The sequence below is a fragment of the Haliotis rufescens genome, unplaced genomic scaffold (genome assembly GCF_023055435.1).
Source record: "Haliotis rufescens isolate VD_foot unplaced genomic scaffold, xgHalRufe1.0.p SCAF_12, whole genome shotgun sequence".
Lineage (NCBI taxonomy): Eukaryota > Metazoa > Mollusca > Gastropoda > Lepetellida > Haliotidae > Haliotis > Haliotis rufescens.
This window is the reverse complement of record NW_025963802.1, coordinates 27,909,292-27,964,730: the sequence shown is the minus strand read 5'-3', so window position 1 is coordinate 27,964,730 and position 55,439 is coordinate 27,909,292. Positions and strand designations below refer to the sequence as shown.

The 55,439-nt window shown below is 40.0% G+C and overlaps 3 protein-coding genes across 3 annotated transcripts; 1 reads left to right on the top strand and 2 right to left on the bottom strand.

Annotated features, from left to right (window-relative positions):
• Window positions 1-6,522: 6,522 nt before the first annotated feature.
• Window positions 6,523-23,684, bottom strand: LOC124116503. Its single transcript, XM_046477854.2, has 4 exons — window positions 23,526-23,684; window positions 13,367-13,470; window positions 7,747-7,951; window positions 6,523-6,750 (listed from the first exon to the last, which is right to left on the bottom strand). The coding sequence occupies exons 1-4, from the start codon at window positions 23,578-23,580 to the stop codon at window positions 6,746-6,748; spliced, it is 369 nt and encodes a 122-aa protein (XP_046333810.1). The 5' UTR covers window positions 23,581-23,684; the 3' UTR covers window positions 6,523-6,745.
• Window positions 23,685-26,500: 2,816 nt separating this feature from the next.
• On the bottom strand, window positions 26,501-30,662 carry LOC124116260 (ATP synthase subunit e, mitochondrial-like). The gene is made up of 4 exons (XM_046477523.2): window positions 30,512-30,662; window positions 29,391-29,445; window positions 26,972-27,073; window positions 26,501-26,661 (listed from the first exon to the last, which is right to left on the bottom strand). The coding sequence occupies exons 1-4, from the start codon at window positions 30,632-30,634 to the stop codon at window positions 26,615-26,617; spliced, it is 327 nt and encodes a 108-aa protein (XP_046333479.1). The 5' UTR covers window positions 30,635-30,662; the 3' UTR covers window positions 26,501-26,614.
• Window positions 30,663-32,314: 1,652 nt separating this feature from the next.
• LOC124116251 (glycerol-3-phosphate acyltransferase 3-like) lies at window positions 32,315-52,407 on the top strand. Its single transcript, XM_046477511.2, has 14 exons — window positions 32,315-32,485; window positions 39,099-39,204; window positions 39,608-39,753; window positions 40,229-40,329; window positions 40,543-40,608; window positions 41,496-41,570; window positions 42,555-42,644; window positions 43,386-43,476; window positions 44,970-45,085; window positions 45,195-45,250; window positions 45,817-45,902; window positions 46,805-46,933; window positions 47,253-47,332; window positions 48,531-52,407. The coding sequence occupies exons 1-14, from the start codon at window positions 32,339-32,341 to the stop codon at window positions 48,616-48,618; spliced, it is 1,377 nt and encodes a 458-aa protein (XP_046333467.1). The 5' UTR covers window positions 32,315-32,338; the 3' UTR covers window positions 48,619-52,407.
• The last annotated feature ends 3,032 nt before the right edge of the window (window positions 52,408-55,439 follow it).

Genomic DNA, 55,439 nt, shown 5'->3' with positions numbered 1-55,439 from the left:
AACTGGAAAAATGTTGACACCTCCGAAATGAGGGCTTTCATTTCTATCTTGTTAGTGATGGGCCTGTCAAAAAAGCCATCTTATGAATCCTACTGGTCAAGTGACCCACTAATTGAATGTAAAGGGTTCAAAGCCATCATGTCCAGGGATAGGTTTATACAGATCATGATGTTTTTTCATTTAAATGACAATGCCAAAGACTTCCCCAAAGAGGATCCAAGGCATGACAAATTATTCAAAATAAGACCTCTAATGACAATTCTTGTTTCAGGATGGCAGAGGCACTTTCAACCAGACAGGGAGGTATCTGTTGATGAAAGTATGATAGCATACAAGGGTCGAACAGGTTTGCTGCAATATATGCCAAATAAACCACATAAGTGGGGGATCAAGTCATGGGGTCTGGCAGACAGCAGGACCGGGTACATGTGGAACTGGCAGGTTTATACAGGGAGACAGGAGGGAGGGAGACCGCATGGTTTGACGTATGAGGTTGTTACATCATTGTGTCAACCACTGTATGGTAAGGGTCACCATGTGTACATGGACAATTTTTTCACTTCTCCCACTCTTTTCCAGGAATTATCTGACAACCAGACAGGTGCTTGTGGAACACTGAGGGCCTACCGACTGGATGTACCGCAGCCTGTCAAGGATGCCCGACCCAAGGCTGGTGATGATCCGCATTTATTTCGTGATAATGAATTCCTGTATATCACATGGACAGATAAAAGAAAAGTAAACCTTTTGACCAGTGTTCACAATGGTTCTTGTTTTTTGAAAAGAGTAAGATCAAGGTCTGCACCAAACAACTTCAGGGAGGTAAGAAAACCAAAAGCAGTTCAGTTATACAGTCAGCACATGGGAGGCGTGGACCTGGCAGACAAGCAACTGCAGTATTACATGGTGCTCCACAGGTGTTGTAAGCGGTGGAAAAAGGTATTTTTGTACCTCATGGAACTCTCTTTCAACAATGCACTTGTCATCTACAAAGCTGCACACCCAGGTAAGAGGGTCAATTCTGAGAAATTTAGATTGGTTATTGCAACCAAGTTCCTGGAGGGATACGAGCGACTTGGAAGTGGAAGACCTGGGCGTCCTGCAGCCAACCTGGAGCGTCCTGCCAGACTTACAGCTCGCCATTTCCCAGGTAAGACACAGGAAAAGACCCCAAAAGGTAAGATGTCGTGCAACGATTGTGTAGTATGCTCAAACAGATCTGCAAGAAGGCATCAGACCGTTTTCATTTGCAAGAGCTGCAATGTTTACATGTGTCCCGTTCCATGTTTTGAAAGGTACCATTCATTGGTAAATTATAAAATAACGTGCTACCCAGGTCTCCATGATTAAAAGATTGCACTTATGTTTGTCCTGTTAATCATGTTCATATTACTCTTTACTGTTATGGTTGTTGACGATTATTTTGTTTGCAAAAAAAACAAAAAACAAAACAAATTGTGCCTATGAAATGTATATATATTTGTTGAAAATCGTTGTTATTTATTTATTTATGGATATTGTTTCATGAAAACATTAATTGATGATGTAAAATATGGTACATACTTGTTCTAATGCTCCCAAAACTAGCATCACTGTCAAGACACCTGCGTATGCTATGAAAGTAGCCCAACTAAATACATTATTATCATTATTATTATTATTTATAGACCACCTTCGTATAGCTGAAATATTGATGAGTGCTTTGTTAAACACCAAACAAAAAATACATAATTTTTAATTGCTAAGAACTCAGGAAAACACAGAAGGCAGGATGTTTTCCCATGTACTTTCCTCCAACAGAACAGAATATGCAACCAGGGAGGTATTACAATTTATGGTGCAATTTTATTTATAAATGTTGTCTGAAATTGTTCTTAATTCAGTCATAGTATTATAAGAGCAACAACACTCATAAAACACACTAAAATATCCCTTATATAATGTGGAACTGAAACTGAAATATATTTAATGAGTATTTTATTAACATATGATCATGCAGATGCGAATATCTTATCACATTCAGGAAAGCATGAATGTTATTTTGAAATATTGTTTTTGTTACGCCCATTTTCGCGCACCTGCTGAGGAGGGTGGTCATTGCCGATCGACGAAATCTGTAAACTTATTGCGTTTGACACAATGATCATGGTAACAATATCACCAGCATACCTCACAGTTACATGAATCATATCTATATTCAACTTAAAATAAAAGGCTGATTATTAAACCACCAAAACTTCAAATGAAAGATACTGAGAAACTTGCCTGCTTCACGTTGACATCTACTACCGTTTCCGGGTCACGGGAGCATACAAGGTCAAATGGGTATTGCTATTATGTGAATTATATGGTCAAAGTCACTTGTTATTTCTTATGAGTGGCTATTACTAAGCCTATGTAGTGGTATGTGTTTATTCTGGCTGTGACAGACGAAATGTGTAAACATTTAATGTTATTTTATCTCAACAAAGGATATCAGCAGACTACCCCTGTCTGTGACATCACATCCGGTAACCTTTGCACTTCTGCTGTCAGATTTCGTGATTTCTATTTTCGTGTCACTCTCGTCAAATTAAACTAAACATTACAAATGAAACACTCGTCGATTGAGAAGATCATCAACTTTCCCTAAGGTGTACATATGAAGGCAATGTATACTTTGTTGTTATAAAAATAGCAATATTTTATGATGAGGTCGGACGAATCGCGCCATGTTTGATTTTCGTTCGTCTGCTTGCAATTACGACAGGGGATTTGTGTTTTAATATCGAAAATAATCAACCCAAACATTTGAAATTAGGGTTGGTGAATATTTATGAGTCAGTTATTGTATCCTCCAGATTTTATAACATGACACGTTGTAAAAAGCCTAATATTTACTTTTTAGCAATTGACTTGATGACCTCGAAAATTACGTTTTTATTTTGTCTACCCTTTGCGTAATATATTTACTGAAATGGTTTATAATTTACCACCGTGCTGTTGTTTCGCGATAAAAAAAAATCTAATTTCACCTCAGTTAAATTTAAGATATAGGAGATATGATTACTGGAATCAGTTTGCACAGATTCAACGATTTAAATACATTCCTAATATGTAACACATTCAACATTCAATCACGTAATTAAGATAAGTTCAAGAAAATTTACAAATTTTGTGTTCGCTTTGGTCTTAACCTTGGTATGATCGAAAACATCAGGATATTTTTATATAGTAATGTGTATTTTTCTATCAGGAATAAATGTGCGAAATATTTCTTTAGTTGGCCCATGTTTAATGAAGCACTGATCGTTTGAAATCACCCACCCTCTTAACAGTGCCATATGCTAAAATTAATCCAGCAGGCAGGGCTAAGAAGTGTGAAAACAATTCAGCAGGCTAAAGGTTAATATGCCGCCATGACAGCAGGCGATTTTTGAATACGTTTTCTGCCTACTTAGAAAAACAGTACATTTGAACTGGTTATTTTGAAAATAAGCTTCTTATTAGAATTGTTTTCATGGCCCCTAACTTCCAAATTTCTTCCTCAAGCTCCAGACACCCGACTAACGTGCATGTGACGTCACTAGAGAGATCGTACGTGTATAGAACCACGGAGGTTAGCGTGCAGGGGACGACGTGGCATTGTCTGCACACATTTTCCGCTGCACGTCAGGTGCATCACGTGTTACTAAATAATGGAGGACTATAATACGCACACCCAATATACAACACGTGTGATTAAACGGACAGAGGAAATGGTGAGCAAGACATTGTCGTTCAGATTGTCAAACAGTAATGTGAGAGTGAGTCAATCGGTGAGCAACCCGTCTATGATCACAATGTGTGGCCTGGTTAATTTGCATCATCGTAGGCCGTACCGCATCACTTGCATGGCTCGGACTGTCTACTAGAAGTCACATTGTTAACGTAGCATTCACACCAAATAGATTGTTTCAACTATTGCCCGGGAGGCTCATTTTAATTTTAAGGGTAACAAAATATATAATTGTTGAATTGTGGATCGTACGAGTGTTGTATGGCTGTCACTGTGGGCGTCATTCCAGGAAGTTGCAGCAGCAGCTGTGTCACGAGTATAGGTCTCTCTCACTCCAACGACATTTTGCGAGATTTTCTTTATTTTTGGAGCATATGTACTTTTCATTGCGTAATTTGCACCGTTGCTAATTGTCGGAACAGCTTACTCTTAATACTGGTGCAAACCTCCATGTGAAAGGACGTCATCGTCAAACATAAAACATAACGAACTACTAGAAGACCCGTGTAGCATGACACTTGCGTGCAATATGTTTGACTGATACTTGATCTTTGACCTTTCTGGTTATAGTTTTGATTAATCCACTCACTCATTCATTGAAAAGTTGGTTTACAAACGTACTAATCAAGAATGCATACTTTATTAGGTAGATTTAGTCATTAAAACAAATTTGCATACATGATGTACTCGCATTGATACACGAATCTACATCAGATACGGGGGCACGGGTGGCCCAGTCGTCTAAGGCGCCGCGATTCGGTGTGCAGAGTTGCGTTCCTTGGGCATGCCAGATACCTATGATTTTGGGTTCGAATCCCGGTTCCCCCGATTATGTTTCTAGGTTTGTCAGCACCATACCCGTGCTCGTGGGTTTTACCGAAGTGGTAAACGTCCGAGACCTGCATCACTTCGGGCCTTCCTCCCACATTAAGCTGACACGTCGTGATATAACTGGAATAATGTTAAAAGCGGCGTTTAACCCAACTCACTCACTCACTCACTCACTACATCAGATACATACGTGTTTCATATTTAAAAAAATTCTTTGTTTGTTGTGTAAACCCGCACTCAGCAATATTCCAGATATATTACGGAGGTCCGAAAATAATCGAGTCTGGATCAATCCAGTGATGGACATCATGAGCATCGATCCACAATTGAGATACGATGACATGCATCAACCCATGCAGCGACCGTTAGTCGCCTCTTACAACAAGCATAGTCGCCTTTTACGGCAAACAACGGTTGCTGAAGATCTATTCTACCCCGGATGTTCACGTGTCCATATAAAATGTAATGTACATGTAGATTTAAATACAGTTTCACTTAGACTCGCATGTTGTCTTACTGGAATTTGCTGAACAACGAGAATCAATCAGCCCTTTGAAAATCAATGTGTACAAATCACTTTGTTTGTTTGATGTTTAACGCCGCAATCAGCAATATTCCAGCTATATGACGGCGGTCTGTAAATAATCGAGTCTGGGCCACACAATTAAGTGATCATGAGCATCCATCTACGCATTTGGGATACCATCACATGCATTAACTAAGTGAGGGAGTCTGACCACCCGATCCCATTACTTTTGCGGCAAGCATGGGTTGCTGAAGACCTATTCTACCCAGGATGTTCTCGGGTGTACAAATCAATACTGACCTACAATACTGTGTGTATTTGTATGTAGAGCAGATGCGAGGGAAGTTAATTATGAAAGGTCTCAGATAGTAAAACAAACTGTCTCTGTATAGCGCTCCTTTTCCCCTTTGAAAATCCGAATAGTTTTAAACGTAAAGCAATTTGAAGAAACTGATGAGAATGTAATATCAACTGAATCATACATGGTCTATCCAGTCAGGTCTGTGACGTCTGACCTAACCAACTCATCGTTAAATCTTATATCTTGATATCCGTGAAGATCCGGGGTAGAATAGGTCTTCAGCAACCCATGCTTGCCGTAAAAGGCGACTATGGTTGTCGTAAAAGGCGACTAACGGGATCGGGTGGTCAGGCTCGCTGACTTGGTTGATGCATGCCATCGTATCTGGACTGATGCTCATGACATCAACCACTGGTTTTACAGACCGCCGTCATATAGCTGGAATATTGCTAAGTGCGGCGTAAAACAACAAACAAACAAACATCTTGCATGACTAGGCTGACATGTGCTCGTCAAACGTGGCCGGTGTCACAGGGTGAACAGAGGAGCATTTGGAAGTCACTTGCCCAAGTAGCACCACGTATTGCATGTGTTTCTGTATGGCGCAGGACCAACTCCTCAGATGGTGCAAGTCTATTGTTCACCTAAACCAACACGGGGTCATGTGGAACAAGTCAAAATAGGGAATCCATAAGGCCTTCCATAAGGCCTTTTGAAAGCTTTACTTGGGCCTTAAATGTTGTAACCTTGATCAAACAAATGTTGAGTCAGAGTCGTATGACCCTCTTTCAAATGTTGGTAGAAAGAGCATGCTCGATTGTACATCAAAGTTGTGAAAGGTAGACACCAAAGTCTGGAGCTGCTGGAACATTGCTCGACATCCTTCTTCTCATACAGCCTTGTAAAGAGATATCTCTACTTCTTGTCGAAATGTCGTACCCCAATATCTCACGTAGATGCTATCAATGAGGAAGTCCAGCATTACACACATTGTATTCTCAGTAAACTTCAGATGACATTTGCAATAACATAAAATAACGTATGCAGATGATGCGTAAACGAAAACCACACCGCGTGCATCGTAAGAGGTGTAATGAAAAATAAGGCAGTATGTCTTGTTTATATATTCCATGTTACAATGCATTCACAAAGTTTTATAGCGGAATAGAAGAGCAATACAAAGTGCAGGTTACAGAGATAGTTCTCGGACTGACTCCAGTGGAGGAGCCGGGACTGGTTCTGCCGCTCCGCACCGCATGGGAGTGGTGGCACCCTGCAGCATCTGGTTCCTACTCCACAACAGCAGATGTAGTTGGACAACAGGTCATTGTTAACCTGCATCGAGAAATTGAGTGATTGATATTTTTGTAAAAATGACTTATGTTTTTACAAAAAAAATAGTATGCCTCAATGCTAATGTAAGTTATTCGTGCATATTGCTTCTCTCTCAAGTGTCCATGAGTGTTCAGGCAATGGAACACGGTCTTCACGTGGATGCGGCTTCTGTAACAGACTCAACTTGGTTGGTTTACTAGACCACAAGTTTTGATAGTTAAAAATCTTTCTCACTTGACATTCAGTTGGACAGTTCTGTATTTCACAAGCCTAAATGAAAAAGCCAATTATTAGCAATAACTATACGTAAATGTGTTTTAAAGGCCTTCGAGTTATGATGTTTGGTCGGGAGTGATTTCATTTAGCATTAAAACGGCCAACGATTTTCCAGATTTCTTGGCTATAATGAACCCGATGTAAAACCTTAGCCAGTGGTGCTGGTTGCTGAGGTGACAAGAGAATTGTAGGCGCCCGTAGAGTTAGTTTCATCTAAGCTCACTCTCCTGAGTAAACAACAAGACATTAACCTATTTCCTAAGTGTTTCTCTTTGCTTGTAAGCAGCAGAATATCTGCACTTGTATACAGCAGAAGTAATTCAAAGTTAACATATCGTTTTGAGTTTCAACGAATTCAGTAAATTAGTTTTGGTGTCACTAGATTGTCTACACCAGCCTCATTTGTTTCCAGGCCCCCGTCGCATGGCCGGAGAGTTGCCGGTGCAGCAGTGGGCAACGGACAAGCACGTTCTTCTTATGCAAATTGTGTGAGTGGCGGGTTCTACCGGTAGGGCAGGACATTATTACCTGTTGCCTTCAGTGATATTCAGTGATCCATTCATATACTTTTCATTTCTGTTTTTCCCTTTATGCTCAATGGAATCTGTTTCTGCAGATATTCGAGACTGATTATTCTCGGGCGTTGACATTTTGAATTTACAAAAGCGTGTAGCAACATATGACACACATATATGTAAGCACAATGGATATATTTCTTACCTGTTATAACGAGATTGACCATTTTCACCATCAGCGGATGGGTGTTGACGACACACGTGTATGTGCCTTGGTCTGACTGCCTAACCCAACGTATACGGAGATCCCATAGCCAGGGCTGAGATTGCTGAATACTGAGGCGCGTGTCTTTAACGAGGACTTTACTGTCGAACGTCAACCACGTGGATGACGGGTCCTTCCACACCACCTGAAGCATTGAACAGTTCATTTAGATAACGTGGACAGATAAAGTTTACTGTTCTATCGAAGTGTTACGTGTAAATGAAGTGAGTGAATGCATGTTTAACACCACAATCAATGTTCCAGGTATATCACGGTAGTAAATACTCGCCCCTAGTAGTCGATGGTAGAAACTGCACGCTAGTAGTCGATGGTAGAAACACGTCGATAGTAGTTGATGGTAGAAACAACACGCTAGTAGTCGATGGTAGTGACAGCACGCTAGTAGTCGATGGTAGAAACACCTCGATAGTAGTCGATGGTAGAAACAGCACGTTAGTAGTCGATGGAAGAAAAAACTCCCTAGTAGTCGATGGTAGTAACAGCACGTTAGTAGTCGATGGTAGAAACACCTCGATAGTAGTCGATGGTAGTAACAGCACGCTAGTAGTCGATGGTAGAAACAGCACGTTAGTAGTCAATGGTAGTAACAGCACGTTAGTAGTCGATGGTAGAAACACCTCGATTGTAGTCGATGGTAGAAACAGCACGTTAGTAGTCGATGGTAGAAACACGTCGATAGTAGTTGATGGTAGAAACAACACGCTAGTAGTCGATGGTAGTGACAGCACGCTAGTAGTCGATTGTGGAAACACCTCGATAGTAGTCGATGGTAGAAACAGCACGTTAGTAGTTGATGGTAGTAACAGCACGTTAGTAGTCGATGGTAGAAACACCTCGATTGTAGTCGATGGTAGAAACAGCACGTTAGTAGTCGATGGTAGTAACAGCACGTTAGTAGTCGATGGTAGAAACACCTCGATTGTAGTCGATGGTAGAAACAGCACGTTAGTAGTCGATGGTAGAAACACCTCGATAGTAGTAGATGGTAGTAACAGCACGCTAGTAGTCGATGGTAGAAACTGCACGCTAGTAGTCGATGGTAGTAAGAGCACACTAGTAGTCGATGGTGGAAACAGCACGCTTGTAGTCAATGGTAGAAAGACCTCGATAGTAGTCGATGGTAGAAACACCTCGATAGTAGTCAATGGTAGTAACAGCACAATAGTAGTCGATGGTGGAAACACCTCGATAGTAGTCAATGGTAGTAACAGCACGTTAGTAGTCGATGGTAGAAAGAGCTCCCTAGTAGTCGATGGTAGTAACAGCACGTTAGTAGTCGATGGTAGAAACATCACGTTAGTAGTCGATGGTAGTAACAGCACGTTAGTAGTCGATGGTAGAAACACCTCGATAGTAGTCGATGGTAGTAGCAGCACGCTAGTAGTCGATGGTAGAAACAGCACGTTAGTAGTCGATGGTAGTAACAGCACGTTAGTAGTCGATGGTAGAAACACCTCGATTGTAGTCGATGGTAGAAACAGCACGTTAGTAGTCGATGGTAGAAACACCTCGATAGTAGTCGATGGTAGTAACAGCACACTAGTAGTCAATGGTGGAAACACCTCGATAGTAGTCGATGGTAGTAACAGCACACTAGTAGTCGATGGTGGAAACAGCACGCTTGTAGTCGATGGTAGAAACAGCATGCTTGTAGTCGATAGTAGAAACTGCACGCTAGTAGTCGATGGTAGAAACACCTCAATAGTAGTCGATGGTAGAAACACCACGCTTGTAGTCGATGGTAGAAACAGGACGTTAGAAGTCGATGGTAGAAACACCTCGATAGTAGTCGATGGTAGTAACAGCACGTTGGTAGTCGATGGTAGAACACTTCAATAAAAGTCGATGGTACAAACATCATGCTAGTAGTCGATGGTAGAAACACCTCGATAGTAGTCGATGGTAGAAACAGCACGTTAGAAGTCGATGGTAGTAACACCACGATATAAGTCGATGGTAGAAGCACCTCGATAGTAGTCGATGGTAGAAACACCACGCTACCAGTCGATGGTAGAAACATCTCGATAGTAGTCGATGGTAGTAACAGCACGTTGGTAGTCGATGGTAGAAGCACTTCGATAGTAGTCGATGGTAGTAACAGCATACTAGTAGTCGATGGTGGAAACAGCAGGCTTGTAGTCAATGGTAGAAGCACCTCGATAGTAGTCGATGGTAGAAACACCTCGATATTAGTCGATGGTAGTAGCAGCACGCTAGTAGTCGATGGTAGAAACAGCACGTTAGTAGTCGATGGTAGTAACAGCACGTTAGTAGTCGATGGTAGAAACACATCGATTGTAGTCGATGGTAGAAACAGCACGTTAGTAGTCGATGGTAGAAACACCTCGATAGTAGTAGATGGTAGTAACAGCACGCTAGTAGTCGATGGTAGAAAGAGCACGTTAGTAGTCGATGGTAGTAACAGCACACTAGTAGTCAATGGTGGAAACACCATGCTAGTAGTCGATGGTAGTAACAGCACACTAGTAGTCGATGGTGGAAACAGCACGCTTGTAGTCGATGGTAGAAACAGCATGCTTGTAGTCGATAGTAGAAACTGCAAGCTAATAGTCGATGGTAGAAACACCTCAATAGTAGTCGATGGTAGAAACACCACGCTTGTAGTCGATGGTAGAAACAGGACGTTAGAAGTCGATGGTAGAAACACCTCGATAGTAGTCGATGGTAGTAACAGCACGTTGGTAGTCGATGGTAGAACACTTCAATAAAAGTCGATGGTACAAACATCATGCTAGTAGTCGATGGTAGAAACACCTCGATAGTAGTCGATGGTAGAAACAGCACGTTAGAAGTCGATGGTAGTAACACCACGATATAAGTCGATGGTAGAAGCACCTCGATAGTAGTCGATGGTAGAAACACCACGCTACCAGTCGATGGTAGAAACATCTCGATAGTAGTCGATGGTAGTAACAGCACGTTGGTAGTCGATGGTAGAAGCACTTCGATAGTAGTCGATGGTAGTAACAGCATACTAGTAGTCGATGGTGGAAACAGCAGGCTTGTAGTCGATTGTAGAAAGACCTCGTTAGTAGTCGATGGTAGAAACACCTCGATGGTAGTCGATGGTAGTAACAGCACACTAGTAGGCGATGGTGGAAACAGCACGCTTGTAGTCAATGGTAGAAGCACCTCGATAGTAGTCGATGGTAGAAACAGGACGGTATTAGTCGATGGTAGAAGCACTTCGATAGAAGTCGATGGTAGTAACAGCATACTAGTAGTCGATGGTGGAAACAGCAGGCTTGTAGTCGATGGTGGAAACAGCACGCTTGTAGTCGATGGTAGATACACCTCGATAGTAGTCGACGGTAGTAACAGCACACTAGTAGGCGATGGTGGAAACAGCACGCTTGTAGTCAATGGTAGAAGCACCTCGATAGTAGTCGATGGTAGTAACAGCACGTTGGTAGTCGATGGTAGAAACACTTCAATACAAGTCGATGGTAGAAACACCATGCTAGTAGTCGATGGTAGAAACACCTCGATAGTAGTCGATGGTAGAAACAGCACGGTATTAGTCGATGGTAGAAGCACCTCGATAGTAGTCGATGGTAGAAACACCACGCTACCAGTCGATGGTAGAAACATCTCGATAGTAGTCGATGGTAGTAACAGCACGTTGGTAGTCGATGGTAGAAACACTTCAATAAAAGTCGATGGTAGAAACACCATGCTAGTAGTCGATGGTAGAAACACCTCGATAGGAGTCGATGGTAGAAACAGCACGGTATTAGTCGATGGTAGAAGCACTTCGATAGTAGTCGATGGTAGTAACAGCATACTAGTAGTCGATGGTGGAAACAGCAGGCTTGTAGTCGATTGTAGAAAGACCTCGATAGTAGTCGATGGTAGATACACCTCGATGGTAGTCGATGGTAGTAACAGCACACTAGTAGGCGATGGTGGAAACAGGACGCTTGTAGTCAATGGTAGAAGCACCTCGATAGTAGTCGATGGTAGTAACAGCACACTAGTAGTCGATGGTGGAAACATCACGCTTGTAGTCGATGGTAGAAACAGCACGCTTGTAGTCAATGGTAGAAAGACCTCGATAGTAGTCGATGGTAGTAACACTGTTGGATTTACAATTCAAATATCTTGGTGGATTGTGAAACGAAAGATTATGTTTGTAAGTTATGGTCAAAGATGTCTTCTTGTAATTTCATCTTAAAGCGGGGAATATGCTGATAGTGGCCTTCCATAGTTGCCTCCCTTTTTGGGGGAAATATATATTACTGTCTCTCACAGACAGATCTACTATCGCATCAATCGACTGATCAATATGTGTATATATCGGTATATGAAGAGCCTTGAGTGGGATGAGTGAGTGAGTTGGGTTTAGCGCCGCTTTGAACGGTATGTCATATAAAAAATAACTTCAAGAAGATTCACCCTGGGGCAATTACAATACGCATATTTATCACTGTGTCATAGCATTTTGAAATCTGAACCGGAGACTGTGTATAAATGACAATCACATAATCATATATTAATAATACTTTCCAAATCAAATATATTTACCAATTACATATCGGATTCTCTGAATATCGCAAAGAACAATGATGAACGAAGCGTTGTTTATTATCTTCGAGGGCAAACATATCGGGGTTCACAAAAATCATATGTGCCCTAGGGTCACATCACATCACGAGACAACAGTGTATTGTTTCCGTCATCCTGATGGCATTGTTGACCTTATTCGAATGTTATTGTGACGTGGGGTCGGAATGACGTCACACTAGAAAGACATTATAGCCCAAGATTGTTGCCGTCGTTGGATAAATTGTGGTTCCGCTGTTGTTGCGACTTAAATTGTTGTCCTTATAGGTAAACACTATTATTCGTCTCTGTATGTAGACATCTTCTTTGGTAATAAATAGAATATTATACTCGTGTTCATTATAATATCCTATATTTATTTCACGATGAAACATTGTTCTATCATGACGTCATTTCTGGAGAAGCGAACATGCGTTCGCAACTTGATGACGTCGTATATTGGACGAGGTTATTTTGGAGAAGGGAGTGTCTAGTGAGTTGTTCCCCATAGATGTAGCTGGGCAACGCAGAAAAACATGTTGGCTGAACGATAGGATCCAAAAGTGGGAGAGAAATGACAATCGGTATTGTTGGAAAAGGTACAGGTGATCGACGTGAGGATTGTGAGAATATGCGGGAAATACCCACCAGTGCAGAAAATGGACTTCTTTTGAGGGAGTATTTAATAACGGGTAAATATTTTTAAAGCTTGTACATTTTTTTATTACCCTTAAAGAGTCTGTACATATCTCATATAAGAAATAAACGACTCGCCATCGTTGTTTATCGTACAACAACACACTCCCACTCGTCGTTTATTTCTTAAGTAATCGCCAAAGGAAACCATCACGCAGACAAGACAGCATCTTGTTAATCCGTGCTGCCTTGTCCGAAAAAGGCTACATATAATTCACGTGATTACATACACGTGCCTTTGCAACCTGCTAATCAACTGTATGTTGCATGCATACTTTACCCGATGTCGTCCTTTGGAGGTCACAGTACAAGGCAATATGGCAGCCGTGCCCGCTTCGGCCGTCACAGTCACTGGTGCGTCGTCAAACACAGCCTCCGCAGATCCTGCAAATTAGCAGTCCATTTTTCATTAATGAGACTAAACGTAAAGCACACGTTTTTATTTCATTTCTTCATCCTACCTATGGTTAGAATTAAAATTGGTTTTTGAGGTCATATTGTTTCCCCCACAAATTAGAACAAGCTGAACAAGCGCTGCGCCGAACCACGGTGTTCAGTGTATGTTTGGTTCACTGTTATAAGCAGTGTGTTGAGTTTAATCCTGTTTTAAAACATTATGTTACATAGGGTGTTGGTTTCTGTGGATAACAAAACCTTGGTGAGGCACCTCGATCATAGACATTTACCATTTGATTAAATCCATGTGCACATACATACATCGCACAGTCCAAGGAACCAACGGATCCTGCTACAATAAACTCTGCACAACGATTTACGGGATCTTGAAGCCAAACATCAATGAAGATGCGCTGCGAAGCGCGTCGGCAACAAATACATCCCGTCAGTGTTCCTTCATTGGCATCCCACACTAACGCAGCGCGTCGCCAACACATGTCATCCCGTCAGTGTTCCTTCATTAGCACCCAACACTAACGCAGCGCGTCGGCAACAAATACATCCCGTCAGTGTTCCTTCATTAGCATCCAACACTATTGCAGCGCGTCGCCAACACATGTCATCCCGTCAGTGTTCCTTCGTTAGCATCCAACACTAACGCAGCGCGTCGGCAACAAATACATCCTGTCAGTGTTCCTTCATTAGCATCCAACACTAACGCAGCGCGTCGCCAACACATGTCATTCCGTCAGTGTTCCTTCATTAACATCCAACACTAACGAAGCGCGTCGTCAAAACATGTCATCCCGTCAATGTTCTTTCATAAGCATCCCACACTTACGCAGCGCGTCGCCAACATACGTCATCCCGTCAGTGTTCTTTCATTAGCATCCCACACTAACGCAGCGCGTCCCCAACACATGTCATCCTGTCAGTGTTCTTTCATTAGCATCCCACACTAACGCAGCGCTTCCCCAACACATGTCATCCCGTCAGTGTTCTTTCATTAGCATCCCACACTGGCGCAGCGCGTCGCCAACATACGTCATCCTGTCAGTGTTCTTTCATTAGCATCCCACACTAACGCAGCGCGTCGCCAACATACGTCATCCCGTCAGTGTTCTTTCATTGGCATCCCACACTGGCGCAGCGCGTCGCCAACATACGTCATCCCGTCAGTGTTCCTTCATTAACATCCAACACTAACGAAGCGCGTCCCCAACACATGTCATCCTGTCAGTGTTCTTTCATTAGCATCCCACACTGGCGCGTCGCAAACATACGTCATCCCGTCAGTGTTCTTTCATTAGCATCCCACACTAACGCAGCGCGTCCCCAACACATGTCATCCTGTCAGTGTTCTTTCATTAGCATCCCACACTGGCGCGTCGCAAACATACGTCATCCCGTCAGTGTTCTTTCATTAGCATCCCACACAGGCGCGTCGCCAACATACGTCATCCCGTCGGTGTTCCTTCATTAGCATCCAACACCAGCGCAGCGCGTCGCCAGCACATGTTATCCCGTCAGTGTTCTTTCATTAGCATCCAACACTGGCGCGTCGCCAACATACGTCATCCCGTCGGTGTTCCTTCATTAGCATCCAACACCAGCGCAGCGCGTCCCCAACACATGTCATCCCGTCAGTGTTCTTTCATTAGCATCCCACACTAACGCAGCGCGTCCCCAACACATGTCATCCCGTCAGTGTTCTTTCATTAGCATCCCACACTGGCGCAGCGCGTCGCCAACATACGTCATCCTGTCAGTGTTCTTTCATTAGCATCCCACACTAACGCAGCGCGTCGCCAACATACGTCATCCCGTCAGTGTTCTTTCATTGGCATCCCACACTGGCGCAGCGCGTCGCCAACATACGTCATCCCGTCAGTGTTCTTTCATTAGCATCCCACACTGGCGCGTCGCAAACATACGTCATCCCGTCAGTGTTCTTTCATTAGCATCCCACACAGGCGCGTCGCCAACATACGTCATCCCGTCGGTGTTCCTTCATTAGCATCCAACACCAGCGCAGCGCGTCGCCAGCACATGTTATCCCGTCAGTGTTCTTTCATTAGCATCCAACACTGGCGCGTCGCAAACATACGTCATCCCGTCAGTGTTTCTTAATTAGCATCCAACACTAACGCAGCGCGTCGCCAACACATGTCATCCTGTCAGTGTTCTTTCATTGGCATCCCACACTAACGCAGCGCGTCGCCAACATACGTCATCCCGTCAGTGTTCTTTCATTGGCATCCAACACTGGCGCGTCGCAAACATACGTCATCCTGTCAGTGTTTCTTAATTAGCATCCAACACTAACGCAGCGCGTCGCCAACACATGTCATCCTGTCAGTGTTCTTTCATTGGCATCCCACACTAACGCAGCGCGTCGCCAACATACGTCATCCCGTCAGTGTTCTTTCATTGGCATCCCACACTAACGCAGCGCGTCGCCAACATACGTCATCCTGTCAGTGTTCTTTCATTGGCATCCCACACTGGCGCGTCGCCAACATACGTCATCCCGTCAGTGTTCTTTCATTGGCATCCCACACTAACGCAGCGCGTCGCCAACATACGTCATCCCGTCAGTGTTCTTTCATTGGCATCCCACACTAACGCAGCGCGTCGCCAACACATGTCATCCTGTCAGTGTTCCTTCATTGGCATCCCACACTAACGCAGCGCGTCGCCAACATACGTCATCCCGTCAGTGTTCTTTCATTGGCATCCAACACTGGCGCGTCGCAAACATACGTCATCCCGTCAGTGTTTCTTAATTAGCATCCAACACTAACGCAGCGCGTCGCCAACACATGTCATCCTGTCAGTGTTCTTTCATTGGCATCCCACACTAACGCAGCGCGTCGCCAACATACGTCATCCTGTCAGTGTTCTTTCATAAGCATCCCACACTAACGCAGCGCGTTGCCAACATACGTCATCCTGTCAGTGTTCTTTCATAAGCATCCCACACTAACGCAGCGCGTCGCCAACATACGTCATCCCGTCAGTGTTCTTTCATTGGCATCCCACACTGGCGCAGCGCGTCGCCAACATACGTCATCCTGTCAGTGTTCTTTCATAAGCATCCCACACTAACGCAGCGCGTCGCCAACATACGTCATCCCGTCAGTGTTCTTTCATAGGCATCCCACACTAACGCAGCGCGTCGCCAACATACGTCATCCTGTCAGTGTTCTTTCATAAGCATCCCACACTAACGCAGCGCGTTGCCAACATACGTCATCCCGTCAGTGTTCCTTCATTGGCATCCCACACTAACGCAGCGCGTCGCCAACATACGTCATCCCGTCAGTGTTCTTTCATTGGCATCCCACACTAACGCAGCGCGTCGCCAACATACGTCATCCCGTCAGTGTTCTTTCATTGGCATCCCACACTAACGCAGCGCGTTGCCAACATACGTCATCCCGTCAGTGTTCTTTCATAAGCATCCCACACTAACGCAGCGCGCCGCCAACATACGTCATCCCGTCAGTGTTCTTTCATTAGCATCCCACACTGGCGCAGCGCGTCGCCAACATACGTCATCCCGTCAGTGTTCTTTCATTGGCATCCCACACTAACGCAGCGCGTCGCCAACATACGTCATCCCGTCAGTGTTCTTTCATTGGCATCCCACACTGGCGCAGCGCGTCGCCAACACATGTCATCCCATCAGTGTTCTTTCATAAGCATCCCACACTAACGCAGCGCGTCGCCAACATACGTCATCCCGTCAGTGTTCTTTCATTAGCATCCCGACCCGTGAAGATCCGGGGTAGAAAAGGTCTTCAGCAACCCATGCTTGCCGTGTTGATACATGTTATCGTATCCCAATTGCGTGGATCGATGCTCATGATGTCAATCACTGGATTGTCTGGTCCGGACTCGATTAATTACAGACCGCCGTCATAAAGCTGAAATATTGCTGAGTGCGGCGTTAAACAACAAACACCACACACCCCATTAGCATCCCACACAAACGCAGCGCGTCCACAGCAATTTGTTTGCATGGCTCAAGAAGCGTGTTTTGCCGCCTTCAGCCCCGACGCGATTGGGAATGTCCCCAAAGTGGCGTCATTTCCTTTATTAAAAAAAAGAATCCGTTTGGAAACATCAATTGCTTTTGATATCTTTATTAGCAACTAAACAATTCCGAAATGACACACAGACGAAGTGATGTGGATATTAGAAGTGGAGAAACATCCCTGCTTATACAACATTGACTCACCAAACTATATAATGTCACAGATTTGCACACAATGCTCGGAAGGTCATCAGTCGACTTCCAGTTCCAATAACAATAACAGAAAACTGTTCACAGACTCTGTTTCACTGGAACAAACTCGGCACATGTTATTTGTCTGGTTTGTTTTAGGGGGAGTTAGGAAAGACATAATTGGCTAAGATAACTTTCTTCACACATTCGATATTGACTTTTTCTCTGTGGTAGATTCTCTACCTATCAGCAAGAATACATTTTTAACAACCCTCTGGCTACGAAATAATATCACGGACAATATATCCATTTGTCTTCTCCGCTGGGGATACTTAGTTCAGGGTTGTTAATAGCTTCCTATCCGTCATGTATGGCACGGTCCTCGGTGTGTCTACATATCATGTATAAATGACATTCATTAAACATACAAGATAAAAGTCAATTATATTGTTTTACCTTAATTCTATTTTTTTATGAACTGCTGCTGTGCTGCGCTGCTCTGAATTTGGGTTAAAAAACCCGCCCCTTAGGACCGCGCAGCGCTGATTCAGTGTGACCTTCTACGGTGGCCCCCAAGGGACATGGAGTCTGTTTTTCAATATTTTGATATTTCACTTACTTTTATAGTAATCTTTTGCAAACTAACACAATTTATCATACAAAAATGTGATACATCATGTATAAAAACAACCGAAAACATGGAAAATGTACTTTCAAGTAGCTATTGAATCGCTGAAATGTGAAGCAAAAATGTCAAAAACTAAAATGGACATGTAATAACTAAAATGAAAATACAGAAAACTATTTCCACCGCGGTGATAATATTCCCACTCACTCACTCACTCGTGATGGACGGGGCCAATGCAGGTGTGTCAAGTTAAATGTGTGATACAAACTACACTCAATTTGATATGCTAATTCCTTGACCTGCGCTCTTATTATCACCGCGGTGTAAATAGTTTTCTGCATTTTCATTTCAGTTTTTGACATTTTCGCTTTTGTTTTTGACCTTTTTGTTTTTGTTTTTGTTTTTGACATTTTCATTTTAGTGTTTGACCTTTCCGTTTTTGTTTTTGACCTTTTAATTTTAATTTTTGACCTTTTCGTTTTTGTTTTAGACATTTTCATTTTAGTTTTTTGACATTTTCGCTTCACTTTTCAATATCTTCTTTATACATGATTTATCACATATTTGTATGACAAATCGTGTTAATTTGCAAAAGCTTACGATAACAGTAAGTGAAAAATCAAAATATTGAAAAACAGACTCCATGTCCCTTATGGGCCACCGTAACCTTCAGACCACTGAGTCTGTCGTGCCCCACAACAGCGTGGGAAATTGACGCGCATCCGTTTGGCGATGCAATCCTTCCGGTAATTTTTGAAGTTAAGCTTCCTCTTATTACTATGATAATATATAGCTGACATAGTGTCATGTTAACATAGTAATCATTGAATGATACGATTTGCAGAATACTAAAACTATGTGTTGTTTCATGTTTGTTTGTTGTTTAACGCCGCACTCAGCAAATATTCCAGCCACATGACGGCGGTCTGTAAATAATCGACTATGGACCAGACAATCCAGTGTTTGACATCACGAGTATCGATCTACGTAATTTGAATACGATGACATGCATCAACCACCAGAGCCTGCTATAAGTCGCCTCTTACGACAAGCATAGTCGCCTCTGACATGTCTTACGACAAGCATGGGTTGCTGAAGACCGAATGTTCCCGGGTCGTTTCATGTTAGTGACGTCCTTGGGTTGTTGGCCTACATAGTTAAGAGGACAACTATATCCAATAGCAAAGAGCGTGTGTCATGCAAAGATTAACATTCAGATAACGTTATTACTTCTGGCATAACCATGGATGTGATCAGGGTATTCTGATCGAACTGCTTCGCATACAGATTGGTTCCTGGAAATATATGCGTTACGTCACCTTCATTTTGATGACAATTTAGCCGTTAATCCTGCAGGAATTTCCTCCTTCTTTAACACCCAAATACGTTCGGACAGAGTAAATATAACAAATACCGAGGCTTGCAAAAATGATCACAGAAATCTAGAAGTGCGTTTTGGCAATATGTTAATTACATTTCTGGGTTGTACCAACAACCGGAACTACTTTTTGAATTCACAAAAAAATCACGAGACGCCATTCAATTTTACAACTACAAGGCCGAACTAAAGGAATCTCATGAAAGCGAGAGACACTTGCACACCCTTTATTAAACCAAACAAGATCCCACGCATCAAATTCGCTTTGCATTCTATGCATAGGTTACACCACGAAGACCCAGTGTCTAATCGTGTGAAATGGTTAATTAAACCACGAGGCGCGCAACGATTAGACACTGTGATCCGAGTGGTCTAACATACTTAAACCATGGCCAACATTTATAGCGCCTAAAATGCTTAAAAAACAATGTTTTGTTCAAGGTAGTTTGAAAGATACTCAGGAACTCTGTGCTCAACTGTGAGAACACTGTGTGAGTCGGCCCTGTGTGAAGCACGTGAAATATGTTCCCCGTGCCTTTCTCACGTGCATCTCGCACATTGCCAATTTCGGTTATGAAATGCAGACCCCGGAGCAAGTATTCCATTCATTTTGGACCAACTCGAGCACATTTATTAATCAACTAAATATTACTTGCCCATGTTGATGGGCCTATTATGAGGAAACATAGCCCTGATCAATATAATAGTAATTTCGTTTCTGTCTGTTTGTTTCGTTGAACGAAAAGCTACCAAATCATAAGTACTTACAAAATACTAGAATGCATAGAGTAACATACTGTATAGAAAATGCATAAAAATATTTCGCAGTTCATAAACGAATCCCGCCATGGTTTAAGTAAGATCTAGTTATGCAAAGAGCAACTACAGACATTATATAATCGAGCTATATCCATGTGCAATGTACAACAACCGATAGATCTTCCCCTGAGGGTCCCTATGAGCGTAACACAACCGACCACTTTCGCGACTTTCAATTTGATTTGAAGTGAAAGGTTAAGCGTGGTGAAATAAAGTCTGTTTAAACTCTCTGGACAGGTATCCAAAGTTGCAAAAGTGGTCGGGTGCGTCACGCTCATGGGGACCCTCGATCTATTGATCGGTAGTTGTACATTGTAAATGGATATAGCTCGATTATATAATGTCTGTAGAAGCTCTATGCTTAACTAATATAGAATGCAAACCGAATTTGATCCGTGTGACAGTCGTGTTTGGTTTAATAAAGTGTTTGTAAATATATCTCGCACTCATGAGATTGACTCAGTTCTGCCTTGTGGTTGCAAAATGAATGACGTCTCGCGATTTTTTAGGAATGAAAAAAGTAGTCCCGGTGTGACAGAGGTCACGGTTGTCCAATCAAAACGAATTAAACAAGGTCAACCTTGTACGACACACGTGTGACGTACGGATTTAGTATCTTACCACCTGTATCTTCACCTCGTGGGTAATAATCTCTACACATGCACGATCCGTGAATATCCGGGGTGGAAAGGGGGCTGTACAAGGCGACTATGCTTGTCGTAAGAGGCGCCTAACGGGATCGGCTTGTCAGGCTCGCTGACTTGTCATCGATTCCGATTGCGAGGATCGATGCCCATGACGCCAATCACTGGATTGTTTGGTCCAGACTCGATTGTTTACAGACCGCCGTCATATAGCTGGAATATTGCTGAGTGCGGCGTTAAACAACAAACCAACCAACCGACTATAGTGCAAATATCATTTCACACTTATCAATGTATTGTTTACATCATCCGTACGACATTGTTGACGTCATCCGGAATGACGTCACACTAGAAACGACGTCATAGCTGAACATTGTTGACGTCATTCGACAATTGTGATTTTCTAAGACGGCGGTCGTGATCAGGGGCACTCTCCTACCCAGAGTTCCATGCGGCCGGCAGCCAGCTAGCATAGTACCTCTGCCACAGGCCAGCGCCATGTGACGATTCGTCACATCTTTCACAGTCCATTCAACATATTGCATATGCTTTTCATCCGTTTCATGTTTGACAAGTCTACACATTTTCATAAACAAATGTCAAAGAATGGCTAATTTTTATTGAGAAAGTATGCAAATACGTAAAAATCTACTTGTTTTTGCGTAGTTATCCTATGTTTACATTGGTTGTACGGCTCCACGTGCTGTCATCGAAGCCCAACGGAGAGCTAGCGACTTTGATGCATAAATATATATTGTCATGCAACTCACTGTCGCAGTTGTAGTAGCATATCTATATATTTATGCAAAACAGTATGTAAAGCGCCCCCAAATACTTGCATTAGTCCGTTCTATACTGATTTCTGAAAAAGCGCGTTTGTTTACAAACAAGAGAAAAGTCCGGTCACGTGATATGCAAATTAGCCTGTGGCAGTGGTGTTATGCTGAGTCACCACTGCGACGGAGTGTGGATCAGGGGAGCTCAATATAGAATACTAAACGAGCTCCCGTGTAATACCAATTTTATGAAACGAGTGAATAGTTGTGGTATCTGACGAGCGAAAGCACGCGATGTCGTTGAATAAGCAAAGGGATGTTGAGAGCTTTCAATATTTGTTCGTGAAAGGTGCTCCGAGAGTACAAAAGCACGTGTTTTGGTATTACACAATGTGTAATACAGCTGTATGTTTATTAAACGGGTGATTTCTTCACGTGCAAGTAATACAAAGGATTACGAAACAATGGCTAATAAAGAAATTAACACTCTAGCATGTGTGCCATACTGACCTTATGAAACTCGTGTAAGAATCATGTTTTACCCCCGTTTTCGCTCAGGAAATACAAGTATTCTGACACTCGTTTCGTAAATTCAGTATGACACACAGGCTCGTATAATAATTTCTTTACATTGAACTTCTTCATGACGCGAAGTTAACTCCATCTTCCCAAGGAAAGAGCGTCCACTTGCCTATTTGTCAAAGTAGAAACGGAGCACTGAAATAGGCTAGTGGACACGCTTACCTCTTGAAGATGAGTTGACACACACATGTACATACATAGAGCTTCTTTTTTACGTCAAGTTACTACATAACATTAAATCAATATACACAAGATATAGTCAGTGTAGGTGTACACCATGTAGTGACACTGTGCAGAATATGTCCATTTGGGCACGCCAGAAACCTATGATTTGGGGTTCGCCCCCATGTTTCTAGGTTTGTCAGCACCATACCGTGCCAGTGGGTTTCACCAAAGTGGTAAATAGATATCTGTCACCTGCATCGCATGGTTTTACTCCCACAATAAGCTGATACGCCGTGATATAACTGGAACACTGTTATTTTAAAGGCGCCGCTGAACCAAACTCACTCACCAACTTATAATTTTATCAACAGCTATGTAGGGATGTCAATCAGTCTTGTTACAGGCCGGCGGATGTGCTACCTCGGTACGGTCGTGCACTGTATCAGTCCGCTCGAAATCGTCTTCCATACCAGTTACACATGTTCATGTTAACGTCCTACAACGATAAGGGGCGATGGGGTATCCTAGTGGTTAAAGTGTTCGCTCATCACGCAGAAGACCAGGGCAATACAATGTGTGAAGCTCATTTCTGGTGTACCCCGCCGTGATATTGCATGAATATTGCTAAAAGCTGCGTAAACCCATACTCACTCACCTATAACGATAGGCAAATGGTACCGGGGGTCTATTTTCAAGGGAGGGAGTCATCTTGTAGTGGCAGATTGCAAGAATCCTTTCAACGCTTAGTTAATCTTAGTTAACAAAGCGTAAATCTTAGTTAATCGTGAAATGTTCTTTTTAAACAACAAACAGCACGTACCATATCCATAGTTCACCATGACCAAGAACAGCACCGCACACAGCAGAGTCGCCATACTTTCACCGGCCAGTCCTCCACAAGCAATGGAGGGAGGGGCAAGCAGAGGCACGGTCAACTCTAGCTGGTGATACCAGTATCCGGTGAGGGATGAGAACACCGGCGACAATTAAGGTGTAAATTACCGGTCTCGGGGGAACCTGACATTTCCAAATGTCATTGCTTTAAAACGTACACGAATATTGAAGAGCGCAGGTCAAGGAATTAGCATATCAAATTGAGTGTAGTTTGTATCACACATTTAACTTGACACACCTGCATTGGCCCCGTCCATCACGAGTGAGTGAGTGAGTGCACGACTACATGTGATGGCCAAGTCACCTAGGCATGAAAATACTGGAAACACTTCCCCGGAACATCAACAGGAAGCGAGGAACACCCGATTTTAGATTTTTGCCTACCCATCGAAACCATAACTGACTTCAAGATTTTGACAATGGAGCGTGCTACGAGACGACACAAATCTATTTTCAAAACACAAACCAGATCACACTGTTCTAATGAATTCTATCATAATATTATGTCGATTAATCATTGGGGATTCTGGATTAGAATGGTCCCGAGCAACCCATGCAGGTCGTAAGTGGCGACCAAATGGATCGGGTGGTCAGGCTTCGTGTCTTGGTCAATGGCATGTCAATGTGTCCCGAAGGTTCGATCCCCGGCTGTGTCATGCCAAAAGACGTAAAAAGATGGTACAAGGACTGGACTAAAACAAGGACTGGTCGATTCAGAGTCTGTATACTGAGTATGAGTAGGGTATTCATGTTAAACTGAGGCATGGTATCTCAGTCGGCTAGCACTCCAAAATTGCATTAGTCTAGACTAGTACAAGCAGGCACACACACCTGAAAGGTATGCAGCATACACGTTGATATATAAGTGCAACAATCTTGTTAACCTCCATTTCACCGCACCACCATTTCTTGTATAAACATAAGATAAAAAATGTCCTACCATGTTTTGTACATTTTAAGAACGATTTAAAAATAAGATACTATATTGTAAAGACTATTCTTTGAGTGAAAATAGTCTTAATTAGTTTTATACCAAATGGACAATGTATCATGGTTTATTCAAAGAACACATACGAATTACCACTTAGAGAAGCTGTTATAAAATCTTACATTATAATGTTATGAATTAGCCCTAATCTTATGTGTGTGAATAGTGAGTGAATGCTATCTGTGTGTTGTTATTGTCAAAAACCCTCCAAAAAACTATCTTGATTGTAAGTTCTACATGTGTTTTTTTGTTTTCTCAAGTTAAGCACTGTAGTTCCCTGGCAACAGAGATATATATGTAACAGGGATACAGGAATAAAAAAAGTGTCATGTATTGTTGCTGGGATTGTCTGATGCAGACTCAATTATTTATAGACTGAAGTGTCACATAGCTGAAACATTGCTGAGTTAAACACAACACAATTACGCAGGTGACTTCACCATGGAACTAACTGCCACAGTACCTGAAAGGACACTGTTGGCATCCTTCGAACCTCCACTGAAGGCTCACCTCTTGGGCTTGCACTATCAGGTCCAATTGTGTTGCTCTCATAAACCTTGTATATCATAAATTTGCAACAGCACTTAACTGTCGATAAAAACCATTGACTAAAAATAATAACAAAATATGTGAAGATTTTAGGCCGCGAATTGCAGCAATGGATAACTTGTTCACACTAACTGCTCATGTACTTAAATATTCAAGTAAATGTAGAAGAGGTATACTCCATGCTGCCCTTGTGGACTTTAAAAATGCATTTTAATCTGCAGAAAGAAAAACATGTATGTTCTCCAGATGTGGACTACCTGTCAACCTGTCAAAATGTTGAATATGATTCAATCTATGCCTTCTTCTATTTCAGTATGTATACATGGAACAGTGGTCTTACCACATATTTCAATAGCCCTCTTAGACTAAAATACTGTTGTCTATTAAGCCCAATTTAATTTCACTTTTTAATGAGTTTTGATACATGTGAAGAGAGGCATGCAATTTTCGCCCGATTTACATGAATTGATTTTATTGATGTTATAGAAGTAACTTCGACTATTGATGACTCCAGCTTGAAATTCAACAAGAGCAGTGTCACATTTGGCCTTTAATAGGGAAGTCACTATTGAATGTTTCCAAATTGGATTGGACATACTGAAAACTCCCAATTTTCAAAATATTTGATTTAAAAATTAAACCTATACTTCTTTATGGATGCGTATATAGTATATTAATTACAGATAGTCGAATATTCCAAAATCTGAATGATTATGTACACATTGTGACCTGTACAATATTGACCTTTATCATTTCATCTATGTATGTACATCCTTAGGAGACATTTGAAAATATTACACAGCAATAGAAATTGGCACTAGTCCTATAGTCCTTGCCAAACTGCCCAATAGTTAAGGTATCCCAAGGACTAGTAGAAATTGGCCATTATTAAGGGTTTCGCTATATGTTATCATCATAAGGACTAGTGGACTAAAACAGTTAGTTTCTAACCCTGAAATTACATATCAAATATATATGTAAATTACTATACATTCTACCTCAGGTCCAACAATTTTCTTGCTTTGTGGCAACCACAAATTATCAAGATCAAAATTTTGTCATGTTATATTTCAAATAATTCCTTCAAGAACACAAATGTACTTAAATGAGTGAGCGAGTGAATCGTATTTAATGGTATTCAAAAGTATTTCCCGTTATATCACAACGTACACTTGAGGCCAAATTAATTTGTTCAAACAAACCGCCAAACTCCCTTGTCCCCCCACCCCCTGAATATCAAATGGTTAGTCCTGAATCATAAAGCAGTATACCTGGCTATCGTGTGACGTGGTGCAATGAGAATCAACTTGTTGAATCTGGTGCATTACATAAATGGAATTATAAGTCGTGATGCTAAAAACACATTGCCTTTCAGAATGTTTATTCTCAGTTCCTATGTACATTCATACTTCAAAAACGATGAAATCATGTTAAGTTCACACATCTAACAGTTGCAACAGGATAATCATTTAATGTCACTAGCTTTGTGCTATTCCTGCCTCCTTGGCTAACATGGCCATCTCCACTGAAACACAACAGTTACAGAATCAGTACCATCCCTTGTCCCATACAGAAAGACCAAATGTTTTATAAAATATTCAGCATGTATTCAGTTAACTACATACATGAAAATACACAATGTTTTACAAAATATAGGTGGAATATAGTTTACTTGCCTCATCAGAGTATCAGTAGGTATATAGTTTTATAGACTCATCAGAGTTAAGGTCAATGGTCAAATTCAAGTTAATAAAAAAATAAATGATTTGAAATAAAAAGAATTTGCTTATAAAGCATTGTCCTGCATCAGTGCATTATGAGGACATGTTACAAACCTTTTTCAGCCTGGATTTTCTCCTCCTTGAGTTTGGCTTCCCGGATAACCCTGAGCTTGTCCTCTTGTTCCTGGATCACCACCTCCTTGGCACTCAGCCGATCTGAACACACAACACAATCATATGTCATATATATACTGGATCACTACGTCCTTGGCAGTCAGCCGACCTGAACACAAAACATAATCATATACATGTATCACATATATACTGTATCACAACAACCTTGGCAGTCAGACGATCTGAACACAAAACATAATCATATACATGTATCACATATATACTGTATCACAACCACCTTGGTAGTCAGACGATCTTAACACATAACACAATCATATGTCATATATATACTGGATCACTACGTCCTAGGCAGTCAGCCGACCTGAACACAAAACATAATCATATACATGTATCACATATATACTGTATCACTACCAACTTGGCAGTCAGACGATCTGAACACAAAACATAACCATATACATGTATCACATATATACTGTATCACAACCACCTTGGCAGTCAGACGATCTGAACACAAAACATAATCATATACATGTATCACATATATACTGTATCACAACCACCTTGGCAGTCAGACAATCTGAACACAAAACACTTACTCATATATACACATATATACTCACTGACAAGAGAAACGTGAATACCATACATGTTGGTTAATAGATGAAGAATTACTCACAATCAAGAGATATGAGATAATTTGATGCACAAACGAACATACTGTTTTGTTGAGTGAACCGACACTCATGAACGCATCACATGTAACGCCACATGTGACTTGAGATGCACCATTTGTCTCGTGCAGGACTTCACATGCAGCATATCGTAATAAGAATATAGACACTCTGTGGTGACACTTTGGCTGATTGTAAGTTAAGTCATTAAGAAGTCATTAAGTGGTACACATTGGAAACATCTCTTCTTTACATACATACTTCTCTCTATATTTCAATGGTTCACGTTTCTTTTGACAATAAGATTATATACTGGATCACCATTTCCTTGACAGTCAGCCAATCTGAACACAAAATACTCATGTATCATATATATACTCGATCACACACAAAACAGTTATTCGTACAATCACATATATGCAGTCAAGTCTCATTAATCTGACAATCGCCTTCATCCGACACTAACGATGTGGATCCATTAAATCAGTGCTATTTAGACCAATTAATCCAACAGTCTCCCTCTCCGACCCCAACACAACTAATTTGAAACGATATGCTGAAATTACTCCTTAACAGTCTTGTTAATCCGACAGTGATCAGCGTACTCTGTGGTAAGCAGACCGTAAGTTCACAGCCCCGTGTTTTGATGTGAGACGCGTCGGCTAGTGGCTGCTAGAAGCTTACTTAAAAATAAACAATTAATGCTTTAAAATAAACAAAACATGATAAATCATGTCTAGATTATCTCAGTCTCATTAAAATAGGATCTAAGTTCTTACTATTACCGCTGAAAACATTCCATTATGGGTCATGTCAGAACGATCGTTTGCGAAATTTGAATGACCAATGAAATTACTTAACTGGAAGTCAACATGAGCCAAGAGAAAGCAGCTTTCTTGAGCTTTGAAGCACTAATTATAAACTGGGGTCTTCCATTCAAGACTAGTTTTCAAAAGTATTTTGAATCAGTCGGAAAGCCCTATGTTAAGTGTTTTGAAGTTGCACGATTAGAAAACGTAACAACGCTAACAATAGAACATGACAGTATGAATATTTCCTTTTTAATTACTTCATTACAAAGCATATGTTTCATGTAGTCTGACACTGTTACAGACATTTGGGGATTTTAAGCACACGAAGAAAAACGTTAAGATGTGCAATTTTCCATCTGCATGGAGCATGTGGAGTGAGAGGCATGAATGGCTAACTTACTATGAAGAAAGAGTTTTAATGTACTGCATGTTGTGCAAAGTAAGAAGATGAATGTGTTTCCAGAACAGTAGGCCTGTGAAGATCCGGGGTAGAATAGGCCTTCAGCAACCCATGCTTGCCGTAAAAGGTGACGAACAGGATCAGGACACCCCAAGTGCGTAGATCGGTGCTCATGATATTAATTACTGAATTGTCTGGTCCAGACTCGATTATTTACAGATCACCGTCTTATAGCTGGAATATTGCTGACCAACCAACAACCAGAACAGTATGTGGTGCAAGCAGTTCTTCTGGTGTGCAGTCAATTGTTAACTACAGCCTGCACTAAGTGCAGTGGAGAAAAAGACTGAAATCACATCCTGTAGTTAGCTCTGTTAATGATATCCCATGTCGTAACGTGTGAAATCTACTGAAAATGATACTTATAGCGATGTTCGGGCTAGTAGGCTCAAATGTATTTTGCACCGACTGATATACTGAATCAAATGACGAATAATCTCTTAAGTACTTACTGAGTCTTGAGCTGCCATATATGACACCTGTTATCAAAGCAGCATATCTGCCAAACTGAAAATGTAAAGGGCAAATAATATCATTTCATAAATATCTTATTGACTTGAAACAATGGAATGCTTGATGCAAAGTTTTACACTGGAATACAGTATGATATACAGTATCTGTATGATAGCATGCTAATATTCACGATTTTCACATAAGTGTGCAGATTTACGTATTTCCCTCTTTCATAGGTGCAAGAACATTCCACTAATGCTACTGCTAGTGTTATGATATGACGCAGAAAGGTTACAATGCAGGGATATCATTGCTAATATTTTTGTTCATAACCAATATGCAAACTGTTATTAAAACGGTTATTAATTCTCATATAGTTTAACATATAGTCTAATGCTGTATCTTGAAATTGTAATGTTTAGTTTGATTCTTAGATTCATCATTTCATAGTGGCTGTAGACTGACTTCAAATATGTTAAGGACTTGGAACATGACAGTTTGTATGGCGCAGTGAACACAAAATCCTACCAGTGGACTATCCTAGTTTGGTGTGTGTAGTTGTTGTTTACCGCCACACTTAGCAATATTCCAGCTATATTCCAGCGGTCTGTTCCAAATTAAATTTTGCGCAGTAAAATATACAGGTGACCTAGCATTGAGAACACAGTATAGTCATCTCCTAATTATAGGCTAAATGCCACATTTACAATCTTAGGCACCGGAAAGCTGTTTTCCAAGGGCAAGAACTACATTGGGCATGCCTTTTGTTGCGTAATTTACCAGTTATGTGTTTCTGCATTTCAATTAACCAAAATAACAAAGCAAAGACATAACGTCAGCGAGTCAGTTACACAGATGACAGGCGTTAGTGACTAAAAAGATACACACTTGCAGGTCTTAGGTTGATAAACCTCGAGATCTGCTACATGGTGTAGAACTTCATTCTGACATGCATGTATCGCTGAATATACACAAAAACCTCGCAAGGATTCTTGAGCCGTATCATTGACTAAGGTTATCATGACCGAGTAAAACCAAATACAAATTCAACGTCAAATTCAGACATACTAAGTGTTTATCAATGAACTGTGTAAAAATATAATGCAATAACAACACTAACTCGAATTAATGGAGAGATACTTTTCGGAGCTCCTAAGGTCGCCATGTTGAGAGAAGCAAGGACGGTTGATACGAAAAGTTGTCGCGGACACTTGATCTGGAATCCGCTGTGTAGCAGTCGCATTCAGCGTGATATCGCACTGTGGTGTCAGAGGCTGAGGAGATCATAACAGCTATTTAAATGGATCGGGTGTCTACAGTGTTCGATGTGTCTGTTGGTGTATTATCGAGCTTAGACGGCATAGACCACACCTTGTACAGCCAGCCGGGGATATGGTAAGTCTTGAATCGAAACCCGCAATGATATATCATATATGGCTTTCTTCTGTTACATCTGCTTCATAAGACTGATTTTTATGATGGTATGCATGGCTTCATGTGGTTAAGAAACTACCACCGTGTTATTTATATCAAACCGAGCAATCCCGTTTAGATCTGCTGAAGGAAAAAATGGTACCATTCCAGGCCTCCTTTTTTTTTTCAATACAGCGAAGGCGAAAATGTGCGAGATCATAAAAGTATATCGAAATATTATTATTTGCATTTTTGTGTTGATAACCGACCCTAAGAATTTTTTTAAAGGGCCGCAAGCGAAACGTAAACTAATCTAATGTTTCCCCAATAAGGTAACTGCGCGAAGGAGTAGCTATCCATGTGTGACTATGGCACTGATCAATGGCACCTGTTGTCGAAGGCGCGGAGCAGATCCTGTGATCGTGGGTTCAAATCCCAGATTTCCCCTGGCCGCGTTTCAAGGTTTGTAGGCTCCATTGATCTCGTGCTCGTTGATTTCACCAAAGTGTTAAATGTCTAGGACCTGCTTCACTGCAGGCGTTCCTCCCCACATAAAGCTGACACTCGATCCGTGATAATGTTCAAAGCGGCCAACGTACGTATTATCATTTGAACTAACTCATGTTTATTATTGCAAAGCAACAAGTTGATAGCAAAAGAGAATCAGAGCTGAAAACCGAGGAGGTGAAATGTGATACTTGGGGAATTTCTGGTGTTGAATGCCCATTTAATATAAGGTGCAGATCATCCTTCACTTTTGAGGAATTGATCAAACAAACAGTTGTCATCATCTTTATCAGGCCGAATTCAGCAAAATGTACGTTTCAATATTTTTTAAAGATAACACATACTTTTTACTAAATGTAGTAGAAGTACTTGGCGAAGTTGACAACTCGCATATTGAAAGTGAAATGAATACTGTATTAACACTAAATCTTAAAAATTGTGAAAACATTGGCATGCTTTAACAGATACCCAAAGAGAAAAAACCCATCAAATCATCAAATCATTGAACAAATGTTATCAACTGCATTTGTGGAGAAACACTGGCACAATTGTTCTTGTATTTCATCCCGTTTTACCAACGATAATGATACTGTTCGTCCCCAATCTCTCTCAACAAAGTAAGGATTAACATCTGTATTTAGTTGCAGCGATTAAATACGAATTGAAGGTGTAGTCGCTTGTCAATTTTTCTGGCACAATATAAGATACGTATGCGAAAAGTAAACTCTTATGTTCAGACGTAAATCATATTTCATTGGGATTTCTTTCTCCATTCCCAAATTTTTACTTTTGACTGGGCTCTGTCTAGTATAGCGGCTGCGTACACGTGCACTTCGTTGTGCCAGTCGTATGTTTTTCTTGTCAAATAATTTCATTTATCGATAATGACATAAAAGGAGAGCGTAACTCCTTAAAGCTTAAATAAAACATAATATAATGGCCCTATCGGGTATTAATAAATGCAAAAGGTCACAGATTGGCCTTTCGATGTCCTTGCCCTTCAGTCACCATTTTGAGACATGGAAGGATGGAGGAACAACTACTAATCACATTGATCTCTCTGTTTTTCTTTCCGGTCGTCAGTGTCCTGCTCTTGGTCATCATCCTAGCATCACTAGGCAAATCTCTTGGAATAAGGAAGCGATATGTGCAGTTCTTACTCCGTGTTTTTGAGGTAACTGAGCGTTTACACTGTTTATATTACAGCAGACGACACGTGCTCGTGTGACAGGGGCAGTGGTGACAGTTTTAGGGCATGACCGGCATGTGTGGGACAAGTGGCTTTACCGTGATACCACCACTCTGTCTAGACAGGGTTACTGAACTTACTGTCTTCTTGAGAGAAATTGTTTGTCAAGTTAAGATATCAGATCAGTACAGGTGAAAAAATGTAACTCGTATATTTTGTTACGCTGTCATTTTGATAAAGACGTGGTTGTGTAAGAAACGCAGCTGACTGGGTCATTAGTTTTAAAGATTACATATAATAATACTTGTTTCGTTTTCATTAGACTTGTGCTTCATTTGTCTCATGTATTAACATTAATTGCACTCTTCCATTCGCCACAGCAATGAGCTGATTATCATTTATTTATATTATTTAGGGAGCATTTCAAAAGAACAATGTAGGACAAGAATCTTACACTCTGTCTGTTTTGATACAGGTACATGTTCCCCCAGGCCACCCCCCAAAATATATGTAAAAATGTTGACATCCTTGAAGAGATTCTTATGTCAAATGAATCATACTTTGCAAGGATTTTATTGTAAGGTTATTGCAAGGAAGAGCTTCAGGGGTGTCTAGTTCATTACGTTTTCACTCCGCTTGTTTGTATACCTCAGTGGCAATGATGTTCATTTTCAGAGTTATGAGCTGTTATTTGTTGACCATTGTCAATATTTCACAGGTTTTTATGCACTGTGTTCCTCCATCGCCTGTGAATTTATATGCCCAGGGGTCATTGTCAGCACCCTTCTACACTCAAGTCCTGTTAATCCGACATTTTTGGTTGCATATGATTATGTCGGATTAATGAGTATGTAGGATAAACGAAGTTTGGTAATATCAACGTTTGTGATCGAAAATTGGAAAATACACGATAGATAACATTTCAAACATGTTTTAATAAAAAAAATAAAAATGAAATATTCATGTTGTTGTGTTACATTGTTAGCGGATTATGTTTTCTAATCATGCAACCTCTAAAGTTTAACACAAAACTAACATTATGACCTGACCTGTAATGGGATGTCCTCATCGGTAGCGAGAACTTGTATCCGATTTTAGAGAGATTGAGGTAATCTAGGTGTGTGATTAATCCTGTTTTGTTTATTGAAAGCAGTAATTGTCTATTGTTAAGCAAGTTTATCTCTGCAGCCGTTTAAATATGCAGCTACTCGCCTACTCGTCTTGCATCAAAACATGGGGCTGTGTACTTACGGACAGATGACCATGGAGTACGCTGATCACTGTGTCGGATTAACGAGACTGATGAGTAATTTCCAGCAATTCGTTGTAAATTAGGTGTGTCTGAGTCGGAGTGTGAGACTGTCGGATTAACAGGTCTAAATAGCACTGGTTTAATCGGTGCCCATCATTTGTGTCGGATAAAGTCGATTGTCCGATTAACGAGACTTGACTGTAGTACTGTTTGCGATACTGTTTTCAGGTAAATAGTATAAGATGTTCCGACAATGAACCAATCAGCCCCACTAAGTTAATTAAATGAGGTTGCTTTTTAATACACAGAAAGCCAAAAGATGAACTTTGTGTGAACCGTACCAATACCTGCCTTTAGAGCAATGTATTGAGCACACATGTCAAGTGAGATACACATTTGGGAACTCTCACTGACTTCTCTCGCTGGAACCAGACCTTTGATTTATTTGTTAAAACTAACAACCTCCTTGCAGAACGGCCATACTATGTGTATTCACAGGTGACAGAGTAACATTGTGTAAACAAACCTGTGAAGTACTGAATATGTTCATTGACCAAGCTGTAATCTCTCAAAGTTGTTTTTGTCAGATTGTAAACTTTGTAAACCTGTTAATCGTAATAGTACTTCTAATAAAGTGTGGTGTAAAGCACAAACTACTTCAACTGAAGATAATTAGACCATGAATTATTGTCATACATGAGGTAAAATATAGTTTTCTGGTAGCATGGTGAGATTTAAGGAGGGGCTGTTAGGGATGCAGTACTGGTACCCATTTATAGTTTAAATGTAATGCCATGTTTGAAATGGAGACATAGCGTAAGTAGGGTTCTCAACTTTTTGACTTCACAACTGACCCTCAATAACTAAAACTTCAGAGATTACTTATAATGCATGTGACAAGTATGGTTTTACAATTTTGTCAATGTTTTGACTATGAAACATCAGCTTTATGGCTTTAAAAACGAACTGTATAATCAATGCAGGTAGAACAAATAGAGGAGATATACTTATTGGGCTGCATCGGGAATTCAGGTTGGAATAGGTCCCCAGCAACCTATGCTGGTTAATGTTAAAAGAGGCGACCAAATGGATCAAATGGTCAGTCTTGGGTGACTTGGTTAATTGTGTGTCGCTGTACCTTGAAGGCGTGGATCATTGCTCATAATATCAATGACTGGCCCAGACTTTATTAATTACAGGTCACCGCCATATATCTAGAATAATGCTGAGTGTGGTGTTCAACAACATATATATACACACATCATATTGAAGAAAGATAACATTACAATTCAGTGTGCAAAATTAAGGGGCTCCTGGTGTCATTGAGGTGTGTTCCTATTGTATTCGGTGATCAAAACTTAAATAAAATTGAGAGGTCCTTTTCATAACCCCAATGTTAAAAGTTAAGGTTTTGAGGGTTCACAGATTAATATACTTTAGTCCCAAAACCACACTTCCTAAGGACCCCAGCACGAAGGTACCTCACTTACCTGGCACCTATTGTTAGGTTGCTGCCATCAAGCAACCTGACCAATTATTGGCAATTAAGTTTATAATCCTTTAAACAAAAGGAATAGTCTGGTCCCCTACCCTGCAGACTTGTGTCGTCTGCTACCCCAACATATTTGTGTCGTCTGCTACCAAACGGAAGTTCTGAAGCTCTACTTGTAATTCACTAAAATTGAAAACAAAACTCAAAATATTTTTCACATTTTATTTCACTTTATGACAATGTTACAATGTTAAAACCCAATCAGAAGGTAGACCGTATCCACATATTCCATGATGGACTTGCTGCCATCAAGCAACTGACATTTGTAGAGTCCAAGATCATCATCAAGGTTGCAGTATTTCTTTTTTTCGTGGTCTCACCTTTCTGCCCAAGCTTAGCTGCAGAATCGTTGTCTCGGTTTTGTCTTGTTCATTCTTCAGGAAGTCTATAATTCTGAACAAGTTGGGATGTGATGTGTTGATCAAAGATCCAAGCTTTCTATGCCAACCTTCTACGTGGTTTGTGGTTCTTGGGCCAGTTGTTGTGCAATGGTTCCACATTAACTGACCGTGTGACCCTTCTACCCAATAGCTGGTGATATAGTCAGAGAACCTCCCTGCATTTGTGTCTTCAGGGGCTTCTTCAAGGATCCGGAACCACACGTAGCTGATGAGATTTACTGGTACCAAGCCCAGAGCTATGGCACATCAAACAAGCTGGTTTATTTCTAGGTTGTCACGATATGATATGGACAGTTCGTGGTGTTGGGCATTCTTCCAAATTCCACCAAAGTGGAAAAAACAACCTTTCAAAGTAACATTTGGAAAAGTTATTCTTAGGGCATTCTGGGCTGTGTCTTCGAAGTCAGTAAACACACATAATGGATTGAGATCAGCACCGATGTCAGAAGCACGTTGTTTCACACACCTGAAGAAATGCTGGTATGTTGTCTGTGATTTGTCAGGAAAGAAAGCATAGACCAAGGGGCACATCTTGTTGTGATGAAACTGTGGATAGTATACATCAGAGGTGGCAAGGCGACGAAGGTTGTCATCAGTGGCGAAGATCTTGTCCATTTCTCCGATCAGCAGTCAGGAGGAAGTCGTCACCAGATTTGGTTTTGGTGTAGATCTCAGGAAGGTCGATGTCGGCTGGGGAACGTGGCAGAGGCCGGATGTCTTTTGCTCTGCATCGGTAGAGAGAAGACTGCACACTGTAGTATGTAGGAACCATTGCAACTATGTCATCGATGTTGTCAGATCGTAATGCTAAAAAAAGAATGGGAAAATATAAGTATTCAGCCAATATAAAAAATAAAAAAGTTAGGGAAAGAAACCTTTCTTTTGTATTCAATATGAAGAACATAAAATCAATAATTACCTGACAATTCATCACAATATATCTTTGGAGCAGGATCTTGTGATTCTCGGACACTTGTCATCAAAGCGGCAAGGAGTGTGTCAATCTTAATTTGACGGTTGTCTGTTTCATGATTGTGGATATCTTTGTGAGTAGTCACAATATCATCTTTGGTGTTGACGGTTGCTCAGCATCAAGGTTTACAACATCTCCAGTGGATAGTGTTAACCCTTCTAGACTTAATTCACTGTTAAGAAATTGTGACTCGTTTTACCCTGCATTTTTGCTTCAGCCAGCTCAATAGCTAATCAGATTAAAACATGTTAAAAGTATTCCATTATAATCTACTTTAATCTGTGCAGGGTGCCGGGTAAGTGAGGTAGACCTCCCAGCACCCCCTTAATATTGGACACTCGTATTTGAATCTGAGGACCCCCCTCAAACCCAGCATCAAGGATCCCTACACTTTCATGCTTAGCTTTGGACACTGGTTTTGTTTGAAATTTAAAAGAATAGTCATGGGATACTTGTCATTACCCTATTAAATGTTGAAAAGTGAGATTCAGTTAGTCCCAAGATAAGAATACAATAGCTTTAGACCTATGGGACCCCAGAACCTCAATTAACATCAGACACTGACAAATCATGCTAACATGGAAACAGTCCTGCTGACTCAAGTAGTCTTGCTGTGTACTTATGTATGGTGATGTATGATATGAGTTGATATGTTTATTGGTTGACTTAGAAACTGCAGATCTTGCAGATTCCGTATACAAGTAGCAATTACGATGTGATTTGATTAAAATTTAAAACAATTAAATTGAGTGTGACATTTAGTAAGGGTTCTATTTCTAGCCTGAAGATAAATATATCTAGACAGCAGATTGTGCCCGAACCAGTCACTTGACATCATTTGCAGGAGATCTTATTCTTAGTGTTATCTTTTGTTAGCTAAGCTTACTACTAGTACAAGACTGAAAGACCTCGAGGCTGCACACCCACTTTGGCGTCTCTGCAAGAGACTTTTCATCCCACTTCAATGACGACCATCCCGGAGGTCTCCCGTCTCCTCTTGACTTCACTCGACTTTTTGGGAGGCCTATGCCTTTGCTGGACTGCCTCCTCCTGTGACATCCAATCCACATGAGACTAGAGCCATCGCCTGTATGATTGCCTTGCACAGTAATTGCACCCTGTCAGTCTTCATACTGTCTTTTGCTTCCCAATATCTACATGATATCTAAGTCACTGACGTTCAGGGCCACCAACAGTTTGGTCCCTTGGTCCTGGCGCAACAGTTGACAGCTGCACGCAGATAGATGATACTATGTACCCACTCCTGCAGCCAAGTACTCTGTATCCTGTACATACAGAACTAACATTTTAACATCCTTTATTTGTAGAGATTCCGGTCTTTAACATCAAAGTCTGCGTTTTGGCGGTGTCCCGAGCCCTTACCTGCTCACCTCTGCCTTGTGCAGGTGATTTCTCAGTATTGGTTTAAAGATACTCTTATGGATGTTGTCGATCATTCCTCTTCTCGTCTTAGCATGCTTCAATCCTGTTGGCATGTTTGATAGCTTTGACGAAGTGTTAAAAGAGATGCTAAGCTGGCTCACCCTATTGTCTGGCTGAGTTATTGGTGTGGTAGACAGACCCCTTCCGGATCGGTTATATGTCGTACCCTGAATAGATCTCTATTCAAAGCTATGTGGTCGTTCTTTTAATGATGGCCTACATGAAACCATGTGACTCGTGTTATACCCGATTTCATGTTGTTATGTCCGACTAGCGTAAAGGGGTTACATCGCCTGTTTTGGTGCTTTCACCCACTCACAAGTTCTTGTCTTTACAACACTAGACACTGTTATAGATTATTGTTTGTATCACTTTTAGCACCAACTTCCTCATGTTCATCTCACGGTTGTAGTCTTTACAGGCTAGGGTATCTGCACCCCACCGTCCAACCAAGGGATAAATGCATAGTTTGAGATAGGATAAGTTTAAAAACTTGTAAAAGTTTACATTAAATTGCACATTTGATGATACTTATCCTATCTCACACACTCTGTGCCCACCCTTCCAGCTTCCTCATGTTCATCTCACAAAATATATATCATGAATTAGTAGGACAAGGACAATTCTAGAGTGGGTTTCTTCATAGTATTCAATAGAAACTAGGCACATCGTGTCTTGTGAAGAATAGATTCATTATGCTATCTGACTGCAGTAGTTCAGATTGGGATACTGTATGCATGTGGGGTAGTCTAGTGGTTATTGCGTTCGCTCATCATCCCAAAGACCCATGTCCAATTTCCCCCATGGGTACAGCATGTGAAGCCCCTTTCTGGTGTTCCCTTACCATGATATTGCTGGAATATTGCTAAAACTAAAAGCAGCATAAACCGTACTCACTTACTAACTACAGACTGTAGTGCATGTAGGATATGGACCTAATGTCGTCTGTAGGACTGACATAAAACCTGCTATTTCAGTTTGGGCGGGTGAAGATAGCTCACTACCAGTCCACACAAGCAGAGGATGAGGAGGAGAAGTCGGATGATGAAGTCATTGTGGATGATTCAAATATCAATGAAAATGGTAAAATATTGTGATATAACTTATCTTTAATTTAAAGATCATGGACATAAAATATCAGATTAATAATGTTGCTTCTACTTGTTCTGGTATATCTTGCTTCCTAAGTATCATTTATGACTTTTTTCAGTTTTATGTTTTCTTAATGTTTTACTTGTGAGTTTAGTACAGATATAACAGTAAGGAAGAGAGTTCTTCCTTATGAGGAACACAACATTTCGAAGTATTACCGGTATTTACTTCATCAGGTGAATGCCACTCAAAGACTAGAGATAGAAATCTAAAGATTTGAATAAGAGTATTTGAAACGTTTTGTTGGAAGTATGCTTCAAACCTCTTCTGTAATATAGTTGATACATACCTGATATTTTTGGCTGACAGTTTGTTTTGTGTTGCTATTTTTCAGGACAGACCAACTTAATTAAAAGGGACATTACTTTATCAGCAACACAAGGATTTATTATTCCTGACAGTTACATCCCTAGTGTGGATACAATCAAGAAAGAGTTCCATCTTGCAGATACAATGTACTTCGCAAAATGTGGAATGGAGGTGAGCGGGGTAAAACCAAGGACTTTAACAACAGATAGTATGTATGGTGGACAATCATGGTAACATGTATGGGGATGTTAGCCATCAGCACTAGAGGAGACTTAGTGAGCTAAATGTGGAATGGAGGTGAGCGGGGTAAAACCAAGGACTTTAACAACAGATAGTATGTATGGTGGACAATCATGGTAACATGTATGGGGATGTTAGCCATCAGCACTAGAGGAGACTTAGTGAGCTTGTAGGTCTTTGCCAGGAATACAGTTTTAGCTCTCACTCTGTTAAAAGCATTTCCTCTTTGCTTAGTGTGGGGTCTAATACTCTCTAATATATTAGATCTATAAATTATCTAATATCTCTGTCATGTCGAATATTGACCGATGTGACTGGTACATATTACAGCTCATTAACTGACTTTTGAAATTGTTTTGGTTGTGGCACTTTATCACGTTATACTGTTTGTTATTATTTATTTTAGGCTATTATCGAAGATGATGTAACAAAGCGTTTTTCAGCAGAAGAATTGTCATCATGGAACTTGTTATCGAGATCAAATATATCTGGCTACCATTTCATAAGGTGAGATATTCAGTTTTTTTAATAAATATGTACAAAAAGTGTAATTCGTAAGCTTTAAATGACTGGACGGACTAAACTGGACAAGTTCATACTGACAGTCAGTTACTTTTTCATCTTGGTGTTGGTCACATGATGACAATAGTTTTGAGACTGTGGTGTGTCATGAAAACTCAGTCATTGTTGTGTAATAATGCAACATGGTCTCTGTTTCAGCTTTCGACTGACCTTTTTGTGGTGTGTTGGATTTTTAGTTCGCTATTTTGTTCTGTTTCCTTTCAGGTAAGAAACTGAAATTTCTTATTCATTTCCAGTGTTATTGATGCTGCACATTTGGATAGATATCATATCCTTCCATTTATCATCCAAACATAGCTTCCACAGCTTGGAAGGATCAAGGATTTACTATATACTTCAGTGTGAAAGATTGAGTTTTCTGAAGTTGAGAAAAGGGATTTTTTTTCCCATTGCAATGAACATTACACTTTGATGGAACTATTGTCATACAAGAGTTACCTCCTCAAAAATTGTCTTGGCCGTAAACAAACTGTTGACTTTTTATGTTAGTTCCACATTGACAAGGCAAAATAATGACAGATGATCATCTATGGAGTTAATATTGCTTCTTGCCATTTGTTATTCTCTTGAAAATGTTTCATTATAATCTGTAAATTTCTCATTTAACTCTTCAATTAGGACTGTTCATTTTGCAAAGCTTCATTTTTGTTACTTGACCAGTGTGTATTCTTTCACTTCCAACAGTGGTCTCAAGAATATGTTTAAGTTGATTTTGTATATAATCACATCTACATGTACGATAAAGAACTTTTGTGACCCAAAATATTTTTTGTCTTCAGTGAGCATTGAATGAAATTTGAATGAATGAATATTGTTTTATGCCACATCAGCAATTTTCCAGTTATTCGCGGCAATGAGTGAGCTTTGAATCGTCTACCTTGATTACGCCATTAAGCGCATGGTTACGTATTGTTTTATGACCTAGAAAACATGTTGCGTGGGGATACATGAGATATGACCATAAGAAGACTTTCATTTTGTCCTATCATTTTAAGATTAATTTACTGGTTTACACTTTACACTGTTTAAATATTGTAGAATGTTTGAATTGGCAGGCTTCATTGTGCTCTGTAATGTATATGTATATACAGATTGACCATAGCAGTGCTCGGCGTAGGATGGCTCATCATATGTACAGCATTTATTGGCTATCTCCCCGAAGGAAGGTGAGTTATAGTATTTACACCCTTATGCCCACGTTTAAAATAATAAACGCTATGTTAAAATAGTTTTTCCGAATATATATTTTCTTGAATTCAGAGCTCCAAATTACTTTTTGAGCAATTGAGTTTTTACTCTGGGGTTTCTATTGTAATTGGGTTTTTCATTGGGTAACCAATATTTTTTCACTCATCCATTCATCACCCTATTGAGTATTTCCCAAAATTAGTGAACATTTTAAGATTAAAAAACAATGAAATAATGTTTTTGATGTATATAACTGTTCTAAGTATATAGGCTTGCCTCGGAGAGTAAATTCGCTCATAATTGTGTCTCGGAAATTAGCTCCCTTGTACGCATGCTGAAAAAGTTTCACTGGGTATTTACGCATGCTGTTTTTATACATTTGAGTTTTTCATTGAATGCACATGGACATGCTTTAGAGGGATCATAATATTTTCCAAGTTTGTCTAAGAAATGAGGTTTGGGAGGTAGTCTGTGTGGCTGTTGCTTTGGCTCATTCCTATGGTCTCACTCACTCACTCACTCACTCACTCACTCACTCACTCACTCACTCACTCACTCACTCACTCACTCACTCACTCACTCACTCACTCACTCACTCACTCACAAGTGCATATTTTTTTTAATCATTCTGCTACAGTAATCCAGTCAATGTTCCTTATTGTATAATAAAATGATATAATAAAAGTATATTTTAGTATCAGTATGTTCTAAAGTATTGACTTGGATATTGGTGCCACCTGCTTGGTTGTTATGTTTGTACTGCTGATAATCAGCCCTATCACTGATGACTATTTGCCTGTAGGCTCTAGAAAATGTATTTATGCATGGTAATACTCTCCTGTTGTGAGTCAATACCACATTTTTGAATTATGATATTTTGGAAAATGTAGCCATGGTAACAGGTTAAATGAATTTTTTTTTTCTGAAATATCATCAGTATGATATTGCATCGTATATTTCAGATCAAAGAGGGCATTGAATGAATATGTCATGCTGATGTGCTTCCGGATTTTAGCCCGAGCTTGTTCAGCCATCATTACATTTCACGATGAGTAAGTAACAGATGCTTCCTGTCATAGTATACTTAAATTAGTTAACATTTAACATTTTGTTCAGGTTAGAAAGTAAACCCAACCTATAATTCTTATCCATTATTTTTTTCTATAAATATTCTACCCATACAGTCAACTCCCAACAACGTTTAACAGATACAGGGACATATCATCTGTATTAACTACATTTTATCCCCTGAGAGTGGTAACAAATGTCATTATTCATGTCAATAGCTAATTTTATTATCAAGAAATTGATTTTCTAATGTCATGTTGAGTTTGTTTATCTGGATAAATGATTTGAGGTTTTTTTCTCTGTATTTTATTTGCCAGCTTGGTCAGACTGCTAATAAACTGACACTAAAGTGTAGTGTAGGGTTGGCGTATTGTCACATAAATTGTATTGCAATATATTGCAATATGGAGAGCTGTTTGTACTATTCAAATGGTTCTTCTTCATTCAGTAATCCAGGCTTTAGATTGCAAGATGGGTAGTATGGATAAACGAGAGTGCCTATTATGTCATCAATAATATTGAATGTTAATGTAAACAGTGTGAAGCATGTGCTGTTTTCAGGGTTTAGATTTGAACCAAGTCAATCCAAATGCCTCAAGATAGGAGATATTATTTCTGACACACTATTGCAATAAACCAGTATACCAGTTATATTGTACACCCCTATATAATGTAACCTAATGTTCACATGATCATTTTGATATATGCCATATTTTCCTCATCAGAAACAATCGCTCCAGGAATGGTATCTGTGTTGCTAATCACACTTCCCCCATCGATGTCATCATTATGTCGGTGGATAATTGCTATGCTATGGTATGTGACATTTCAGCCAGCACTGTTCTGACCAGGCACCCATGATATAGGTTGTTTTCAGTTGAAGGTCTGGCATGTGCACATATGTATTGCTTGTTTTATCACACCAGATGGCCAATTAAGTTATTCATCTATGTTTGTGTTTGAAATTAATATGTCAATTAATATATCCTCTGAACCCATTCGAGACAACTGACTGCACTATTTCAATAAATTGTCCCATTAGTTACTATGACCAGCTGTGTTTTGTGTCCACAGTGCAGGACTGGCTCACCGACACAGATTGTTAAACAATGTATTAAACTCACTGCACTTCAGAAACGTTTACTCTGTAGCTCTTTTCTCTTAAGCTATATCTTCTATTGATGTTTTCATAATGTAGGGGTTCAAGTCCAGTAATGTCATCAAATATGAAAAGTCCTTGCATCTAAGACCCGTGAATATCCGGGGTAGAATAGGTCTTCAGCAACCCATGCTTGCCGTTAAACAACCAACCAACCAACCAACCTTGCATCTAAATTTTCCAAATTAACATCAAGCTCAATGTGTGTGTCAAAAAAACCACTACTTGTTTTGATTAGTCAATGAAAATGTTTGGACATCAAGGTTTCTTTGTGAAACCTCTTATCCAAATTTGTGAGACTTGATTTTAACATGAATAAGGGGGTCTATAGTTTCCACATACAATGTGAAAACGTTCCATCTGCAAATGTTTCTGATAACTACCACCATTTGCAAACAAATAACGTATTCCATGTAAAAAGCACCCCTCTCTAATAAGCGCCTATGGCAATATTTGCTAATATATAAGCCAGTGAACAATCCCAATTAGCACCCCTTCCGATTGATCAATGTACACAAGACTTATTTATTTGTGTATAATACGAGTGTTATATGCATCCTTAATTATGGGAAATTAAATTTTAGAAAAATATATCGGTCGTATATAAACATTTCAGGCTGTCAGCATAAACCACGAAATTTACGATCTTTCAACTCTGTTGTTTTTCACCAAAATAATATTCTAATAAGAGCCCCCTATTTCTAATTTTGAGAGTGCCCTGGGTGCTTATTATGTTGAATACGGTATGTTATTTTTCACAAGGAAACTTCCTTTTTTTTGTACCAAGTCAGTGATTATCATTTGAATGCCAAATTAGGCCAAATTATAATTGAGTGTCACATCTTGGTGAGATCAAGCATGATTACAGTCCTTCATTATGTTCATACCAGTCAGCACAGGCTTATATAAAATGCGATTTAGCCTTTCAATCCATTGGGGGGCGGTCGGGTAGCCTAGTGGTTAAAGCGTTCGCTCGTCACGCCGAAGACCCGGGTTCGATTCCCGACATGGGTACAATGTGTGAAGCTCATTTCTGGTGTCCCCCGCCGTGATATTGCTGGAATATTGCTAAAAGCAGCGTAAAACCATACTCACTCACTCACTCATTCAATCCATTGGGTTATTGAAGCATCCTGTTTTGCCTTTTTAGATTGGCCAGTCACAAGGAGGCTTGCTGGGGATCCTACAGCGAGCAATGGCCAGAGCCACTGCACATATCTGGTTTGAGAGGTCTGAGGCTAAAGACAGAAATTTAGTTGTTAATAGGTGAGTTGTAGTACAGGTTGCACTTTCAGCCAGATAGTTGAAAACATTGTTTGGCTAAGTTATTTGTCTTTTAACCTTTGTGTATATGTTTGTATGGTTTTGTTTTCAGGTTACGAGAACACGTACAGGATAAAGATAAACTCCCTATCTTAATATTTCCAGAAGGTACTTGTATATTTCACTTTGTTAATCTTTACTGTATCATGTTTGTACAGATGCATGAAGCCCATTCTTGTCATCACCATCTGTAAATTGGCTGGAATATTGCTAAAAGCAGCGTAAAAACATAATCACTCAATCACTCATTTACTCTCTCTTCCTGTATGTATAGTAATGTGAGATATCATGGCTAATGCTTCCCTTATACACTGGTAAACAGATGAATAAAAGTTCATTATTATTGTGCTGTGAATGGTTGTTACGAGCTGTAAAGTTTTCTGAGGATCTGACATCTAAGTGTATGTACAAGTGTTGGTGAATCATACCTCCCTGTGGTTGGAACACCCCAAGATATCACTGGGTCACCCAATCAAATCACAACTTATCTTATTGATACATCGCACAGGAACATACTTACTTCATTTTTTAAATGTAAAAAAACAAAATATGCTCCAAAAATGATTTATGTATTTTTTAATTTTTTCACCAATCTCTTCCTCTTCCTGGTTCTCTCTTAGTAATAATTAACTGTTTTCATGACTGTTGTTGACACAGATTTGTTTTTTCTCCAGGTACTTGCATTAACAACACTTCTGTTATGATGTTTAAAAAGGGAAGCTTTGAAGTTGGAACAACAATTTACCCAGTAGCTATAAAAGTAAGGGATTTCACTACAATGGTATTGTATGTTTGTCTTATGGACACATAACCAGGAGTAGAATGACATATATGGAACTATTGCAGTTGTTTGTCCTACAATAGAACTATATCAATAGCAATTTAAAAATGGCAATAGCAGCAGTAGAAACTAACATTTTTAGTCTACTAGTCCTTATGAGGATACATATAGCAAACCCTAAAACATGGCAAATTTCTACTATTTCTTATGATACCTTAACTGGTGGGCAGTTTGGCAAGGACTATAGGGCTAGCACCAATTCCTAACACTGCAATAGTATTATCGATAGTCTGCATAACAATTGATAGTTTCAATAGTTGCAAGTAGTTAATACAAATATTATGCAAATTTCAAACCTGCCTCAAAACTTCAGATCAGAGTTACTTCCCTTTGGTTTGAGTAGCGACAGGGAGGAAAATGGCGGCCTTTGAGATTGTCAGCAATACTTCATATTTTTTTATTACTTTGATTAATGACAAATGACATGTTTATCTTATCGTGTGACAAAGTTAATATTTTCCCAAGCTTTGAGTGAACATGTCAACTTTGTTCACAAGATGAGAGAAACATGTTATTTGTAAAGGAAAATGTTTTACTATTTATAACTGATCATCTTGATCTTACTATGGGGGCGGTCGGGTAGCCTAGTGGTTAACGCATTCGCTCGTCACGCCGAAGACCCGGGTTCGATTCCCGACATGGGTACAATGTGTGAAGCCCATTTCTGGTGTCCCCCGCCGTGATATTTTCGAATATTGCTAAAAGCGCCATAAAACCATATCGAGTGGGGTGTCAGTTTAATGTTTAGGGATAGATACAGTATTTCCAAATGTTCTGTTAGCTGTGCTTGTTGTGTATGTGTACTGTGTTTGTTTTCTCAGTATGATGCCAGGTTCGGGGATGCTTTCTGGAACAGCAGCAAGCAAGGGATGGTGGCCCACCTGATTAGTATCATGACCAGCTGGGCACTGGTGTGTGATGTCTGGTATCTACCACCCATGTCTAGAAAAGTAAGCTGGCTTAACTGGGGAAGGATAAACAACTAATCCAGAGAAACAACTTCTTCTGTGACACCCAACTAGAATGTTTTTAAACATTTTAAGAATGTCTTTTGACATCATGTTCAGTAGCTGTTCTTGTTACTGTGACAGCTGTTATTCATGTTACTTGCTGAGATAACAAGACAAAGAGAAACGTATACTGGACCCAGGCTTCAGGCTGACTGAGATGTATAATAACATGTTTTCGTACTGATGACTTACATGCTAACTGGTTTCTAGTACATGAATCCAGTTGGTAAAGAATAATGTTTAACATTTCTGATTTCAGGAAAATGAGCTTGCAGTTGATTTTGCAAACAGGGTTAAATCAGAAATAGCTAGCAAAGGAGGATTAGTAGATTTAGAATGGTAAGTACCCGTACACTACAGACACACAGCACTGAGAGCATGGTGAATTTCCAAATATTAAGGTTTTCACTGTCCATTACGTCGGGTCATCAGGACAAACAATACTTCACAGGGTACACACTAAGGTAAAAATGTCTGCAGCTCATTTCGGACCAGTGGTTTATGTTCATTAATATGTAATAAGACTCGCCAGCCCTTTTGAGACTAGTGGCTAAGTGTCTAGGCGAATAAGGTGATTGACATACAATTATGTTACCCCCCCGAAAAAAAACCCCAAACAAAACAATTAAAAATGTGTTCAGTATTTCTATATGAAACTTTGCAGGGGCATGGGTAACCTTGTGACCTATGACACTGTTCTTATGCAGTTGTGTCCCTTACTATACTGTGCAGTCGGGGCTTGAATCCATTTTGTCATGATTAAATTCATTTGGTATGTCAGTAACATACCCTTGCCTCTGGATTGTTTTTGATATTTCTAGCCTTAATGCAAAGCACATGAATATTTCTGATTAAAACATTTCAAACATATCACATGGTGATTGTGCCTCATTATGTCATTTTGAAATTTGAATTTTGTCATACCATGGAAACAAGTGGTGTTTACATGGGTTGTTATGTTTGTTGTTTAATGCCGCACTCAGCCATGTTCCAGCTTATGATGGTGGCCTGAAAAAAATTGAGTCTGGACCAGACAATCCAGTGATTGATATCATGAGCATTGGTACACGAAATAGGGATATGATGACATGCATCAACCAAGTCAGCAAATCTGACCACCCAATTCTGTAGGTCACCTCTAACGACATGCATAGTCATCTTTTTACGATTAGCATGGATTGCAACTTGCTGAAGACTAATGCTAACCCAGATCTTCACGGATGGTGGTTGGTGGTGTTCAGAATCAACTGACGGTAGTATCTATTTCCTGAATAAATCTGACAGCCGCTTTGTGGCAAAAGCACAAAATTCAGGTATTATCCCTTTTAAGCCGAAGAGAGAGTCCATCCATTGCATCCATTAAACAAAACATACTGCCTTAGACTTCAAGTGGCTTGATAGGGACTTATGATCCTTGTCTGTCGGCACCACACCTGTGTTTGTGGGTTTCAGCAAAGTTGTACACATCTACTGATAGAGCCACCTCACTCACCAAGTGTGTTTTTGTATCTAAATATGTATATCTTGTATCCCACAGGGATGGTCAGTTAAAGAGGATGAGGGCCAAAGCATCGTGGAGGGAAAAACAACAGGAAAACTACAGTAAGCTGCTGAAAGTGGAGTGAAGACAAGGCTATAGTCAACATTAACGTATAGATGTGTGTGTGTGCATGTATTACAACAAGTTGAATTAATGGGAGGTTGCACAAGCTGCAGTCTATGTAAAAGGTTTCCTGTCTAAATGTCTCCTGAATATGACAGTGTCACATAAATATGTTATAAATCGAAAGGATTATCAATCAGAGGAATGAGTTGCAACAGTGTTCAAATGAGATCCTAGACTGAAATGTTATGTCCAACTTAGCTGTTAACGTAAGTGTATGTGTTTGGTGACAAGAAGATAAAATTCAGTTGGGAAGATCAGGGTAATGCTTTATCAGCGGAAGGGTCCACAGTTCAGTATACCCACTTGTGTGAGAAACACTTGAGTATAACAATATAATATATTGATACCAAATAAATATCAGTAACATTTGTACAATGTATTAGTTATAAAAAATATTTTGACTGCTAAACTGAGCATGATAATGTCTTGTATACCAGCAAACAGTCCACTCCAGGACATGGATCTGTCAACCCATATGTTCATAGGAAAGCCTGGTATATTTTGGTTCTGTACAAAGATTTGTGCTGTACTGCCTCACATTCCAGAATTTATGTTCAGCAACACATTGTTTTTTTCTGTTATCTGATGCTCTTGAGCTGAAGGGTCATTTGTATGTATACATTGTCATTTATTTATAAATGTTGATCAGTGATTGGAGCAGTAGTAACTCCACAAAAATTGTTTTCATTTCCTGACATCAGTATTCTGCTACAGTGAAATGTGCAAATACTCCAGAAAGCAGTCTATATGCAAATAGAAAATGATATTAGTGTCTCTTGTTTTAGACTTCCATGTTGCTCTGTGTCTGTGTTCGATATACTGATGGTGTCCTCATGGACATTTTCTAAATTAACCCCATACATGTTTGTTTTGACCTCAGCATTACTGGTCTGTCATTTATGATGGAATTAAATGGTTATAGAAATCCCTACAGAGTCTTGTTTCAGCTGTGAAAACTACCTCCCACACTACAGTCCCAAGTACAGAACAACAGGAGTTACTGTCAAGTGTCTTGAGATTTTTTTAGGGAGGGGGGTGGAGATTTAGTTGTTATAGGCACTAAGACATCTTTTGAAACACCAAACATTTACTTTCCAAATGAAAAAAAAAATTCACTTTTTTTCAGCGATACTGTTGTAGCATATCTCTTATGTTCTTATCTGGACATATTTAGGGTATATATTTTCAGTAGTATTGTAATACTAGGAGATAGGAAATGTAAATAAGAATATATGTACAATATTTGTTGGTACCAGGATTAGTAATTTTTCAATTGCACTGTTTGATGTGTGTTAGGATGAATATGACATTGTTCTATGTACAATAACCTGTCACTAAAAGTTCAAATCAGAAGCAGGTAGACAGCACGAAGGTGAATATGGTCAGTACTGGCTATGCATGTTGTCAGGTGAACCTTCTTTTTTGTGTAAGAGCCCTTAAAAACTTGGGATACACCTGCAGGCTAGGTCAGTGTTCAGCTGGGAAGATTGGATCTGTGTGTTGCAGGTATTGTGTTAGTCCTATTTATTAACCACAGGTCATCGTAATCAAATCCTTTGGTTGTATGAGACCACCCCCTTTTGAAGGAATTTATTACATACTGATTTGCACTTGTGTTTTCACTAAGTTGATAATATGTGAACTGTGAGCTGAAATCATATCAAGTCAAACGCTGTGATATTTATTGTCATTGTCTGCAGCCGTGTTGCATGAACGTGAACAGTATAGCATACACATTGTTTACTGATGTGACAGTGAGATGTACCCAGCATGTAATCTTACTGTGTCATGTTTAATGCCTGCAACTGTCAATTGAATATTATGATAATATTGATAACATGCTCAGCAATAAGATAGAAGTATGTGACAACATCGCTTTGGTCAACCGATGTTAATGGAGGGGAATATATCTTGACTCCTGATCAAACTTTCAACAGGAATGATTATTTTTGGAGAAATAACCTCTTTCTCTTTTTTAGTGTTGAATAATCATTGTAGGGCTGTTTCCAGTTGAGTTTCCGGCTCTGCAGTCTTTAGAGAAGTGACAACAGTCTCTGCAAAATACTTCTTAATCATGGGCTTTGTGAAAACAAGGGCATTCTTCTCTGTAATATTCATCTGATTATTTAGTAATTTATAAATATTGTGAACAGTGACATCATAGTGTTTGTGAACTAAAACGAAACAAGATACCTTTGAGAATATCCTTTATCATGGTGTCAGATTGTCAACAGAATACCATCCTTTGTCTCAAGGTGATCTATTATATGTTAAAGTACAAGAGTTTTACCTTTATCGGACTAGTTTTACAAGAAAGCAAAGAATAATAAGAATTTTATTACAATATTTTTATGATTTACGTAAAAATGTTGACAGCATATCATTCTTTGGAAATAGTTTTGGCCAATTCTAAAAATGTCTCTTGTCATGTCCAGAGCAGCATGCCTCAGTCATTACCACTGTTCACCAGGAAACCGTGGTTACCATATAAAAGTTATTCATGAACTTGAAAGCCACATTATCAGTTTCATTCTAAGCCCACCTGGACCAAAGTTGAAATTGTGCATGAACAACTCCACCAATGTATGGTTAGTGAGTAAAATATGTAATAGGTGTTACAGTATGGTTATTCATTATCACAATGTCTGGTTGATGGTAATGTCTATTTCACAATCAAAATAAAAGAACTTATTCTTGAGGTCGGATCCTTAATTGCTCAGATTTTGTGTGAAAAAAACATGCTACAGCAATAATGCAATGCATGGCTTGCTATTTCACTTTTCCACCCAAAGACATTAAAGATTTTGAAATTTCATTCATAATGATCATTTTAAGTAATAATGCTTGTACTCGAATATCCAGGTGAAAGACTAACCCTTCTGTTGCTATCTTTCTTTCACTTTGGACAGATCAGTGATCCAAACCCTGTTTGGGTCTCTAGTAGTGATGTGTCTGGTCAGTGTGAATCACCTTATTATGGTGGGACTATTTATGCTCTTTTTCTCGAGGGTAAAGTCAGGTTTTCTTTTATTTTCAGCTCTTGACTTTTGTCACTTGCTACTTGCCATCTGTGATTTAACAATCATAGTTAATGTCCAGAAATAAATCTTCTCTGATGGATAGTTTACGCTCTGTCTATATGCAAAGGCATACTACAACAAACATTTGTGAACACCATCTCATGTGTTGAACTCTAGTCAACAGTGAATTTGCTGATGGTTGTAGCATTCCTGCAAACTACTTTTACCTTTTGTCAGTGACTTTGACAGATTGATCACTCCATTGAGATCCACTATTTACCAGTAGAACTGCATCTCAAAACACCAGCAATGTGATGTTTTATGTGTAGTTGTTATATTTACTTTACTGACTTGTTCCCATCTACTTTAAAGTTAGTTTGTTTTCCAATAACTGGTGACACTTTGAAAACAACCTTTAAGCAGTGATATCCTAAAGATTAGTTTGATCATTTGGTGCCTATATTGAATGTGTAATAATTTGTACTAAGGTTACTTATAGGTTATAGGAATTTGTAAGTGGAGTGATAGCTTTTTAACAGATGTTGCAGGAATATGATGTCATATTTGCTGATCATGAGCATTTTATGCGTGAGTGACTTGTCTTGTTGATTTATACATGGATTCTTAGCTCATGACTTGTTACTGGCAAGTCAGGGTCAACACTTGCCAACAAATTGTTCCTGTTTATTTGTAAAATAGTGTCCACAATAAAAATATGTTTAATAGAATGATTTTGTGTTATCTGTTTGTTAAGAGAGAAGAAACCATTTCAAACAGGCATTTTATTGTACCTTGGTTATTGTTTGTCAATCAAGTGAGCTCATGTCATGGTCTGTTGTCCATTGTCGTAAACTTTTGTTAGGAGTGTGGGATGTCAGTGGTTCCATCCCTGACCGTGTCATACTAAATGATGTTAAAAGATGTTATTTATAGTTGCCCTGCCTTGCACTCTAAGACTGTCATGACATGGCAGACTCATTGTGCCATGGCATGGAATGTTTTCATACATTCAGCCATTGTCCATGAACTGGTTGATAGTGAGTCATTGTAGGCCAACTGCATGGACTGTTGTTCACAAAAGGTGATCACTAGATTGTCTGGACCAGAGTTGATTTTTTACAGGCCACAGTCATATTGCTGAAATATTGCTGAATGCAGCATCAAAACAAACCATCATACACTAAATATAGATCAAAGTATGAAACAGTGCAGTTACATTCTTTTGTCATCACCTGGGGCTTCCCTCCCACATCCAGCTGACACATTTTGATGTCACTGAAATACAGTTCAAAGCAGAGTTAAACCCAACTCCAGCTCGTTGTTGATCTAAGTCTCTGATGGTGAAGCATAAGTCCTGGCATGCACTTGAGAAGTGGTCCACGAGGTTTTGCAGCTGTTTTTCTAAGTGGGTTGCCAGAGCCGCATTTCTGATGAGGGCTTTGGGCACTTTGGACTTAGCTTTCAGACATGCCAGATTGAAAAGCTTCTCACCTTTGTGTGGAGGTAGAATCAGTGTTATTCAGCATGACTGCGAAGAATATTCCAAGCAGAGTGGGGACAAGTCCTGTTTTTTTTCCACTGCCGATGTCCAAAGCCTCAGAGCCGTCAAAATGCAGCGACTTTCAATAGTTTCATGTCATTGTTGAATGACTGGGTCGTGCTGAGGAGCTAAGGTGGGCAGCCAATCCTTGCTATCTCTGCTCGCAAGGTTAAAGGCTTTTGTGAGGTTCATGAATGCGACATATACTAATGTGCTTGATATAACTTTCAATACAAATCGACTTTTTCAGAAATTAAATAATGCAACTTTCAATACATATTCATGAAGGCATCTCAAGTTAAAGGTGGTGATTCACAATTTGTATGTGCATGTTAATGCAACGTGCATAATTTGGATGTTTCTGTTTTTTTTTTGAACATGATACCCACACACGACTTTTGAATGTGAACAGCACCCGACTGTTTAGCTATCAGATGCGCATAAAAACACTTTTGTTTAACTGTAAATAACCCTTATGCAATGCCACGGCTTGCTGAAAGTTTCAGAAACACAACTTATTGTGAACGTCAATGCTGTTGTTTTGCTGCAAACAACTATGGTTCAAAACAAAGTTGCCAGACATTTTAATCTTCATCGAAACACAATATTATCACTTATGCATTATCTACACCAGGGCAACACTCATCACTTGCCACGGCCGGTCTTCCACGTTTGACGTCACATCAACAAAACAACCATGTTCGGTTGGTGCATCTATGGAATCGATACCAAACCACCACATTTACAGTTCGGACAATTGCTGGTTCGAGACCAATTAGTGTCAGAACCGTATGCAACCGGTTGAGGGAGCACAACTTCCGGCCTCGACGTCCAGCGACCGTAAGGCACGCCTAGCTTGGTGTAGGGCATCTGAGGTTCAGAAGACAGACCGGGTCAGTCTACTGTTCACAGGTGAGTCCAGGTTTCATCTGGAATGTTTGGGATGTTTGTTGTTTAACGCCGCAGTCTTGAGTATCCACCATTCTCTCGGATGACATTCGCGAGTCGTCTGGTCTTCAACATCCTCTGCCATCCCCTCTGCAGTGACTTGGTAAATTTGTGCAGGCTATGAACTGGGGGTCTTTAGCTCTCACTTGGCGGCATAGGTTATCCCAAAGGTGTTTAATTGGGTTGTTCCGAAGACATATATTGACGTCACAATCTCTGTCACGGGTAATGTTTGAGAGAAAATGTGCTCCTTTGGCTGCCCATACCGCTGATCTGTGATTCCACTGATGTATGGGATTAATATCCGACAGGATAACGTCTGGATCGCCTGAAAGATGGCTAACCCCAAACTAAATCTAGGTGTGACACTGTGCTCAGATTATTATACGTAACGGTTAAAGTTATTTATTTTCAAAAAATAATAACACACATGAGAGATTTATTTATTTAGGCGGCTCGGCAAATTGGGTGTTACTCGAAGTATGTTTATAGAAAGGCCGGACGTCTTGTATACCTTTATTTGGTTTCCCTAAATAGCCTTCGGATCTAAAAATTGCCTGCTTAGAAGAACCACAATGTATAACATGGCAAAATATGCGCGTGACGTCCGCTCAAATACAGTTATCAGCGCTGTCTTGAGCTATATACACGCAAATGGATATACATTTGTATTTTCAGTAAAATGCGACTATGCTTGTCGTAAGATGCGACTAACGGGATCGGGTGGTCAGGCTTGCTGACTTGGTTGATGCATGTCATCGTATTACATTTGTTTGGATCGATGCTCATAATGTCAATCACTGGATTGTCTGGTCCAGACACGATTATTTACAGACTGCCGTCATATAGCTGGAATATTGCTGAGTACGGTGTTAAACAACAACAAACAAACAAACGTGTATGCATATTTACAAAGCGCTAGACTCCAATCACGCTGTGCATACTCAAAGTGCAACAGTCTGCACATATAATACACGCGAAACAGATGAGGTTTAAGCTCAGATTTGAACACGTCCAAAGTTGGAAATAGTTTTATGCTCAGAGGTAGTTCCCGTGTTCTGGGGCGGCAACACTTGAAGATTTCTTTCCATAATTTGGAAGTTCTGTAATGTGGAACTGGTGTGATTTTCTAAGTGCAGTGACCCCTTGGGCTTCTATTTTCCCAGTAAGTTGACCAAATAAGGTTGTACTAGGTCATGCTGACACTTAAATGTGGGTCAGATTACTTTATTCTGGGCAAAACTTGCAGCCAGTGAAGTGTCATCAAGACTA

What these genes read in the sequence shown, in the direction of transcription:
- LOC124116503 (XM_046477854.2), bottom strand. Translation starts at nt 23,580, where the DNA reads ATGGCGACTCTGCTGTGTGCGGTGCTGTTCTTGGTCATGGTGAACTAT. An exon ending in CATGGTGAACTATGGATATG is followed by an intron (nt 13,471 to 23,525) that starts GTACGTGCTGTT and finishes GCTAATTTGCAG; the next exon opens with GATCTGCGGAGGCTGTGTTT. An exon ending in CCTCCAAAGGACGACATCGG is followed by an intron (nt 7,952 to 13,366) that starts GTAAAGTATGCA and finishes TCAATGCTTCAG; the next exon opens with GTGGTGTGGAAGGACCCGTC.
- LOC124116260 (XM_046477523.2), bottom strand. Translation starts at nt 30,634, where the DNA reads ATGCGACTGCTACACAGCGGATTCCAGATCAAGTGTCCGCGACAACTT. An exon ending in GTATCTCTCCATTAATTCGA is followed by an intron (nt 29,446 to 30,511) that starts GTTAGTGTTGTT and finishes TTACATTTTCAG; the next exon opens with TTTGGCAGATATGCTGCTTT. An exon ending in GAAAATCCAGGCTGAAAAAG is followed by an intron (nt 26,662 to 26,971) that starts GTTTGTAACATG and finishes GTTGTGTTTCAG; the next exon opens with TGGAGATGGCCATGTTAGCC.
- LOC124116251 (XM_046477511.2), top strand. Translation starts at nt 32,339, where the DNA reads ATGGAGGAACAACTACTAATCACATTGATCTCTCTGTTTTTCTTTCCG. An exon ending in TCGCAAAATGTGGAATGGAG is followed by an intron (nt 39,754 to 40,228) that starts GTGAGCGGGGTA and finishes TATTTATTTTAG; the next exon opens with GCTATTATCGAAGATGATGT. An exon ending in AGAAATTTAGTTGTTAATAG is followed by an intron (nt 45,086 to 45,194) that starts GTGAGTTGTAGT and finishes TTTTGTTTTCAG; the next exon opens with GTTACGAGAACACGTACAGG.